Source organism: Cricetulus griseus, chromosome 4, assembly GCF_003668045.3.
Source record: "Cricetulus griseus strain 17A/GY chromosome 4, alternate assembly CriGri-PICRH-1.0, whole genome shotgun sequence".
NCBI classification, from domain to species: domain Eukaryota; kingdom Metazoa; phylum Chordata; class Mammalia; order Rodentia; family Cricetidae; genus Cricetulus; species Cricetulus griseus.
Window position 1 is genome coordinate 100,705,673 of NC_048597.1, and position 60,948 is coordinate 100,766,620.

At 47.2% G+C, this 60,948-nt stretch overlaps 3 protein-coding genes across 4 annotated transcripts; 2 read left to right on the plus strand and 1 right to left on the minus strand.

Moving 5' to 3' along the window:
• Window positions 1-5,642: 5,642 nt before the first annotated feature.
• Window positions 5,643-15,581, minus strand: LOC100768763 (2'-5'-oligoadenylate synthase 1A). The gene is made up of 6 exons (XM_027414123.2): window positions 15,311-15,581; window positions 13,117-13,405; window positions 10,395-10,579; window positions 8,689-8,921; window positions 7,523-7,676; window positions 5,643-5,973 (listed from the first exon to the last, which is right to left on the minus strand). Exons 1-6 carry the CDS (start codon window positions 15,491-15,493, stop codon window positions 5,959-5,961), a joined length of 1,059 nt encoding a protein of 352 aa, XP_027269924.1. The 5' UTR covers window positions 15,494-15,581; the 3' UTR covers window positions 5,643-5,958.
• Window positions 15,582-33,192: 17,611 nt separating this feature from the next.
• On the plus strand, window positions 33,193-40,210 carry LOC100768468 (2'-5'-oligoadenylate synthase 1A). 2 transcript variants are annotated; one of them, XM_035443282.1, is made up of 6 exons: window positions 33,193-33,381; window positions 34,483-34,753; window positions 36,826-36,831; window positions 37,146-37,327; window positions 39,097-39,329; window positions 39,950-40,210. In XM_035443282.1, the coding sequence occupies exons 1-6, from the start codon at window positions 33,199-33,201 to the stop codon at window positions 40,203-40,205; spliced, it is 1,131 nt and encodes a 376-aa protein (XP_035299173.1). In that variant the 5' UTR covers window positions 33,193-33,198; the 3' UTR covers window positions 40,206-40,210. The 2 variants fall into 2 exon arrangements, with proteins under 2 accessions (XP_035299173.1, XP_027269920.1); XM_027414119.2 differs by lacking the exon at window positions 36,826-36,831.
• Window positions 40,211-48,132: 7,922 nt separating this feature from the next.
• Window positions 48,133-57,367, plus strand: LOC100768193 (2'-5'-oligoadenylate synthase 1A). The gene is made up of 6 exons (XM_035444180.1): window positions 48,133-48,315; window positions 49,412-49,700; window positions 52,500-52,684; window positions 55,118-55,350; window positions 56,017-56,224; window positions 57,329-57,367. The coding sequence occupies exons 1-6, from the start codon at window positions 48,133-48,135 to the stop codon at window positions 57,365-57,367; spliced, it is 1,137 nt and encodes a 378-aa protein (XP_035300071.1).
• The last annotated feature ends 3,581 nt before the right edge of the window (window positions 57,368-60,948 follow it).

Below are 60,948 nucleotides of genomic sequence, written 5' to 3' on the forward strand. Positions count from 1 at the left end.
AAACCAGCTAGAGAGATAAGTGTCAGCTGGCTCCAGAGGCTGTGCTGCAATAAGAAAACACAGCTGGCTCCAGAATGGCACACAAAGAATGGAGAGTGAGGCTTTTGTGGTAAAACTCTGCCCTGTTCACTGAACCCCACAGTCTGTGAGCTTGTCACCCCAGAGAGACCCAAGAACCTCAGAGAAGGGCTGGGGTGTAAACTGAGTGAGGCCTCCTTTACAGGTGATGTCGAAATCAACCACAGGCCTGACCCAGAAATCTATTGAAGGCTCATCAGTGAGTGCACCTCCCTGGAGCTGGAGGGCGAGTTCTCCATCTACTTCAGACATTTCTGGAAATGCCCTCACAGACATGCCCAGAGGTGTTTCCAAGGAGGTTCTAAGGCTGGTGAAGTTGGCCATGAAGATAAACCATCATGGGCAATGAGAAGGAACCACAAGGGATGTCTAGAGGGTGAGGGCAGTGGTGGTCACAGCTTCACTGACCTCAATCCAATTTTAAATTTGAGATCACTGAGTGTAGATGAACTGACTTCCAGGGGAACTGAACCCTTGCGGTACCATGGTGGACAGGGCAATACGTCCCCTGGATGGACATGCACTACTTACTCAGTGGGTGGGCCCTGGAGAGGAGGAAGTGTTGGGGAATATTATTTTAAGGTCTGTCATTTTTGTTTATGCTTCATTTGCTTAACTCTGTGAAGCTGTGTTAATTTGCTTGTCTAAAACACCTGATGGTCTAATAAAGATCTGAACGGCCAATAGCAAGGCAGGAGAAAGGATAGGTGGGGCAGGAAGGCAGACAGAATTAATAGGAGGAGAAATCTGGGAAGAGAGAAGAAGGAGCAAGAGAACAAGCAGAGGATGCTAGGGGCCTGCCACCCAGCTACCCAGCCAGCCACAGAGTGAGATTGGAAGTAAGATATGCAGGAAACAAGAAAAGGAAAAAGACAAGAGGCAAAAGTTGGGTGGGAAAACTTAAATTAAGAAAAGCTGGCTATAAAAAGGTCAAGCTGAAGCTGATATTAGTAAGTAGTAATAAGCTTCTGTGTGATTTATTTGGGAGCTAATAAGTCTCTGTGTGATTTTTGGGAGCTGGCTGGTGGCCCCCAAAAGAGCCAAAAGAGTAAAACATCTCACAAGAAAGCACCTGACCTTGGGCAGAAGATTGAAGTTGAAGACTGGACATGAAACCCTGCCACTTCCCTGGCCAGGGTGGATGGTAAGTCAGAACCAACATGGCGCCCAAGGAAGAGCAGGGATGAACACCATGCTTGGGGTCAAAGATCTCTTGGACAGGACCAGTCATGAGCAAGCATGACATGCACAACATGGCAGTCAGACACAGTGATATGTAACTGTCAACTGTGGACATCTTTCTCCATCTGAAAGATGATCCTGCCTTACTGTTGTCATGGAAACCTGATCCTGTCACCTTGGGGCTCCTCCCTTAGGCTGCTCATCACTTATCCTCTGTAGCCTGCTGTTAAGCAACATGGTCTTCATCATTGAGAAGGCTCTCAAAGGTCCATAAAGAGGGTCATTCGGTCATGGAGACATGGGATGTGGCTGTCCCATGTCACATGCAGACTTGCTTTAGTGTGGGGTACATAATGGCTCACATAATGAGTCCCCTCAGCTTGGCAAGAGAGATGGGGGACCCTGGGCATTGTTTATTCAAACCTTCTCTGTGTATCTGGGGGTATTTCAGAAGGGGCAAGACTGGAATTGTAGACCAGCATCATCTGGTCCACGAGGGGCTCAGACAGAGCACTAAGCTGAGTGTGATGTGTGCTGAGGTCTAGGGACAAGTGTCTTCTCACACTCGGGGACACTGGGGCTCCTGGTTCTCAGGGACACTTGAGTGAGAACTGAGTGAATGAGGGCCAGGAAGATACACACACACACACACACACACACACACACACACACACACACACACACAGTTATTTAGAGAGTGGGCACTGGGGATAGGAGCAGGCTTTGGGAGCCGAGGCCCTGTGCAATGCCTTGAACTCTTAACTAAGCACGGTACAAGAGGTGGTTGCATATAGTCACCGTTGGGTCTGACAAATGAGCCGTTGGTTCACAACACTGAACTATGGAACAATTATGTCTCCCTCTCTCTCTCTCTCTCTCTCTCTCTCTCTCTCTCTCTCTCTCTCTCTGTGTGTGTGTGTGTGTGTGTGTGTGTGTGTGTGTGTGTGTGTGTGTGTGATTCTGGAACTCAGGAGCCAGGCAGAGAGAGGCCTGTGAGTTCCAAGTTGGCTTATGCCACGTGATATCTTGTCTCAGAAAGAGAAAAAGGAATTGGATACTCACTGTGATTTATTTCAGTCTATCAAAATTCATCATCACCCAGACAACCATGCTCCTGTGTTTGTGATCACCAGAGTCACAAATTCAGTGCACTTTTTATTCGTCATGCTCTTCCTCCAGCCTCAGCCTGCATGTTGCGGCCACAGTTCATCTTCATGTGTGCTGCTCACACTCCCGAGTCCCCTTGATCATGTGCAGCTGCAGAGCAGCTTCTGAGTCACATGGAGGAGGTCTTGAATCTCGTCTTGGGGACACAGAAGGAACCAAGGATTCCCATCCTGGATTTATGTAAACTAAGAGACCTGGCGGGATCCCAAACTGTGTGGCATCATAGCTGTAGCAGACTGGCTCTTCTGTGTCCACCGATGAGTGCTCAGGGCCTGAACCCATGTGGAACATGTAGTATGTGCTCGATAAATGCATTTGTTGAACCATACACCACACACACACACACACACACACACACACACACACCTGTACTTCTATGTCCCTGTCCCTCAGAATTCACACACACCTCATGGCATCTGCTGTGGTTTCTTAATGTTGATCAGACATTGGACAGAACCCTCCAACAGAGGCACAGACGGAGGTCAAGCTTGGGTTCTCTCCTCCCTTCTGAATCTCTTGTCCCCCAGAGAACACTGTCCAGGATAAGGCAGATGATGGAGGCAGTGAGGAAGACTGTGTGATGGGACAGGCTTAGGGTGGGTGGGCAGGGCTCAAGAGCCTGGAGTCTGACTCCAGGTTGGATACCACCTCACTGGAGCCTTGGGCAGCAGCCTGCCCTCTCTGGTCAAGGCCTGCATAGGAGCACATGCCCTAACTCTGGAGCCTCCTGAGCCCAGGAGGCTGTTTGTGTGAGTTATAGAAATGAGGATTATAGTTAATCTGAGTGTTCTTTGATATTTTGTTAAGAATGCATTTGTACAGATATTTTTGTTTTCTCTCAATTTCTTTGTCATGTGACATCACATCAATTAATTAAGAGAATATCAATAGTTTCATTTTAAATTTTGAGATACTAAAAGAAAGTCCCTTTAGTGACATTGTGACCTATTCTAAATTTATAATGTGTTTGCAATTGCATATAGGATAGTTATATTAAGGCATTATTATGAGCTGCATATTGTTTTATTTGGAAGTTAATCAGAACATAAGGGGATATGATTGTGTCAAGTTCACAGGGTTGTCCTTGTGATGGCTATTCTTGGTTGTCAACTTTACTACATTCGAATTAACTAAAACTTGAAAATGGAGGGCACACTAGTGAGGGATTTTTTTGTTTTTGCTTATTTTGAAGTAGGAACATCCACTTCTAATTCAGGTCTTGAGGTGGGAAGAAACAAGGCTTAATGTAGGTCTTGAGGAAGGAAGACACCCCTAATCTGGACCACACCTTCTGCTGCTATAAGGGACATGAAAGAAGGAAGCTTTTGCACTTTGCCTGCTTGCCTTTGCCTTGCTTGCACATCTATCCCTCCACTGGCATTAGAGCCTACTTCTTTGGGATTCCAGAATATACAGAAGACCAGATGAGACACCCAGCCTTGAGAACTGAACAACTTCTGGATTCTGGGACACCCATAAGTAGCCAGCCATTGTTGGATTAGCTGGACTACAGACTATAAGTCATTCTAATAAATCCCTTTTCTGTATACATAGAGATTTATTTTATAATGAATAGTTCTGTTACTTTAGTGAATCCTGAATAATACAAGACAGCACTCCATCTTGGGCAGAAGGTCAAAACTGAAGACTGGGCTTGGAAGCCCTGCCACTTCCCTGGCCAGGGTGGATGGTAAGTTAGAACCCACATGGCACCCACAGGAAGAGCAGGGATGAACACCATGCTTAGGGGCAAAGGGCTCTTGGGCAGGTCCAGTCAGGAGTAAGCATGACACTGAACAACATAGCAGTCAGACACAATGGTATGAAACTGTCAACAGTAGACATCTTTCTCCATCTACCTCACTGTTGTCATGGAAACCAGATCCTGCCACCTTGTGGCTCCTCCCTTAGGCTGCTCATTACTCTCCTGTAGCCTGCTGTTAGTCTCCAAAGTCTTTATCATTGAGGAGGTTCTCAAAGGTCCATAAAGAGGTCATTCCATTACAGAGAAATGAGATGTGGCCATTACATGTTACATGCAGACTCTCTTTAGTGTGGGGTACATGAGAGCTGACATGATAGATTTTCTCAGCTTGGCAAGAGATATGGGAAACCCACGGGCATTGTTATTCAAATAATCTCTGTCTATTTGGAGATATTTCAGAAGGGGCAAGACTGGAATCATAGACCAGCATCATCAAATCCACCAAATGCTCCAATAGAGCACAAGGCAGGGTGTGATGTGTGCTGAGGTCTAGGAGACATGTGTCTCCTCACACTCCAGGACATTGGGGCTCCTTGTTCTCAAGGCCACTAGAGTTAGAACTGAAAGAGGACTGGAAGGACATCCCCCACCACCAGTTATTAAGAGAGTGGGCACTGGGGACAGGATTAGGCTTTGGGAGCAGTGGCCCTGTGCAATACCTGAACACTTAAAACAGGGCCCAAGAGGTGAGCACACACCCATGTCTTTTGAGCCTGAAAATGAAGCCACTGGTTCACAACACTGAACTATGGAACCATTATGTCTCTGTGTGGTGGGTGGTGGGTATGTGTGTGATTCCAGAACTCAGAAGATTAAGGCAGAGGGATGCCTGCGAGTTCCAAGCCAGCCTATGCCATATAATGAGAACTTGTCTTAGAAAGAGAAAAAGGAAGTGGACACTCACTGTGATTTAATTCAGTTTATCCAAAAGCTTGTCATTGCTACAGACAACCATGTTTGTTTTTTTGAGACCACCAGTGTCACAAATTCAATGCATATTTTTGTCATGCATTTCCTCAAACCCCAGCCTGCATGTTGTAGCCACAGTTCATCTTCATGTACACTGATCACATTCCCAATGCCTCTCACCATGTACAGCTTGGCCTGTGTCAGATGGGGCAGGTCTAGAATCTTGTCTTGGGGACAGAAGGAACCAAGGATTCCTGTCGCAGGCTTATGTGTAAAAAGAGACCTAGAGGGATCCCAAGCCACCTGGCATCAAAGCTATAGCGGTTTAGTTCTGCTCTATCTGTTGCTGAGTGCTCAGTTCCTGGACCTACATGGAGCATATAGTATGTGCTCAACAAATGCATTTGTTGAAACACACACACTCATGCACACTCATGCACACACACACACACACACACACACACACACACACACACACACACACACACACCTATATTTCTATGGCCCTGTCCCTCAGAATTCACACACACCTCATGGCATCTGCTGTGGTTTATTGATGTTGATCAGACATTGGACAGAACCCTCCAACAGATACAAGATGGAAGTCAAGCTTGGGTTCTCTCCTCCCTTCTGAATCTCTTGTCCCCTGAGAACACTGTCAGAGGATAACATGGATGAAGCAGACAGTGAAGAAGGCTGTCTGTGATGGAGCAGGATGGAAGGGTGGGTGGGCAGGGGTCAGGAGTCTGGAGTCTGACCCCAGGTTGGACACTCTCTCACCAGGGCCTTGGGCAAGGGCCTGCAGCAGAGGATCACATTTGCTCATTCTGGAGTCTTCTGGGTAGGAGAACACATGCTCAGTTTTTGTCCACCTGGGGATGGAGAGAAGGCAGGGCACATCAGGCCTATACTACAGTCATCTCTGCACTAAGGTAAGTGAATGGCAAGCTCCATGGCAACGTGGGCTGCATAGCAGAAGCCCCCCAAAAAAGAAACAGAAAAAAAACCCAAGAAGAAAAGCTAATCTGCTGTTTGGTTGTATGTAATGTATTAATGGAAAACCCAGAATCATGTCTGAGGGTGAGCACCATGACTGGCTAACTGGAGTCCCTCAGAAGAAGTGACAGCACATCCTCATGTTGGGGAGATGACCATCAGGACATCATTATGGCTTAGCCCATTGAGGGTACATGTAGCCACATCTGAGGTCCCCTCATTCAGTAACAGATATGGCAAGTGGGAAGGATAGCCTAGCCACCTGTCTGCTGCAGGACAGCCCTAAAGGCCACTACAGCCACACTGCCTCCCTCCCCTCTTCCTTCCTTCCTGACCTTCCACATCCCTGCATCCATACTAAGTGCCATCCTGAGTCCACACATGACATCATCAGTTCCCAAGCATCAGAAGTTCCCTGCCCCAGTTGAGGAAAGATCCAAGTGAAGGTCCCTCCTGTGTTTCTGTGGCTGTGACACAGTCTCCCTGAGTCCTGTTGGCCACATAATGATGAGACAGGAAAGATAGGTTGCTTCCTGGACCTGAGTACTGGTTTTAGAACCCATGGGAATCCCAGCCCCTCCTCTCCTTAGCCAAGCATCCCTTGCCAGTGGCTTCAGCTTTCTTATCCTTCTGGCTTCTGCGCTTATGTGTGTGTGTGTGTGGTTCTGTGTACATTTGTACTTGCATGTGCATATATATTTATGTATGTATGTGTGTGTATGTTTGTGTGTGTGCAATCAACTGAGAACACTATACAACTCAAGTGTAGTCCACCTTAGCATTTTGAGTTGCACTGCATTGGAACTCAACAAGTAGGCTATGCTCCCTCACCAGCCATTACAGGGCTCTTGCTGTCCATGCTTTGGAATGGCAAGTGCACGTCTCCTTGTGTGGCTTATTTACCTGCTTCTGGAGATGATATCAGGCTCCTTATGCTTACTTATGTGGCAAGAGTTTTATTGACTGAGCCATATCCCCAGTCTGAGCCTCTTGTCTCATCAGAGAGAGACGGATGTTATTAAGTTTACCTTGTAGAGCCCTAGTGAAGGTCCTGTGAGTCTGTATGATAAGAACACAGGATGAGCATGTGTGAAGGTCCAGTGAGACATTGTATGATAACGAACACAGGATGAGCATGTGTGAGGCTCCAGTGAGCTACTGTATGATAAAGAACACAGGACAAAGCCTGAACACAAAGCAGACACTCAGGGCAGAGACTGTCATTCCTTAGGATGCTGAGTGACAGGAGCTCTACAGGGGTGTTGTGCCAATCTGAGGCCACAATGACTGTAAAGTGAGCAGTGCTGCAGGACAACCTACAGTCCTGGGCACCTTTGGAAAGACCACATTTTTGTTTGAATACTCTTGTAATAGATGAAGTGACAAAGCTGTGTGCAAGGGGACAGGATGATGACAAAGTCTCACCGGCACATCCCAGGGTGGCACTCGAGAACTATCCCAGTTTTTAACGCATGGGTATTGCAGCCAGGCTGTAGCCTCTCCTTCCAGCCTACACCAGCCCTCTGGATTAGAACCAGCCACATTCCTTGTTGGGTCAGCTGGGTCCAGGATCACAGGCCTGCAGAGCAACATTCAGAGAGGGAAGTCACCAGCTGACCAGTGCCCCAGGTACCACTGCCCAGGGACAATGGTGGAGCCCAGCAGAGTACCACTATCCAAAGTTTGTCCTGAGTCCCTGCCCCTTAGCATAGAGCAAGCCTGGAGGGATGTTTGCCCATGACCTGGAAGGCCTGGGCTTGAATCCTCTGTTCTTTAGTATCTGTGTGTCCTGGGACAGATTCCTCAGCCTCTCTGATCTGTGAGATGGGGAGTGTTGAACCAGCCAGTTTGAAAGGGTGGGGTATGAAAACTGACCACAACACAGGATCCAAGCATGTCAGCACCTCACATGACACATCTACTATAGTTTTCACAGCCCCCCAGGCCTTATGACTTCTGTTACTGTGTAGCTGTGTAGCCTGAGATCCCGAAGAGCATTGCAGATGGCTTGAATTCACAAGTACCTGGGCTTAGAAGTGTCATTTGTGATGTTACCTTTTGTTTGAAGTGTTTGAATCTTACCTGAGTTCTTCTAGAAGGGTTCAAAGCCTCTGCAACACTTGCTTGTGGAAAAAAATAACTTGGAAAACCAAGAGGTCCCCAGAATTGCTTTGGCATTCCTTCTTTCAGGGAGCCTCACAGAAGAAGTTATGGTATGTGGGAACTGACTTGCCAAGTTATCACTTGAATATCAATACAAAAGACCTTTTGTAAATCAAAACTGGCTCCCCTACTGCTGCAAGCCAAAATTCATCCTAACAAAACAGAACACCTACATCACTTCAGGAACATCAGATCCTGCTCGCTCCATGTGGCCCCTCCCTCTGCTGTTTGGGTCTGGACAAGGTCAGAGCCTTGGTCTCCTCATCTGCAGACAGGAGAGCCCACCCCTGCCTCCCAGGGCTGCAGTCCTCATGTCAATCAGCTGACAGCAGGACAGTGCCCAGCACAGTGACAGGACAAGAGGTGTCCCATTGACACTGAGCTCCCACCTCTACCTTTCCATACCTTTCCATGAGGGGACAGGCTACCTGGCTCCGGTGAGCTGTCTGTGCAGGTAATTGGAGACCTCCTGGTCTTGAAAGTCATAATACACTGTCCAGTAGATTCGAAGCTGCTTGTACTTGGTGACCAGTTCCAAGACTGTCCGGAAGCCCTGGGCTGTGTTGAACTCAGTGACTCTACTCCCACGTTCCCAGGCGTAGAGGGTGAGCAGCTCCAGGGCATATTGCAGGGGCAGTGGCTCTCCCAGTTTCTCCTTACACTGAGAAGAGAAAGGCAGTGAGAAAAATGGGGCTGTCAGCTGATGTGTGGGGGTCACTTCTCATGGGCTCAATAAGCTGCCACTTGATGTCATTGCAACTTCACTGGCACACAGCCACACCCATTCATGTGGATTCAGTCTATGTGTTCTCCTAGGTTTGCCTAGGGCTGAGTGGTTGAGATGGAGACTGTGTGGTCCACAAAGATTGAGCAGTTACCAGTAGTCACAGGAGGAATCATGACACTTGAGTGACATCCAGGGAGTGAGGGTGGGGGTGGGAGAGCAATGATGCTCACTCTTGAAGGTTTCATCACAGGCTCTGAGATAACTGGGGAGGGGCTAGCGAGATGGCCCAGGGGGTAAGCTGTCCCTAGGCAAGCCAGGGAGTTCAGGTCCCCAACATGAGTGTCAGGATCATGAGGAAACTGACTCATAATCCCAGCTTCAGGGGGTCATCACGGGGGTCCGATCCAGGACTATGGTATTGTCCAGAATGGTTCAAGTGTGAGACCCTGCCTGAATATACAAGGTGGAGGGTGACTGGGGACCTGGCATCGCTCTTTGGCCTCCACATGCTCATGCACACAGAGGCACACTTCCATACAGGCACTCACACAAACAATACACACGTTTTAAAAGGCCCAGAAAATAATGAGAAGTCACCTGCTAACAGAGCTAATAGTTTGAAATGGTAGGAAAATAAAAACCAGAGAATGTGACATAAAGGGTTTGTCAAAGAGGAAAAGATATTCAAAGACACTTGAAGCAGGATCCAGGGAACAGTGAACTAGACATGGCTGAAGAGAGAGTTAGCTGGTTGGAAAGTGGACTGGGAGAAATCAATTGGAACAACTGCAGAAAGTCCTCCTTCGTCTCAGGTCCCCGCCCTCCCCTTCCTTCTCCCTCCTACAGTTTCACCTGCCCTTGCTGTCTCCCTTTACCTTCTCTTCTCTCAATACCCCCTCTGCTTCTCTCTCCCCTCTTTTCCTTCTCCATTTTCTAATTTCTTGCCTCTGTGCTACATTTTTTTTTTCTTTTTGAAAACCTGACATAAGCTGGAGTCATCTTGAGATCTTGGACTCACAAATGAGAAAATGCCTCGATCTGACTGGCCTGTGGAGCATTTCCTTGATCAGAGATTAATGAGCAGGGCCAGCCCACTGTGACTCATGCCATTACTGGGCAGGTGACCCTGGGTTGTATATAAATGCAACTGAGTGACCCATGGAGGGCAAACCAGTGAGCAGGATTCCTCTATGGTCTCCGCTTCAGTTACTGCCCTGACTTCCCTCAGTGACGGACTGTGACTGGGATATGCAACCTAATAAGACCTTTCCTTCTCACGAGGCTTTTGGTCATGTGATAAAGATATCGTGTCAATAGGAAGCAAACTAGAATAGTCCTGCTTTTCTCTGGCCCTGTATCCACCCCGTGTGTAAACAGGAAACACAGTGGCTGGGCCAGACGCCATACCAGTTGGTACCAGTGCTTGACTAGGCGGATGAGATTCTTCAGCTTGGGTGGACGATTCTTCAGGAAGTTTCCCTGGAGCTCTGTGAAGCTGGTGTAGAACTCACCCTCCAGCCCCAGGGAGGTGCACTCCCTGATGAGGCTGCTGTAGATTTGGGGGTCAGGCTTGTTGTAGATGCTGACATCACCTGTAAAGGATATTGTATTCATTTTAATACCCCAGCTCTTCTCTGAGGTTCTTGGGTCTCTCTGGGGTGACAAGCTCACTGGCTATGGGGTTCAGTAAACAGGGCAGCGTTTTACCACAGCAAGCTTCACTCCCCATACATCCATGTGCCCCACCACACCTCAGGACTGCATACACCATGTGGGCCTGGAAAATCCCTGCCCCCAACTGGTCCTAATACAGTGCCTTCCTCACAGGCCTGGACACAGTAGTGGGAGGAAACAGCTCACTGTGGTCATGCACACACACACACACACACACACATTATTAGATGAACTGCACAGTCATCTAATAATGACCAACCATGCTCTGGTGTCCGGTGTCTTTTGCACAGGACTTGTCATGTGTGTACACGGCTGCTTGTGTCAGATTTACTGTGGAGCAGTCTGCTGCATTTGTACATCATGTATCCTGTGCTTACAGAGTCTCTGTCCTATTTTGTGTATGTATTGCATATGTGGGTTCATGAGAAGTTATACACATGTATTTGTACACAAGAGAGGACACTGGGTGTCTTCCTGTATGCTTTGCCACTTTCTCCCTCACAGGCAGGTCTCTCTGTGAATGAGGAGCTTGGCTGACATCCAGCAGGCCACAGAGATTCTCCTGTCTCTGTCCCCCATAGTGCCAGGGTTACTGGTCTATACACAGCACTTCCTAAGTTAGGTGGTGTGGGCATTTGAACTCAGATCCTCAGGCTTGTGCAAAATTGCCCTTATCCACTCTGTTATCTTCCCAGCCACTGAGTTTTTACTGCATGATTTTCTGTAGGGCCTAACGTAATATCATGTGGTTTTGTTTGTCTATGTCCTGAGAGCAATAGGTGCGCGTGTGTGTGTGTGTGTGTGTGTGTGTGTGTGTGTAGGCATCAGGCTATTGAATAGATGTGGGTATGGCTATGTGTGGGTTCATGTGCACATTTGAGTAGAATAGACAGGCAGCAGGCTGTGATATATATATATATATATATATATATATATAATATATATATATATATATGTATCCATGGATGCAGCAGACTATACCATCAGGATTTGATGCTGACACAGGACAATAACCTACTGATGGAGTTGGGGACACATCAAGTCACTCAGTGACCTAGGAGGGTCTCTCCCTCAAGTGCATATTTTCAATTTCAGGACCCAGCGCACAGTAGGGCTAATTGGCTACATCATCTTGGGTAGGGATGTGACTGGGGTCCTCTCTTGGGCTGTCCTCCACACTGCTGTTTCCAAGGTGTTCCTTTTGTGGTGGCCCCACTTCCCCACTGCAAAGCTGCCTGAGGCTGGGGAGTCCATGACAACACAGGCTTCTGGGGAGCCACCCTCCCAGCTCATTCCTGGGTCACACCCTCTGGGTCCCTTCCACTCTGCAGGGGTCCAAGACTCTTGCAGCTTCCCACAGCATGCTGCCTGCTCCTGCTCCCAGGCTGGCTTCCCATTCCCTGCTGCCTGAAACTCTGTTCTGTTTCCATGGTTCTCCTAAGCCCAGGGCAAGTGGCCTGGTCTCTAAGTTAATAGTGCAGTTCACAAAGTGGCCAGTAGGGGTGCTGTGTTTCCCGCCCCAAAATGTAAAGCCCCAATTATTCTCTCAGCTCCCCAAGCCCCCACGGTGCTTTCAAGGGTGTTCTTGGTTGTCTTTGGGTAGCATTTGATAATTTATAATTTTAGAGACACACTGTGTGCCAGGCCTGGTGTAAGATCTTTACATAGAGAATCACTAATGTTTGATGATACAATGTGTGTGCAGTACTGGGGGGGGGGGGTTGAGGGGGCCTGTGACTGGGTCTCCAGTTATCCTGAGCAGACAGTGATCCTGGAAAATTTCTGCATCCTCCCACAGACACCCAGGCTCTGCACAGGTCTGAGGTCTCCTATTCTTTGCAAAGATTCCTCAGATATTGATTTTCAGGGAAATTTATGTTGTCTGGTATTTAGAAAGACAAAATCCACAACCGACTATGAATATCACTGGTAAGAAGAGGGGGCATCTAAGGTTCCTTCATCCCCTCACTGAGCATGTTTGCTACATTATTCTAAATTCTCCCCCCTCCCCCGCTCAGCTTCAAAGAGGTAGTCTGTTTGGGTGAAATTCTCAAAAGACAGTTGTTTTCAGTTCAGGAATAGAAGGTGTGGCCTGGGGAGATGGTCAGTGAGGAATGTGCTTGAGTCACAAGGCTGATGACCCATGGTGTAACCCTGGGACTCAGGGAAAAGCTGGGTGTGGTGACATAGGATTGTAATCACAGTGTTTGGGAGGTGGAGACAAGAGGGTTCCTGGGGCTCTGCCCAGAGAGTCAATATTAATGTGGAAATCCAGGTCAGGGAGAGACCAGGCCTCAAAGAAAGATGGATGGCTTGAGGTGTATTGATGCACAATGAAGCCACATATCACACACACACACACAAAACAAACAAACAAAAAACAACAACAACAAAAAAAAAAAAAACAGGGGATACAGGAAGTTGGAAGGGCAGGCTAAGGCTCTGGATGGCTCACCCAGGACATCATAGGCCAGCAGAATATCAAACTCCACCTCCTGCTGGAGCTCAGAGGAGCTTAGCCTCAAGATTAGCCCAGGGGAGTTGATCCCCCATGATCTGAAGACCTCAAATTTCACTGGAAAGTTTTGCTCGCCTTGTAACTGGCACAGCTTTTTCTCAATTTCCTTTAGGAACTCTCCCCGTTGGTTTAACTGATCCTCATAGCTGGTGAGATTGTTAAGGAACACCACCAGGTCCGCATCTGTTCTGCCTGTGAGCATTTTTCCTTTCCCAGAGGAGCCACCCTGAAAGACAATAATAAGAATGACAAGAGACAGGGAGAGCCAATAGCAGGAGTCCAGGTGCTGAAGAGCCTAGGGGGCCATCACACCAGCGAGATGGATGGACAGAGAAAGCTAGTCCTGTTCAGCGGAATACTAGTCAGCCCTGAAAAGTGAAATCAAGATCAATGTCGGAAAATGGATGTTTCTGGATCTCCTCATGGTACAAGAGATAAGCCAGACTCAGAATGATGAACATCAGTGTTTATCTGTGGGATCTTAGGTGTGTGTGTGTGTGTGTGTGTGTGTGTGTGTGTGTGTTTGTGTGTGTGTGTGTGTGTGTGTGTGTGTGTGTGTGTGTGTGTGTGACTGTGAGACAGATGGGGAGGGGTCTAAAGGAAATGAGGAGAAAGGGAGGATAATTGTTTGAGGAAACAGTAACACATTTCCTCTCATGCGGAATCTAGATCTAGCTGCACACATGTGACATGAAATTAGAAGGGGACTCTCTGATGGGGGTGAATAACAGGATGGCAGTGGGTGGGAGGAGAGTATGAGTAATTAATATATATGTACAAAAGTATTGTCATGAACTCCATTATTAGCATTGTTGGGGAACATGCTCTCGTGACAGCACATGCTTACAAGAAATTGGCCTTATATAATATAAAATAATATAAAATGTCTTAAAACCACAGAAAAATAGTAAAATTGATCCACACCTGTAAAATAACAAAATAATGTAAAGAAGAATGAGAACTCATTCTAAGGAGAGCCTCCCTAAATAAAATGCTGAGAACAATCACTAACACACATGACTATCAGCCACTGTTGAGTGGCATTTCTGGGGACCCACAGTCACACATCAAGTGGAGCTTGGAGAATCCTGCAGAAGATGGTGAAGAAGGATTGTAGGAGGCAGACAGGTCAAGGACATCACAAGAAAACCTACAGAGCCAGCTAACCTGGACTCATAAGGGCTCACAGAGACTGGACTGACAACCAGGGAGGCTGTCTGGGACTGACCTAGGCCCTCTGCTTATACAATATGGTTGTGTAGCTTGGTCTTCATATGGGACTCCTAACAGTGGGAGCAGGGGCTGTCTCTGAATCCTTTGCCAGCTTTTGGGACCCTGCTCCCCCTACTGGAATTGCCTCATCCAGACTTGATATGAGGGGAAGGATATGCCATGGTTGGCTGATAGCCATGGGAGGCCGGTCCTTCTCTGTAGAGAAACTGAGGAGGAGTGGATTGGGGGGACATAGGGGACATGGGGGAGAGATGAGGGAGGGAAAACTGTGATTAGGATGTTAATAATGAAAAATGTCATGTCTGGGCATAGAGAGGTGGCCTGAGGGCACATGCACAGCCCCCATCCACAAAGTTTTAAAAGTAAAAATGGAAAACAAAACAACCAACAATATGATTTCTGCAGATTTCAAAGCGATTGAGGCTTAGGTCCTGTTGTCATGAAGTCTGATTTGACAGATTCCAACCCAAAGTCCAGTGAGGGTCAGTCAATCCAGTCACCCAGCATGTGGGGTCCTGTTCTGTCCTCTGTGTCACATTTAACTTAGTTTGAGTGTTTGTGCCATAGTGGGAAATGTGCAGAGTACACTGTGCACAGAGAATGTCAGTAACTGACCAGAGGTCACACAGCAATGCAAAGGTTGGGTCCCCCGATCCACCACTCTCCAGAAAACTGATTCCATAACTTGGCTCAGTTTCCCTGACTCTGAAATGGGTGTGGCATGGGAGGGTGGAACATAAACTATAGCTGAGGCTCTTTTTCTAATACAGATGTGAGACCTGGGGGCAGAACCCACCACAGCTGTGATGGGGTGAGTGAGGAGGGATCAGGGCGGCAGCCTGGCTCCTGAGGGTCCTCTCCCTCCCCATGGGGGTCTGTTCAGGCTGAGGGGGCTCACCTTCACCACCTTGGAGACCCTCACAGGGTGGGCGGCGCCTTGGAAGCATCTCTCCTTCAGGAAAGTGCACATGACATGGATGACGGCTTTGACTTCTTTACGGAAGTCGGTGTTGGGTTGGAGGTGGTCCTCTATGAAATAGTCCAGCTGCCAGGCCCAGGCACTGCTAAGTCCCTGCCCCATCCTCAGGCCCTGAAGCTTTGCCTCTACAGACTGTGGCTCCTGTGTCTCCCAGGCTGGCTGAATCCAGCCATAGGCCTTTTCAGTTTCGATTTCTAGGAAAGGGTGAGGCTGCCAATGTTTCCAGGTCTGGCTTTCTTAGGATCCTGTGGGTGCAAGGTCAAAAGAATGACGATGGTGAACAATGCCCTAGGGAACTGTGAGAGAGGCTCCAGGAGAAAAGGCAGAGGGCCTTTCACCTCAGGTGCACTTTGCTCCCTGGATTGTTCTTGGACTTTTGTACCTCCTGTGACAAACATTTACGTTTAATTTATGACATATTGGTTCTTGTTGGATGTCAGAACACAGCCTACAGAACCCAATGTGGTTGGTGTACCCTGGATCTGGATATGGCCTTCTGCCTTACTTCATGCTTTCCCAAATACAACCTATGGTATGTGTTTAAATTGGTCGGTCCTGGGAAAGTTCTGGGAAAGGGCGGTTCTGTTGATATTTTGTACGTGCTTATTGGTGTTTATTTACAAGTTTTTCTGAACTCAAACATCCTTCCTTGGATCACTGCTTTCTTCGTTGCATTCCTATATAAAAGTACACTGAAACTCAAGTAAGGTTGTGAGCAGCATTACACAGTAGTAGACTGTAATCTGCCTCATTACTTCAGGTCCTCAGATCCCACATCCAGCAGACAAGATCTGTAAGGTTGACAAAAGTTGACAAGTAGCACCTGAGCCAGGGACCGGGATGAAGTTACTGGAGGACTAGCAGACTCCGGTAGAAGGAGGTGAGCAGGTATTAATATGGGGCAAAAGGCAGGAAAACTGTTACCTATATGGGGTTGATACATTGTATCTTTAAAGAGAGTGGTGCTACAATGTCTAAATCCCTGTTGCAAGAATGTTGGGATTTAATATCAAACTGTAATCCTTGGTTTCCTGAAAAGGGCACTTTAGATCCCAGAGTATGGGGTCAAGTTACAGAAAATATAGGGCAAATCCATAGACAAGGAGAAAGAATTCTGGCACAACTCTAGGTCACTTGGACATTTGTCCATACCATGATACAAACAATAAAATGGGGACAAGTCAAAGGATTTATAAAAGACTATGACAGATTCTTGATATGAATATGCAGGTCGGAAGGATCAAGTGGAACAAAATTGAAAGTAATAATGTCACTCTGTTCAAGGCTGAACATCCCTGGCATTCACTTCCCTGCCTGACCCGTTATACCCTCTTCTACCTGATGATCATGATGATTGCAATGAAGGGGGGAGGGGAGGTGATGTGCTGCCATTCCCAAGAGGAATGCCTTTGTTTTCCAGGACGGAGAACTCATGGCTTAAGTTACCAGGGTCTGGAAAAAGGACAGGAACTTTCTAATACTGGACAGGGGTCTGATGAGCCCTATCAAGATTTTGTTTCTTGTCCTCTACAGGCAGTCAGTTGTCTTACGGCTGATGGAGAGGCAGAAGTGCTAATGCTTATGCCAGACTGCCATCTGCCCCTTTCAAAAGAAAGGAGGAGTTAATGATTAGATCCACCTCTGTGCTGATATTGGGCCTTGGCATACTCAAGGGATAACTAGGGCTATGGCATTCAAGAGCAGTGTCAACTTGCCTTTCTAGGAAACTGATGCAAGATAATATTTCTGTTGATTTGTTTGCTTAGGATTCACAAGTTCCAGTCCCTGGTAATTAAGGCTGCTGTCCCAAGAGCTGTTGAAGCTGCAATCTCTGCTCCTATCAGAGGGGGCAAGTATAGGAGGAACCCTCCTGGTGCATAGTAAGCCTTATCTGCATTCTCCTGGCCTCCACTTCATGGTATAGAATTTGAGGTATAGAATATGAACTAATATACAAAGCTCAGGCTTGTCTTTCTCAGTGAAATGTCCTGGGGAGAGGCAGGGTTTCAAGCCAACGGTACAGGCAAACCAAGTTGATGTAGGGGCTGCCAAAGGGGTATTATGGTTTAGGGCAGCCCATTCATTAACTGGATCGATTATAGTTTGGGGCCACCCAAGATGGGTTAAAGCCAACAGACAGTAAAAAAGGACAGAGGTCAATCTTTTATTAGTCTTATCTTCAGTGGGTTGCACTGGTCCAGCTGAACTGTCCATCTTCTCCCAGCATCTCTGTTGGATCTTTTGTCAGAAACAGGGCTTCACTGGGTGTGACGTATCCAGGAATGGATGCTGTCGGCTTTGACAGGAGTGGGAATAGTCGGGCTCACAATGTGAGGGCCTTTCCAGCAGGGACCCAGAGTCTCCTTTTGATGAAGTTTCACCCAGACCAGGTCTCCCAGTTGGTAATCAAGGGGTCCATCAGACAGCAGATCATACAGATGGGGGAGCAATGGAAACAGTCATGGATCCTTTGCAACACCTGTACTGACCGGAGTAAGGCAAAGTTAGGTATCTCAGCAACTAAATCAGACATAAGTTTTGGACAGATTGGAGGGGGCCTACCAAACATTATGTCATAGGGGGTTAGGCCCTCCATGTAACAGGCATTTCTGACCCTGAGGAGGGCAAAGGGAAGGAGTGTGGTCCAGTCCTCGCCAGTCTCTAGGGCTAATTTACTTAAGGTCTCCTCTGTTTCTCCCTATCCTACTTCTGCTGGACTATCCTGGAATGATTGACATATAAGCAACAGTTTTCCCCAAAGGAAATTTGCCTTTGACCCAGCATTCTCAGCCTGTTATGGGGCAGGGATGATGTACTTACTTCTTTTGTAACTTCCAGTTGAACTGGGACAATAGTGGTCAGGGCCCAGGAATGCTGAAAGGCCAGGCAAAGGCTGGGCAATGGGGCATTTATCGGGAGCATCTGATGAGCTGTTCCAGGTGGAGGGACAGGGAGCGATCACATCGGCTGGACTGGTTCACATCAGCTTTCAGCAAGTCCAGAGCTCAGAAGTTTGCAGTCTGCAGGTGCTCCCGGGATGGCATCTGTCAAATCTGCTGAGACAAAAACAGATTAAGGACAAGTTATAATTTAGGAGCTTAAAAGACATCCTTATATGCTTTGGGACTTTTCCTTGTCTAGGGTCTGTTTGACCTGTGACAGATAGTTTCATGCCTTATGACCTTTTCAACACCCTGAATCTCACATGAATTTTTAGTTCATCAAAGGAGATAAAAGTTCTATTAGCATTTTCATTGCACTGAAATCCACATTGTAGGAAAAAACAGTCAACAGGTGTCTATATAAACAGCTGGGACAGATTTAGAGGCATAGCAAAAGCTATGGCTTTGGGTTAGCCTGATTAAGAAATACCTTTAAGTCTACATTTAGAAGACAACCAGAGGAAATTCAAAATCTTGAGCTTATGACTGAAAAACAAGTAGTCAGTGCTGTGCCAGTTTATCAGAACTCTACTGACCCAATGTTAAAATTCTGTATCTTTGAAATCTTAGTATAGCCACAATATACCTATATAGCTTGCATTTATATTTTTCAGTTATTTTCTGAAAGCCTTAGAACTTATTTAAGTATTTACTTCCTTAGACCTTGAATGGACTTTGAACTACATTTTTAATCATTTACTAGAGACATGGGTAATACAAAGACTGTGAGCAAGGCAAACCTGTGTGTCTTTTCTTAACAAATGGTATGACGGACTTTAAAGATCCCCCATGGAAGGCCTCACCCTCCCTGGGGAGCAGAAAGAGGATGGGATAGGGGGCCGGTGGGGGGCAGAGGAGGAAGAGAGGGAGAGGGAACTGGGATTGACATGTTAAAGAAGCTTGTTTCTTTAAATAAAAGGAAGCAAAAAGGCAAGAGACCCAGTAGTTTTAACTAACTAATGAACTGACTAATGTGGCTGTAGCCTTGAGGGAAGGAGCCAACTGTCTGTTGTTGCCAAGCCAACAAAGCTACAGTTAACTTGACCATCAATGTCAGAGATCTTGAGGAGTAACCAAAATGCCGGAGCCTAGTCCATAGTCCTTTGCCCAGACAGTTACCTCAGGCTCCTATGGTAATGAGGGTAGAGGTACCAGGGCAGAAGTCTTGGCTGCCAGGCCCAGAAGATGAGAGGTTTTCCTGTGGAGGAGGAACATGGGGGGACTGGCCTTACCTTGTCTAGGCAAAATGGGGTAATCAACTCTCCAGTGTCCTGCTTGCCCACACAGTTTGAGCCAAGCCAGGCAAGGCATTGGGGACAGTCTCGCCCAGTGGTTAGCCTTACGGCCTTCCCTTAAGACCGTCCAGGTGGAGTTGTCCATTGATTGCTGTGTCTATGTCTTCTTGGAGATCTTGGGAGTCACTCCTAGGTTCTGTGAGTCTCTGTCTGTTTATAAATTTAAATATCTAAATTCCATATTCAGCAAATCTCTGACAGTTTGAGGGCCTGAGCCAAACAACCTTCATTTGTTTTTAGTTATTTGTTATAGGCTATACCTTGAAAACATTTAAGAGGCCAAATATTTTCTCTATTTGATTACATTAGTGCTGAGTGTTGTGCCCAAATTTTGAACCCCCAAATCACCAAGAGACCCGATCTGATGCAAAAGCATAGAGCCTTTTATTGTTTAATGAGTTAACTGTGTTTAACTTGGTTCCTCCATCCATCCGACAGGATAGATGGGGCAAGAAGGACCTGGAGGGACTGAGGGGTGGGAAATTTATTGGGGTGAGCAAGGGGAGTGTCTAGGGATCCACAACAATCTCAGGATTCGTGCATTTCTGGACTTGGACAACCTGTCCTGTGTTGATTGATTGGTCAACTGGTTGCTATGGCCTATAGGCCCTCCCTGAGGTGGTTGCTATGCTCTGCACTCCACTGTTATCACAAAGCATACTCAGAGTCTACCAGCTAACTTCTGATTGGTTCTTTGCCACATGGAGGGTATCTGGCTTCCTAGTGAGGGGCAGGGTCTGAAGTTCCGCACATGTTGCTGAGTAAGGGACCTTTGTCTTGCTGGGTCTTTTCTGCAGCCTGTCATGGCTTCCAAAGCAGGGGGCTGGGTGAGGGTGTGGTCCCTTTACTTAGCTTGACTTGTAAGTATAGTTTTGGATATCTCAAAGCTTAATCATCTGTAACAGTTTATAATTGTTGGAACCATGGCATTATGCTGACCCTGCCCCCTGACAGTGGGTGGGACATGAATATTGGCATTCAGGCAGATACTTAGGCAGCTCAAAGGGCCCTGTGTTGCATGGCCACATCATGACTACGTCATGCTTATGGGGCTGTGTAAGGACTCACTGCTCATGTGCAAGCTTCCCCTCTTGCTCTCTCCCTTTGTCTCTCTCCCCTCTCTCTCTCTCTCTCTCTCTCTCTCTCTCTCTCTCTCCCTTCTCCATCACTCTTTTCTGCTTCTTCCTCTCTCTCTCCTCTTTCCCCCTTCTCTTCTTCCCTTTTCCTTTAATAGACTCCACGTGGTTAATGAATCTCTTGGTTTGTGTTTCATCATGCCTTGAAATGTAAACAAAAGAACAACAATAATAAAAATAACAATTTCTGAGATGGAGAGTTATTGTTTAATGGGTGGTGTCTCTATTTTGGAGTCAGCTTATGAAGAATGGTTGAATAACATGATGAATGTATTTGATGGCACTGTACATACATTGAAGTATGATTAAGTTGGTAAATGTTGTGCATATTTTACCAAAATAAAATTATCTAAATTAAAAAAACAATTTCTGAGTTGAAGCTCTTTTAGTATCGACTTCATTTTTTATTTTTTTTTATTTTTTATTTTTGGTTTTTCCAAACAGGGTTTCTCTGTGTAGCTTTGGAGCCTATCATGGCACTCGCTCTGAAGACCAGGCTGGCCTCAAACTTACAGAGATCTGCCCGCCTCTGCCTTCTGAGTGCTGGGATTAAAGCTGTGCACCACCAACGCCGGGCTAAGACTATAAATTTATAAACACATTCTACAAAGAGTCTAGGAATTTTCCTGATCTTTACATAGTGTGCCATTATAGAATATAATATTTTCTTACATGACTCAGTTTACCAAAATAACTTCAGATTATCGATGTTAGTGTTCTGCTCAGTCTATGAGACCCCCAGAGAGACCACCAAGGAGCCAACTCATCAAATGCAATCACCAGGTTTCTTTATTGAATTCAAGCCTAGGCAGGGACCTCATCCCCCAGACTGACATGGCAGCTGCAGGAGAAGGTCCCAAGCCCCACAGCAAGTGGTTTACAAAGACAAACACCACAGGATAGGATGAGGGGTATAGGTTTAAATTTGATTGGCTAGGGTGTCTAGAGGAACTTGAGGGGGGTTTCATAGATTTATCTATGGTGCCACACATGCTAACCTGGAGTTTCTGTAGATTTATCTCTGACGTTTTATGTGCTCTCTGTATGTTCCACATGTGCCATAAAGGTTGTTTTTGCAACTCTGTTAATTGACTAACCCAGGGTCAGGGCTGTGGGATTATCTGTTCTTCCTGACAGCTTTTGTCTGCAAGGGGTGGGGGGAGTATGTTGCTTAAGCCAGCTGCACTAGTCATGGGGTGAAGTTCTAATACGCTGTTTCTAGTTTCCTCTTTTAAAAGTCTCCAGTTTGGTCTCCCAGTTAGCAAAAACAAACAGGTTAGGCTTGTATCTTTAAACCAGTTTTTGTTAACTTGAATAAACTTTTAGTAAGGAGATATATTTTCTAAGCCAACAGTTTTCATTTTTTGTGGTGCATTTTTACATAAATGTCTGGCATACAAGTGACCCTAGGCTACTCCCCCAAAAAGGTTTTGACCTTAAAGGGTCCGGACCTATAGATTGAGAAACTGTTCCAAGTTTTTTGCCAGACTGTTTAAGGTCACTGCCTTATTGCATTACAAGAGAAAACTATCCCACTTTCCATTGCTTATTAGTTGTGACCCTAACTTTACTTGGCCAGTGACTAGTGGGTGTTTGGGATTCCAGTGTAGTCATGAGCCTTCCTCAGGGTGAGCCTTTATGATAAAAACCATGTCTGGGGCTGACATATTTCAGTTACCAAAAACAGTCAGAAGCAGAAGTAAAGGGGTGAAAAAGCAAAGTTGGCACATTTGAATACTTGCCCAGCACTATAGATATTGATGGATTAGGTCTTTGTTTTAAGATTATCTATGTAGACTTCTGATTGTTAACCCTGGGTTAAAGTTTTACATTAACTTTTTGTTACAAATATTGAAGATTTTTAACCATACCCAGTAATTTATAAACCAATCATTTCTTAGTTGCTCCTCTCTTGCCTCTTCTGCCCACCAAATTTGACCCAGCACATACAGACATTAAAAGCAAGCCCGGGTCTGAAAAAATGTGGGCCATAACCCAATTCCAGGGCCAGATTTTCAATAAAACAGGACAGCACAAAACAACTTTACTATTATTTACACCCAATTGACATTTGAATCCCTATTACATTAGTTCCAATGGCCAGAATGTCCAGAGATAAATTCTGAGTCCAGACATCCGGCTGCAACAATAACAACTGAGCTATAACCAAGACACAGAGAACACAGTAAACTCATACATTCAAGACCACTCAGGCACAGACATGCAGTGGCCACATTCATGCATTCAAAACAGACAGACACACTTTCCTTGCTTCCTCCAGCTGTAATTTCGGGGTGGGCACAGAATCCAATTTCCATGGTGTTGTAGTGGGAGCGGTGTCTGCTTCCCTGCTGGAGACTGTGGGCCTTAAGCTGCCCATCAGCCACAAATCATGGACTCCAGCTTCACTTAAAGGAGCCAAAAGCAGCACATTTTCTTTCCTTCTTTTTCCTTCCTTCCTTCCATTTTTGAAGTACTGTAGTATGAGATCTAGAGACATAAGAGAAGTTGAGGTAGTTTGTCCCCATAATTTCAAACTATAAAACAAGACAGAGATCCACACAAAAGAGCAACATCAAAAAGAACTATGAGATGAGAAACTGGATGCAGACAACTGAGACACAATGGACAAATAAGACAGAGGAGACAACAATAGGACAAGAAGAAAATAAGATGGAGAAGACATCCTCCAATAAAGACGCCATCCCTGGTTTTGTGACCTGGGACCCAGGTCTAACCCAGGGAACCCAGAGATCCTGTTCCACTTGGGATACCAATCCCTGGATACCTCCCCACCTGGGACAGATCTCTCATGCAAGGGACCCCCTGGGACAAGAGAGGCATCCCTCCTCTTCCCTGGTGTCAAGGAGTCCTGGTTTGTCCGACTGGAGAGTTCAGGGTAGGAGGTGGGGTGGGGTATGCCAGTCAGGAGGGACATGGAACAAACAAGTAGAGGCTGAGGGATGCTGGGAGAACCTAACTGCCAGGTCCACTTTGATATATTAATGGTCACCTCAGTTAAACATTTGTCCTGGGATTGAGACCTAAAAGTCTTGACTGTACAAGCCTTTAATGCCAGCACTCAGGAAGCAGAGGCAGGAGAATCTCTCAGTCTGAGCCCAGTCTGGTCTATGGAGCAATTTCCAGAACATTTAGGGCTATACTGAGAAACTCTTCTTGAATAATCAAAAACCACAAGAAGATAAATTGAATAAAAACCCCCTAGCTTCCTGACTGGTTTTGTTTTTCTTTTTAATGTAGACTTGCAGTTTTAGGATTACACAAAGTTCTCAGAAGCCCCCTCTCCTACTCATAGTGTAACAACCAGCCCTAACTGGTGACACTGGGCCATTGCTTGTCCAGGAAGGGGCTCCATGGATAATCCAGCTGAAATGCCCTAGGCATATGCCTGCCCCTATGCTAGGGCTACAGCGTCCATCTGACATCTGACAGGTCTCAAACTCGGGACATGCTTGATGTTTCTGAGCTGGTTAGGGTACCCCCATGGGAGCTGTTACTCCCACAAGAGCTAGATGAGAAGGCCTGAGAGGCAGGCATAAGTCAGGAGGCAGGGATGAGAGTGTCTAGATAATATCTTGTAGATGGCTAGGAGTTCACAGGAGCTTCAGGACAAAGGTCAATAGCTATTATGGGTATGCCTGGCAGAGATTATCTTTGTTTGTTTGTTTTTTTTAAAGCTAAAACAAAGGAGTTATGGTCAAACTGTTACACAAACCAGGTCCTTCACTTACCATTTACCAGTGATATTCATAGCCAGCTGTGGACTTTGTCTTCCAAAACACCAGGCAGTAGAGAACTCCCTGAAAATTAATAACTGATGCATCTTCTCCCAAAGAATAGGAGACCTGAGACCTGGACAGAGGCCCGGGTGTCTGTGGGAGAGTTAGTGCAGGATGCAGAACTTCTCCAGGATCACTGCCTCAAGAAAACTGGAAAGGGAGATACCACCACCCCAGCCTGCCACGCGCACACATGTGCCATTAACCATTGATGATCCTCTACATCAAGATCTTACACCAGGCCTGACACACAATGTGTCTCCAAAATTACAAACTGCCCAACTCTACCCAAAGATAACTAGGAACACCCCTGAAAGAGCACAGTTCAGGGTTGAGGAGCTTAGAGAATAGTTTTGGCTTTACATTTGGGGGAACACAGCACTCCCTGCTGGCCACAGTGAGAACTGCACTGTTAACTTAGAGACCAGGCCACTTGCCCTGAGCTTAGGAGAGCCATGGAAACAGAGTCTCAGGCAGCAGGGAATGGGAGGCCAGCCTGGGAGCAGGAACAGGCAGCATGCTGTGGGAAGCTGCAAGAGGCTTAGACCCCTGCAGAGTGGATGGGACCCAGAGGAGGTGACCCAGGAATGAGCTGGGAGGGCGCCTCCCCAGAAGCCTGTGTTGTCATGGACTCCCCAGCCTCAGGCAGCTTTGCAGTGGGGAAGTGGAGCCACCATAGAAAGACCACCTTGGAAATGGCAGTGTGGGAGACAGCCCAAAAGAGGACCCCAGCCACAACCCTACCCAAGATGATGTAGCCAATTAGCTTTACTGTGTGCTGGGTCCTGAAGTTGAAAATACACACATGAAGGAGAGACCTTCCCGGGACACTGCATAATATGACTTGTCTTGTCCCCAACTCCATCAGTAGGTGATTGTGCCCTGTGTCACCATCAAATCCTGATGGTATGGCCTGCTGCAACTATGGCCACATATTTGGACAAATCTAAGACTCAGTCTGCTGCCTGCCTAGGCTACTCAAATATGCACATGCGTACACACACACACACACACACACACACACACACACACACACAACCTGCTGCTCTCAGGACCTAGAAAAAAAAACACGTGTGATATAAAGTTAGGTGCCACAGAAAACCATGCAGTGGCGAGAGAAAAGTTCATTGGATAAGGGCAATTGCTACAGAAGCAGGAGGACCTGAGTTCAAATCCCCAGCACCTGCCTAAACTTAGGAAGTGCCACACATTGACCAGTAACCCCAGCACTATGGGGACAGAGACAAGAGAATCTCTGGGGCCTGCTGGATGCCAGCCATGCCTCTCATTCACAGAGACATACTGCTCTAAGGGATAAGGTAACAAACAATAAAGGAAGACACCCAATGTCCTCCTCTGGCCCCTGAATATACCTGTGTAACTTCTTGTGAACACACACACACACACACACACTACATTTACAAAATAGGACAGAGACTCTGTAAGCACAGGATACATGATGTACAAATGCAGCAGACTGCTCCACAGTAAATCTGACACAAGCAGCCGTGTACACATGACAAACCCTGTGCAGAAGACACCGGACACCAGAGCATGGTTAGTAATTATTAGATGACTGTGCAGTTCATTTAATAATGTTTGTGTGTGTGTGACCACAGTGAGCTGTTTCCTCCCAACACTGTCTCCAGGCCTGTGAGGAAGGCACTGTATTAGGACCAGTTGGGGGCAGGGACTTTCTAGGCCCATATGGTGTATGCAGTCCTAAGGTGTGGTGGGGCACATGGATGTATGGGGAGTGATGTTTGCTGTGGTAAAACTCTGCCCTGTTCACTGAACCCCACAGTCTGTGAGCTTGTCACTCCAGAGAGACCCAAGAACCTCAGAGAAGAGCTGGGGTGTTAAAATGAATAAAATCTCCTTTACGGGTCTTGTCAGCATCTACAACAAGCCTGACCCCCACATCTATGCCAGCTTCATCAGGGAGAGCACATCCCTGGGGCTGGAGGGTGAGTTTTACACCAGCTTCACAGAGCTCCAGAGAAACTTCCTGAAGGATCATCCACCCAGGCTGAAGAGTCTCATCTATCTGGTCAAGCACTGGTCCCAACTGGAATGGTGTCTGGTCCAGTCACTGTGGGCCTTCTGAACAGGGAGAGGATACAGCCAGAAAAACAAAGGAGCATACTAGTTTGTTTCCTATTGACATGGCCAAACTGTCTTATTAGGTTGCAGGTCCCAGCCACAGTCAGTCACTGAGGGAAGTCAAAGCAGTAACTGAAGCAGAGACCATGCAGGAATTCTGCTCACTGGCTTGCTTTCCATGGCACACACTGCTTTCTTAATTATGTAACCTCTAGTCACCTGGTCAGTCATGGCACTAGCCACATCAATCACTAATCAGGAACAGCCCCTCAAAGACGACCTTAAGCCAGTCTGATGGAGGCTTGTCTTGATTAATGGTGTCTCCTGCTAGATGCCTCTCTCTGGTGTACTGCCGACAAAACCTAAGCTTAACAAATAACACACTTTCAAGTTGATACTCTAGCACACCATATTAAACCATAACCTTTCCTTTCTTACTTATCCCTAAGATCTCATGTCAATATCACTATTCAAAAGGCAAATATTCCCAACGCCCTGCATTTGGGTGTCCTCCATGGGAATGTGTGATCCCTGTGGGTCATTTGTGATTTGTCATCTGAATTCTCACTGTATAATCCTGTAGCCTATAGAAGCTACTTAGCTTTTTCTCAAAGATCGGGCCACAATGGGTATGAGCAGTGAGGCTCAGGCAGTGTCAGGTCTAGAGTCTGAATGAATGAGTGAAGGAATGAATGAGACAGTCTTTAAGAGAGCATAGGAGTAATCAGGCCACCCTGTGCTCCGGCCTGGGCCCTTACCCTGGAAGTCATTTGACATCTTGATGCTTCAGTGTCCCCACAGTGTGGCTGGTTAAAGCAACATCTGAACCATCCCTCAGAAGACCAGCAGATGACCTTTTGAGATGTCCCACCCCCTCACCCTGGCAATACTTATCACCTTTAGTCTCTGTGACCCTGGGACTCCCCAATCCCAAACGCCAGTGTCCAGTGACCCCAGGACACACCACACAGCCGCTGTGAACTCAGGGGATGAGTGAAGGCTATGGGCCACCTGCTTGTCAAGAGCTCTGGCTGTTGTGTGGCACAGATCCATGTGGACCTATATCCCCAGGAGAGTTTTGCTTCTCCCTTGGCTTTGTGGGGTATCCTGAACTGATAGGCAGGGCTGTCTTTTCCTCCTCCTCCCTATTTCCTCACCTTCCAGCATCTCAGGGCATTGTTAAGATTATCATTTCATGGCCATGCTTTTGCCTCAGTGTGATTTCTGACTACCTGGGCGGCACGGGAACCATAGGAACAAGGAGCTCTAGGTCAGCTGAGGATTCCTGAATTCTTACCCAGGGACACAGAACAGGCTGCCCACAGAGCAGCACTTCAGAACCAGGAGTGTACCACCACCATCCAACTGGGCAGTGACTTCTGCTAGACTCAGAGCTTTCTAGAGGCCAGGGTAGGCATGAGGCTCAGCTGGCAGAGTGCTCACCCAGGGCTTAACAGACTGTCAAATTCTAGCTTCCACACACAATCATATCACACTTGTGCTCTCTCTCTCTCTCTCTCTCTCTCTCTCTCTCTCTCTCTCTCTCTCTGCTCTCTCACACACACACACACACACACACACACACACACACACAGAGGCACTGGCATGTATGTACATGGAGACATACACAAACACACTTGTATGTATGTACATTCAAACAAGATTCTAGAACTGGGTGGAAGTTTTGACCAGTCCATTCATTTATCAGACAGATGAGGAAACCATGACCCACAAATTTGCTGACAAGAAGGGCTTGGACCACCCAGCTGGATGTTTAGCACACTGGAAGACCATCTCTTGCTTTCCCTGTATTCTGGAACCATGCGGTTATCAGGCTCACATTGAGATTCTTAAAGAAAGCCAGCTGAGTGGGCTCCTCCCTCTTCCTTTGGAAACAGTGGTTATATGTAGCCCAGGCTGGCCTTGAACTCCTGATCCCTGGGCCTCTACCTTTCAAATTCTGGGATTCCAAACATGTACTGGGACACCTGGCTGCTGCTCCTTATTGTTATTTTTAATGTTCTTTCCCAGGAAAAAGGAAACAAGTGCCTATGACCAGTTCTGCCTGCCTCCAACCTGAGGAGGTCCTTACAGGACTCCAGGCCTCAGCCTGACTCCAGCTCTCAGTCCTGAAAACAACTCTTTTAGTTCAATTCAGATTCTCCAAGACTTTGAGGTGCCAGAATAGACAATGAAGGAGGTCTTATAGCTAGGACGGGACAGTGAAAGGGGTCTGACAGCTAGGACAGGACAGTGAAAGACATATTACAGCTAGGTTGTTTGGACACATGCTCATGTTGTTTAAATTAACGTATGAAATTGTGGAAAAGCAGTATGTTGTACACACACCAGAATACATGGTACTGCAAAAGGCAGTGCAAGTCCTTGAATCCCTGACACTAAGGCAGGCTCACCAATGGTGAAGTTCAAGAATAATTTAAGAGTCACAACTTAAGGTTAAAAGAAAAATCACTAATGTTTTTTATTACAGCACAGGGTTTCTCTGTGTGACTCTGGCTGTCCTGGATGTTGGTCTGTAGACCAGGCTGGCCTTGAACTCAGAGATCTGATTGCCTCTGCCTCTCAAGTGTTTGGGTTAAAGGTGTGCACCATGATTCCTGGCCTTGTTTAAGAATGTAACTGCTCCAAAACAAATCAAAACAAAACAAACCCTCTCTCTTCTTCAGTCCTTGGAAGGAAAAGGAAAGAGAAGAGGCACAGGTGATGGCTTTGTGGGACAGTTTCACTTCTTGCTTGTAAAAGCCCTTGTCACCTTTGACTGTTGCAATCTGATGCAGAAAAAGGTGAATGTGTCCCTGTGGTTACAGTAAACAGTGTCACTTTCAAAGCTGAACTCAAGAAACCTACAGAAGCTATGGACAAATGTCTTCATTTCCAGCTAATGTTGACCCTAAAATAAGCAGAAAGTGTCACCCACAATCATGCCAAGCAGACAGCGACTGAAAGGGAATAGGGAGGAAGAGATGCATTATTCTTCCTGCAAATCCAGGGTTCAGTTCTGTACACAGAGCAGGCATTTCCAGGTCAGTGAGTCCATCTCTGCTCCAACTAGAAAGGAATCTACCCTGGGTGACAATGCATTGTCACTGGGTCATATCTTTGTCATCTTCCAGCCACAGCATTCCTGGTGTTCATTCTTTTCTACCATGTAAAGTTATCAACAGTCTTAACCATCTGTGAACCCTACCAATAAGGAGTGACCTGGCAAGACTCACCCCTGGGTGCAGTAGTGGCATGGATATTATGGGCGTCACTGGCTACATTCTGACTGTTTTGAGGCTCATTCTACAAGAGGAAACTTTAACCTGATGCTGTAATCTGGTCAAGAACATATGGCTGGGAACTCACAGGCTCCAGAAATGAACCTACTGAAGTATTGTGACAAATGGACATAGTATCAGGCTGTCTTCTGTATCTCCATGCTGGTGAAATGGTGCAGCTCTATGACCAAAGCAGAGAGGTCTCTCTGTACAGTGATGGTGGTGACTGCAGAGTCACCACTGAAGTAGAGAACAATGTCTGTGCAGTGCTTAGCAACAAATAGGCTGTATTGCAGCCCCTCCTCCCAGGGTTCAGGGACAAAGAAGAAGAGGGGATGGAAAGATTATAAGGTGGGAGGAGACTGGGGAAAATCAGCACCTTCTGGACACTCAAAGTAGCTGTGGTTGTCTGTGCAAGGTCAAGCCAGTTCATGTTCTAGCCTGGATGGGAGAGGCACTCACAAACCCTCTCCCCTAGCTGAGGAGCTGTTGACAGATGGTGGCTGATAGTGCTCAGAGAGGGTCGTGGGGATTCTGTCTCTGGGATGAATCATACTGACCAAAAGCAACTTGGGAAGGAAAGAGTTTGTTTCATTCACACATCCCTGTCACTGTTCATCATCAAAAGCAGTCAGGACAGGAACTCAAACAGGGCAGCGACCTGGAGGCAGGAGCTGATGCAGAGGCCATGGAGGGTGCTGCTTACTGGCTAGCCTACAGTCCACTATTATAGAGGCATTTCCTCAATTGAATTCCTGCCTCTCAGATGACTCTAGCTTGTGTCAAGTTGGCATAAACCCAGCCACACAGAGTCAGTTTTCCTCGGGGGTGTGGTCGATGGCAGGTTGCCCACATTCCAGTGGAGGGCCTCACACCTGTGTGAATTGAGAAGCACTAACTGGACACACTGGATTAGTCACCAAAGTGACATGAAGTTGGGAAGGGAGTTGGGGAGACAGTGAGTTGTGTCTGGGGAGGGGGAGAGTTAATTTGATAAAAACACATTGACTGTATATTATGAAATTTTCAAAAATATTTTACAAATGGTCATGAGGATTCTTAATTTCAGAGTTTTGCCCTCTGAGAGGCATAAGTCACTTCTTGCAGAGCCTGTCAGTTCCTTCCCAGGGGCTCATGAGGACTAGCAGTGTTTCCCCAGCAGCAGCTGGACATGTGATCAAGAGGGTTAAACCTTGTGATCTGGGCATTCACTGGCTCAGACAGTGTGATCACTAGCATTGGCCTCATCTGGATGAGTGACACATAAGACCTCTTTAAAACACACAGAAGGACATATAAGAGGTACAGATGAGCTGGGCATTGTGGCACACTATAATCTCATCATTCAGGGGGATGAAGCAGAACGATTGCTATGAGTTGAAGGCTAGCCTGGCCTATGTGACTATGAGAACCTTTTCAAAAATAAAAGGGGTTAGTGAGATGGCTCAGTGCCTAAGGTGTTGGTTGCTAAGCCTGGTGACCTGAATTTGATCCCTGGGACTCACATGGTGGAAGGAGAGAGAGCCACAACACCTACAAGTTGTCCTTGGACCCCATATGTTCAGACACATGAAATAAATGTAATTGGATATTTTAAAGTATAATTAGCTTGGCCCTCACCCAGATCTACTCAGGACCCTCAGCTTGTCTCTTGTAATCCTATGCAGGCACTTATGTGAGGGGCCTTTAGCAGCTAGTTCCCTCAGAAATGCCTTAGTGTGGGTTTCTATTGCTGTGAAGAGATGCCATGACCATGGCAAGTCTTACAATGGCAAACATTTAATTGGGGTGGCTTGCTTACATTTCAGACGTTCAGTCTATTGTCATATTGGGGAGCATGGCAGCATGAGGGTGGACATGGTGCTGGCTACATTCTCACCAGAGAGTTACAGGAAGTGGACTGGAACTCTGTAGTATGATGAGCATATGAGACCTCAGAGGCCCCCTCCACAGTGACACACTTCCTCCATCAAGGCTACACCTCCTAATAGTGCCACTCCCTATGAACTTATGGGGCCAATACATTCACCTACCACAGTCAGTGTCACTAAGGGGGCCTCTGTTACCAACCAGGCCCTGAAGGCTGAAGACTGTGCTTTTTGTTAAGAGCAGGCTTCTGATATGAATGACACAGTCACAGCTTCCAGAACCTTCCAAAATAAAATCCCTTAAAGCCACCTATAGCTTGTGACCATAACCATGGGCAGAGCCAATGTTCCAGTTATTTCCTCAGTCTTATATTCCTTGCTCTCTGCAGAAATTCCAACAGTGATTCAGTGTGTGTGAGGGGGGGGGGAGAAAGAGAGTGTGCAAGTGCATATGCATGACAAGTGCCTTTTAGAGACAGAGTCTCATCATGTAGCCCAGGCTGGCCTCAAACTCATCATCTTCTGTGTCAGACTCCCAGGAATTGGGATCACAAGTGTGGACCACCTTTCTTGATGAACATCCACTCCTGTTGGGCAGGGAGAGGTTGGCATGGAGACAGATTCCTTCTTTATGGTGATCTGGAGAGTGGCAATTGACTGATAATGCAGGTGGTTACAGCTGGACAGAGTGACAGATCCCTGCAACATCAGTAGTCGGGAAGACAGGGCTGCAGATTCCCAAGTTCAGGTCTATCCTGGCAACATAGTGAGATCCCACATTAAAGAAAGATATGAACCCTTCATCCTTAGTGACAGAAAGACGGGGTCAGGGTTGGAGGGCAGTGAAACTGTTGTGAATGGTGCCTTGGATGATGGCCACATGGGTGTGCAACGTAGAACACAGGCACCAGTGAGACCCATAGGCTGAATTTCAAGGTCGCAATAGCCTGAGCAGACACCTCATTATAAATTCCGGTATGGACCTGCCGGGCACACACCCACCCCAGCAGTGGTGAAAGTAGATGTCAGTCATCTTTAAGATGTTTCTCACTTGCTCTTCATGTTTTAGTGAACTGTGTGGATTGCTGATTACCATCTAGAAGACTATAAAACCATTTTTCTTTCAGTAACAATGAAAGATCAATAAAAACAAAACACCAATAATATAGTTAAAATGCTTCCTGCAGGATGAAGGTTTGAGAATCCAAAAGAAAGGTCCTGTTGAAACACCAGTGTAGCAAGCCCAGAAGCCATAAACGTCAGAGGCAGAGGCCTAATTCACAGAGCCCTGCCCTTTCTAGGAAAGAGAAACTAGCTGTGGATATAAGGTGCAGCTGGCTCCAGAGGCTGTGCAGCAGTCAGAAGATACAGCTGGCCTGAGGATGGAGAACGGACTCAGCAGGACCTCGGCCTGGGACCTGGACAAGTTCATAGAGGTTCACCTCCTTCCCAACACCAGCTTCCGAACTGAGGTCAAGGCAGCCATCAACACCATAAGTGCTTTCCTGAAGGAGAGATGCTTCCAAGGCGCTGCTCACCCTGTGAGGGTCTCCAAGTTGGTGAAGGTGAGGCCCCCTCAGCCTGAGCTGACCTCAGTGGGGAGGGAGAGGACTCTGAGGACCCAGGCTGCAGCCCTGAGTGGGGAGTGAGTTACCTACCTTCTCTGTGGCCCAGTGTTCTCATGTGCATCCCAGCTGGGGCACAGTGTAGAGAACAGAGCAGAGACCCTGTCTGCTGCATCGCTGGACTGATAGAACCTCATTGCCCATGTCCCCATCTGTCAAATGGAACTTCCTGACAATGGTACCTAACTCAGTCACTGTGATGGCTACTGGAATGTCATTTTGTAATGTCAACTCAACACTGTGGGCTGTGCAAGAGTGTTAGTGAGTGTGCTCAGCATTTTATTTAGGGAGGCTCTTCTCAGCATCATTATTTTCTCAAAACTGTTCTCTTTGTAAATTCAACTCTCTTGATTTAAGCTTTTATTCTGTGACTTTTCAGTTTGTCACACAGGCCGTCTTCATGCAAGCATGTGGTATACTATTGGTGTATTCCCTTGACAGTCTGCTAACAATGGGATCATGACAGTAGTTTCATGTGTCTGTGTTAATTTACTCACAGTTACTCTTGCCCATGACCATCCCATCCTTTACCCCTGACACTGACCTCCCGGAAGAGTCTCTCTGATGGCATGTCACCTGTGTGCACCTAGATCTCACATCAGAGAACATGTGCTCTTTAGTCTTTCCCCATTACCCTTCCTTGCTCCTCACATCCTTTAGGTGCCTCCTCTGTCTCCCCGACATAGTCACCCCTCTACCACAGACAGACAGACAGATACTCTTTCTCATTCTCTCTCTCTCATACTCTTTCTGTCTCTGTCTCTGTCTCTGTCTCTGTCTCTCTCTCTCTCTCTCTCAGCCATATTTAGATCTAGACACAGATGTTCATCATTTTGAGTCTGGCTGACCTCCTGTACCAGAAGATCCAGAACAGTCTATTTTCCTACATAGATTCTAATTTCACTTTTCAGGACTGACCCCCATGTGCTAGATTTCTCTATCCAAAAATCTCCCTGGGTGGTGGATTCCTAGGCTGTTGAAGGCCTGGACTGCTGGGTGTGGCTCTGCCTGTTGCCTGTCATTCTCATTCTTGTCTTTCAGGGTGGCTCCTTAGGCAAAGGCTCAACACTGGACCTGGTGGTGTTCCTTAACAATCTCCACAGTTTTGAGGATCAGTTAAAGAGACGAGGAGAGTTCATCCAGGAAATTAAGAAACAGCTGTATGTGTTGCAGCGAGAGAAACTTCTTAGAGTGAAATTTGAGGTCCAGAGTTCATGGTGGCCCAACCCCCAGGCACTCAGCTTCAAACTGAGCTCCTTCCAGCATCAACAGGAGGTGGAGTTTGATGTGCTGCCGGCCTATGATGCCCTGGGTAAGCCAGTCAGAGCCTCAGCTCACCCTTCCATGTGTCTTCAACCTCTCTGCCATTTCTTTCTCTGTGTGTTTGTGGGCGGGTTGTTCACATGTGTGCAGATCTATGCACATGTTTGCAGGTATGGGTGAAGACCAGAGGCCAGTTTTGGATGTGGGTTACTTAGGAATCTGCTTTTGGTGAGAGGCTGACCTGGAATTTGCTGGCCCATCTTCATGGGTGCTGCAGCATGCAGCTGGAGTCGGGTGGAGTTTGTGCTGTGATGGAATTGCACACACAACCTCGGGCAACCTGGAGCCTCAGCATGTGTATCAGGTACAGCACAGGGGTCAGGACAATTGCCTAGTCATGTACCAGGTGTTAGTAAGAGAGGACTTGTGGCTGTAAAATATATTCAGGACTTCACTAAGGCATCTGCCACTCCCTACAAAACAGCCTGGTTTGTTTGTCTGTTTGTGTTGGGATAGGTTGACCTTTGCCCTGGAGCTGGCTGATCCGACTATCTTGACAAATAGTGAGCCTGAGGGATCCCCCTGTCTCCACCTCCCCAGCACTGGAATTTCAGGTGTGGAGACCCTACAGCTTCTTATGTGGGTGCTGGGAATCCACTTTTGAGTCCTTATACTTGTCCATCTATTCCTTTAATGGGGCCATCTCCCCAGCCCTAGGGGCATCCTACTGAACACATGCAGGGAGATGAGCTCTCTTTGTGACTAACAGTGGGACAGAGATGTAGCTAAAAATTAACATCTGTTGCATCTTCAATCACAGAGAATAAAATTCCAAGCCTGTGCTGAGTCTTCCGTGCTTGTGTGTGTGTGTGTGTGTGTGTGTGTGTGTGTGTGTGTGTGTGTTCCAAAATTACAAATTGCCCATCCATTAATTTGGAGACCAGGCCACTTGCCCTGGGCTTAGGAGAGCCATGGGAACAGAGTCTCAGGCAGCAGGGAATGGGAGGCCAGCCTGGGAGCAGGAGCAGACAGCATGCTGTGGGAAGCTGCAAGAGGGTTAGATCCCTGCAGAGTGGAGGGGACCCAGAGGGGGTGACCCAGAAATGAGCTGGGAGGGCGGCTCCCCAGAAGCCTGTGTTGTCATGGACTCCCCAGCCTCAGGCAGCTTTGCAGTGGGGAAGTGGGACCACCACAGAAGGACCACCTTGGAAATGGCAGTGTGGGGGACAGCCCAAGAGGGGACCTCAGTCACATCCCTACCCAAGATGACTTAGCCAATGAGCCCTACTGTTTTCTGGGTTCTGAAGTTGAAAATAAGCACTTGAGACCCTCCTGGGTCACTGAGTGAGTGACTTGGTGTGTCCCCAAACCCATAGTAGGTGATTGTGCCATGTGTCAGTCTCGAATCCTGATGATATAGCCTGCTCTAACCATGGCCACATGTATGCACACAGCTAAGGTACAGCTTGCTGCCTGCCTAGTCTAACTCAAATGTATACATGCATCTACACACAGACACACACTCACATCTATTCCCTAGCCTGCTGCCCACACACACACACACACACACACACACACACACACACACACACACACAATGCTGCTCTCAGGACTAGGCAAACAAAGCCTCATGGTACTAAGTTAGGCACTATGGAAAGTCATCCAGAGGAAACACACAGTGACTGGGGAGACAGCTTAGTGGATAAGGACAATTGCTTGCTGCACAAGCATGAGGACCATAGTTCAAATCCCCAACAACCACTTAAACAAAGAGGACCACACATTGATCTGTCACTTAGGCCCTACATGGCCAGAGACAGGAGAATCTCTGTGGCCAGCTGGTGGCCAACTAGGATTCACATTCACAGAGAGACACTGCCAGGGATAAAGTGACAAACTATAAAGGGGGACACTTTATGTCATCCTCTGGCCTCTTAGCATACATGTATACTTCTTCTCAAACACACACAAACAATATATACACCATACAAACATAGGTCAGAGACTCTGTAAGCATGGGATACATGATGTACAAATGCAGCAGACTGCTCCACAGTAAATCTGACACAAGCAGCAGTGTACACACATGACAAGCCCTGTGCACAAGACACCGGACACCAGAGCATGGTTGGTCATTATTAGATGACCATGCACTCCTCTAGTGTGTGTGACCACAGTGAGCTGTTTCCTCCCAACACTGTCTCCAGGCCTGTGAGGAAGGCACTGTTCTAGGACAGTTGGGGACAGAGACTTTCCATGTCCACATGGTGTATGCTGTATTGGGGTGTGGTGGGGCACATGGATGTATGGGGAGTGATGTTTGCTGTGGTAAAACTCTGCCCTGTTCATTGAACCCCACAGTCTGTGAGTCTGTCACCCCAGATAGACCAAAGAACCCCAGAGAAGAGCTGGGGTATTTGCTGAATGAAGCCTCTTTATAGGTCAACTCAACTACATCAAGCCTCACCCCCAAATCTATGCTGACCTCATCAGGGAGTGCACCTCCCTGGGGAAGGAAAGCGAGTTCTCCACCTCCTTCACGGAGCTCCAGAGAAACTTCTTGAAGAGACATCCACCCAAGCTAAAGAGTCTCATCCGCCTGGTCAAGCACTGGTACCAACTGGTATGGGTTTTTAACATCCCCTGTGGCCCTGTCTGTTCAAGGGGTGGAGAATGGCAGGGGTGATGAAGAGAAGGGAAAATGAGGAGCAAGGTGGGAGGGAAGGAGCAGTGGGAAGAGAAAGAAACAGTTGAGAGGTGAAGGGGAAGTCAAGGGAGGGCGATGTTGTAGGAGGGAGAAGGAGGGAGAGAGAGAACCTGGGAGGAAGGAGGAATTTCCATGCTGGTTATGAATGATTTCTTCTAGTCCAGTTTCCAGTCAACTACTCACTCTTCAGCTGCATCTACTTCAGTGTTCAAGTGTCATTGTCATCTTTGGCTTTCTCTTTCTCCTTCTTTTTTGCATTATTTTGAGACAGGTAGCTACTGATGTCCTGTAACTCACTATGTAGACCAGGCTTGCCTTCAGCTCACATCTGTCTCCTAATGCTGGGATGAAAGGTGTACACCATCACACCCAATTTTATCTATGGATTTCTAGATTTTTTTAAAGCATGCTGTTACGATAAATCTTTCTGCCAAAAGCCGCCTGAGCCCCACCGCCACGTGTGAGCTTTACGCCAGCTGCCTGCCTGAATTAGGGCCCAAATGAATACCCAGAAACTTGTATTAGGTTCAAAGCTGCTTGGTCAATGACTAGGATTCTCATGTTAGCTCAGTCTCAATTGCCATAAACCTATATATTTTATAGACTTATCTTATCGGACACCTTATCGGTGTCCCTCCTTGCCGGTGGATCACTTTGTGCCGCTGGAGCAGGAGCGGAGGTAAAAAGAGAGCCCTTCCTGTTTCTCCTTCGCTTAAATATGAGTCTCCTTGCTATGTCACTTCCTGCCTGGATCAGCACTTCTCTAATACATTTCCCAGAATCCTCTTTGACTCCTACTCCTGCCTAACTTGCCGTTTCATTGGCCAAACAGTATTTTATTTCACAATCAATAAGATGAACATACACAGAAGTACATGCCCCATCAGCATGCACTGCTTATTACTATGGCTTTCATTTTCCTGATGAGTCAAGCTATGGTTTCCTTAAGCATCCATCCGGCAATATTTCTGGAGTTTTTAATATATGTGTGAGATGTATCTGGTGTGGATATATGTGTGCCTGTTCCTGGGAGCACATGCCTATATGTGTGCATGTGTGTGCATGTGTGTACATAAACATGTGGAAACCGGAGAGCAATGTCAGGTCCTCCGTCACTCTCCATCTTTTATATGGAGGCAGGGTCTCACACTTGAACCCACAGTGTGCTGAATCAGCAGCTCTGGACCACCACATAGCCCTGGGGACCCCATTTCCTTCCGCTTAGGGTGTGCTTATGAGTCAGCTTCCCCAGAAGCCTGACATTCTCTTGTGTGCTGGGGATCTGAGTTCTAGTTTTCACCTTGCATAAAGAAGGGGCCACTTTACCCACTGGGCCATCTCCCTAGCCCCTCCCCAGTTATCTCAGAGCCTGTGATGAAACCTTCTATAGTGAGCATCATTGCTCTCCCACCCCACCCTCACTCCCTGGCTGTCACTCAAGTGTCATGATTCTTCTTGTGCCTGCTGATAAATGCTTTGTCTGTTGACCACACAGTCTCTAACTCAGCCACTCAGTCCTTGGCTATAGCACAGGAGCATCCATAGAAAGAATCTACATGAATGGGTATGGCTGTGTGCCAGAAAACTTGCAATGACATCAAGTGGCTGCTAAATTGACCCTGTGAGAAGTGGCCCCCACACAACAGCTGACAGCTCCGTTTTTCTCATTGCCTTTGACTTCTCAGAGTAAGAAGAAGCTGGGGAAGCCTCTGCCCCCACAGTATGCCCTGGAGCTGCTCACCGTCTATGCCTGGGAACATGGGAGTGGATTCCCTGAGTTCAAAATATCTCGGGGCTTCAGGACAGTCTTGGAACTGGTCATGATGCACAGGCAGCTTCGAATCTATTGGACAGTGTATTATGACTTTCAATACCAATATGTCTCCAACTACCTGCACAATCAGCTCCGCAGAGCCAGGTAGTCTGTCCCCTCATGGCTCAGATCCCCACAGGGAGGACCAGGCTGCAGCAGAGTGGAAATGGGGAGGTGGGAGCTCAGTGCAATGGAGCATCTCCTGTCCTGTCACTGTGCTGGGCACTGCCCTGCTGTCACCTGGTTGACATGAAGACCACCAGCCCTAGGAGGCAGGGGTGGGGTCTCCTGTCTGTAGATGAGGAGACCAAGGCTCTGACCTTGTCCAGACCCAAACAGTAGAGGGAGGAGGGTATATGGAGTGGGCACTGAGTCATCCAGTAATAACAGAAGTCATAATGGCTGTAAGGCACAGAAGACCAGTGCTAGACAATGCAGTAAAATTGTCACCTGAGGTTAGGACATATCTTGATCCTGTGTTGTCTTCAGCAGAGAGGCTGAGGGACCTACCCCAGGACACACAGCTACTAAAGGTTAGAGGATTGGACCGCAAGCCTTCCAGGTCATGGGCAAAGATGCCTCCAGGCTCGCTCAATGCTGAAGTGCAGGCACTCAGGACAAACTTTGGATAGGGGTGCTCTGCTGGGCTCCTCCACTGTCCCTCTGCAGTGGTACCTGGGGCTCTGGTCAGCTGGTCACTTTCCTCTCTGAATGTTGTTCTGCAGGCCTGTGATCCTGGATCCAGCTGACCCAACTTGGAATGTGGCTGGTGGGAACCCAGTGGGATGGCAGTGGCTGGCAGGAGAGGCTATGGCCTGGCTGCAATACCCATGCTTTAAAAACGTAGATGGTTCCCCAGTGCGCTCCTGGGATGTGCCGGTGAGACCTTGTCATCATCCTGTCCCCTTGCACACAGCTTTGGTCACTCCATCTATTTCAAGAATATTCAAACAAAAATGTGATCTTTCCAAAGGATTGTAAGTTGTCCTGCCATACTGCTTGCTTTACAGTCATTGTTACCTCAGATTGTCACATCACCCCTGCAGAGGCCCTGTCACTCAGTGTCCTAAAGAATGGCAGTCTCTGCCCTGAGTGTCTGCTTTGCGTTCAGGCTCCATCCTGTGTTCTTTATCATACAGGAGCTCACTGGATGCTCACACATGCTCATCCTGTGTTCTCTATCATACAGTGACTCACTGGATCTTCACACATGATCATTCTGTGTTCTTTATCATACAGCAACTTACTGGATCCACATCCATGCTAGTCCTGTGTTCCTATTATACAGTAACTCACTGGATGCACATGCATGCTTGTCCTGTGTTCTTATCACATAGTAACTTGCTAGACCCTCAGTAGGGCTCTACAAGTTGTACAAGTTGTCTCTCTCTGATGAAACAAGAGGCTCAGACTGGGAATATGGCTCAGTCAATAAAACTCTTGCCAAAAAAGTAGGGAAAAGGAGTCTGATTTCATCTCCAGAACCATGTAAATAAGCCACACAAGGAGATGTGCACTTGACATTACAGTTTTGGGAAGCAGGGATGGCAGGACCCTGGCATCCCTGGTGAGGGAGCATAACCTAGTTTCACAAACTTGTATAACTAATACAACTCAATATGCCAAAATGGACAGCACTTGAGGTGAATCGCATTTTCTGTTGATTGCACACACACAAACACAAACATATATACACATGTAAATATACATATACATGGACACAGACACACGCACATACACATAAACAAACACAGAAGTCAGTACAATAAGAAAGCTGATGCCACCAGCTCAGGGGCACTCAGCTAAGGAGAGTTGGGGCTGGGATTCCTGTGGGCTCTAAGGCCAGTGGTCAGGTCCACAAGGGAACCCATTTTCCTGTCTCATCGTCATGTGGTCAATGGGACTGAGGGGGAGGGCTGTGCAAAGAGGCCCAGAGGGAGCTGCACTTGGATTTTTTTCCTCTCCTGGGACATGGGACTTTCTGATGTTAGAGAACAGATGATGTCATCTGTGGATTCAGGATGGCACTTAGTTTGGGTACAGGGATGAGGGAAGCAAACCTCAGAAGCTCAGGAAGGAAGAGAAAAGGGACACAGGAGGGAGGCAGCTGTGGCTGCTCAGCCCTGTCTTCCATTGGACAGATCTGTTATTAAATGAGGAGACCTCAATAGGGCTATATACACTTTCAACCTGCTAAGCCTCCCCCAAATGTCCTAATGGCCATTTCCCCAAATGGTGATGTGCCATCCTTCTTCTGAGGGGCTCCAGCAACCAGTCATGGGGCCCACCCTCGGAGCTCATTTGCATCCCCTTCCAAGTAGAAATGGGGGCTCCTGATATGATTGTGTGTTTTCTGTTACAGATGGAAGTTCCTGTGCCAGACCAACAGGTTAGCTCTTTTTCTTTGTTTTTGTTTTGATGTGAGCTTCAGCTGTCTAGATCAGGCTAGCTTGGAGCTTGCCATCCTCTTGCCTTAGTGCTGGGATGACTACAGTGTAGGCCTGATGTGACCTGTCTTCCCTCCATCCCTAGGAGGATTGGACTTGCATCCTTCTGTGAGAACAGCAACACCTGCCCAGAGGATCCAGAATCAGGGGATGTGCAGACCAGATAGGGCAGGATGCTGCCCAAGGGAGCAGGTGTCCCTGTGCAAGGCCATACACTCTGAAGTACCTCTTACAGAAGGTACTCTGCCCAAGGCCCCAGTGAGTGAGTGTCCAACCTGGGGTCAGACTCCAGGCTTTTGACCCCTGCCCCTACACCCTTCCATTCTGCCCCATCACAGTCAGCCTGCTTCACCTTCCTTATCCTCTGACAGTGTTCTCAGGGGACAAGAGATTCAGAAGGGGAGGGGAGAACTCAAGCTTGACTTCTATGTACCTGTTGGAGGGTTTTGTCCAATGTTTAATCAACAACAATAAACCATAGCAGATGCCTGTGGCCAAGGGTATGTGAGTCTGCAAGAGCCCGAATAAAAGGAAATCAAATATTTCTTGGAGAACACTCACGAATAACAATAAGGTTGAGAGCTGCTCTGGTCTTCCATTCTTCCCTGGGTCAGTGGAAGCTGTGATCAAATCTTCAATTACCACACAAGAGCAAGAGAGACCCCTCCTCTTTCTTGTAAGAAATCATCTCCACACACATAAGCCACACCCTAAGACCAGTCCCAAAAATTATTAGTGGAATGAATTCCCACAATATATGCCATGAGTGTGAGAGATGAAACACAGAGGTATAGAGGTGTGTGTGTGTGTGTGTGTGTGTGTGTGTGTGTGTGTGTGTGTGTTTTCATGGTTCAACTACATGTATTTACTAAGCACTTATTAGATGCCCCACACAGATGACTGAGCATTAACTTGTATGTCTTAATTATCTTTAACAGTGTACAACTAGTTAATAGCATTTATAAGATTAGGATACTGTAGTTTTATTCTTGTTAAGTTTGAGACTAAAACAATTGAATTAAAGCATTAAAATAAAACTTTAAACCAGACAAAACACATAACTTTAATATAGTCACAAATACAAAGAAATTAGACATATATCTTTAAGTTAGTTTCTGTTAGCTTGAATGGACATTAGGAATTTAGGCCTTATTTATCCACCCTATGTTGTTACTTATTTAAAATTTTCTAGAAGCCTGGTGTTGCCAGAGACATAAGCCCTCAGACATACATCTCTAAGTTAGCTTGTGTTAACCTGAGCATACCTTTATAACCTTAGGAATTTATCATCATAGAAAAATCCACCCTAATTCAAAATATCCTGGGAGACCTGTGGTTACCTTCATAGTCTAAAAGGAGATACAGTAATAACTGAAGGCTTTATACCAAGTGTCACTTGGATGAAGATGGTGGTGAGGATCCATGGCAGGTACTCTTTATCCCTAGTAAAGATGGCTGCCAGGCGCATGGTCCTTTTCATCCTGATGAAGCATCGGCTAAGATAGAGGCAGCCACATGGCTGCCATTTGCAAACATCAATTTTATGCCATATGTTGTAGTACACGCAACCTCATGCAACCTTCTCCTTCTCCTTCTCCTTCTTTTTGTTTGTTTGTTTGTTTGTTTGTTTGAGTCAGGGATTTTGTGTGGCTTTGGAGGCTGTCCTGAAACTAGCACTTGTATACCAGGCTGGTCTCGAACTCACAGAGAGCCATCTGCCTCTGCCTCCTGAGTGCTGGGATTAAAGGCATGCACCACCAACCTCTGCTTCCCATGCTTTTAAATAAGAGTCAAACCAAGTATATAGTATACTGTAGCAAATCAAAATTAGATGTGTACAATTTCATGATCAGCCTTTTGTTATAAGTTTTAAGCTAAACTGTGGTGATATCTTGCTTGTACAAATAAAGCCTGTCTGAGGATCAGAGAATGGAGCTTACAACTAGCTAACCATGGAGGCTTGGAGGTCTGTACAGACAGACAGGAAGTGAGATAGCTGGGCAGAAACAGGATAGAAGCAGGGAGAAACAGGAAATCTCTCTCTTGTGTGCTGACATGCTAAGGAGGTAAAGTGTGCTGTGGCTTGCTCCTTCTCTCTGATCTCTCAGCATTTCCCTCTCTATCTGACTCTGAATTTTTATTATCTAGACCAATTAAGAACTATTTACACTAAATGCTTTTTTGACCATCCCCAAGCATTTGGAATCTTGAGATACAGAGTTTACATAGAGCATGTGCTAATTTAATACACAAGTCAGTTAAAACATCCAATAACTGAGAACTATCCAATACAAACTGACTATCCAATACAAGTTAACTCTTTATAACTGTACAATCCACAGTGGGTATAATGTGGAATTTGTGTATAAAATATATGTTCCTTCTCCTTTTAAAGAGCCATGAACAAAAGCATTGAAGGGCAATCTCTATAGAATTTTTAGATGTAACTTTAGGCAATACCCATGGAGTATTTTTTTTAATCTTCAAAAGTTTTTTGGTAGTGACTATTATAGAACTGGAGTATCATGCTAGTATGATCTGTGAATTATCTGTGTCGACAAATATTCAACATGGCATTTTATTTAGTGGAACAATACTTTCTGTAGGCTCTTTGTTAGTAAGGAATTATTTCTGAGCTACTGCTTTAGCAGCAACATCATTTAATAAGATAACAACCTGGTCCACTTTAGGTGCCACACATTTCCTAAAAATTCAGCCTGGAGCAGGGCCTACCCCCTAGCAGTGACAAACAGATCAGAGCATACCCAATGATATGCGCCAAGATTTTAGATCTTGCTCTTTCAGTTTACCTACCATGAAAGATAAGCATTCCTTGCAGTGTTGATAAGATGAGCAGGAGAGAGTTTCTCCCATATAATGGATGACCAATAGCCGGGGAATATAAACAGGGTTGTCATACATACTTTACATCCTAATTGGAACCATGCCCCTTCCAGAAGTTGGTCCTATTTTAATTTCCTCCATGAAAGGACCACTGATACTGAGTTATTCCCACTTTGAGGGAAAAATGAGAAAACATTTAAACAAAACAAAAACCAGGCACACCAACAATAAGGACACTCTCAAGTCCTGGGACAGCTGAGCTGGCTCATGCTGCAGGCCCCAGATCCCTGCCTGCTATTCCATGAAACTTGGGTACTGTAGGGGCCTCTCTTTGCTTTCCAGCTGCTGGGAATAAGGGACTGGGGCCAGAGGCCTTGTGAGTCCAGTGAGATGCAAAGGAGGGATAAACCCAAGTGGCTGCTTTGGAAGGAATCATTTGCAGGGTATATTGTGGTGCCCTGCCCAGACCTCCCATCTCATGTCTGCCAGAACATTCTTTCTCTCCGTCACTGTCACTGTCTCTCTCTTTTTAAAAATCAATCAACATGGATCTTATTTTCCCTTTCTTGGGATCTTTCAGCACAGATTGTTGTGCAATATTAGTTAAAGATGTATTACATTTGTTTGTGCTGTGGAATGCTTAATGATGCAAAGATGTGTTGCATTCTTTTATATTGCATTTGTTTACCTTTGTGAAACTGTGTTACTGTACCTGTCTGAAACACCTGATTGGTCTAATAAAGAGCCAAAAGGCTAATAGCGAGGCAGGGGAGGATAGGTGGGGCTTGCTGGCAGAGAAAGTAAATAGAAGGAGAAAAACAGAGGGAGGAGCAAAGAGAGGAGGAAGCCTGGGGCCAGCCACCCAGCAACACAGCCAGTCACAGAGTAAGAAGTAAAGAAAGGTATACAAAATAGAGAAAGATCAAAGCCCCAAGGTAAAAGGTAGATGGGATAATTTAATTTAGAAAAGCTGGCTGGAAACAAGTCAAGCTAAGGCCAGGCATTCATAAGCATGAATGTGTGTTTATTTGGGAGCTGGGTGATGGGCCCCCGAAGACCAAAGTGAAAAAAAAAAACTAAACAAAACAACTATGCCATATTAATTCCACACTCACACTTAAGGTTTTGAACCCTTTTACTGTGAGAGGCCGGAGTTTCCACCCCCTAATTTCTATTTAAAAAGAAAAAAAAAAAAAAAAACTTTCTTACCTTCTGCAAGGACCGAGCCCACATTAGAAACCAGACTTCCTTGGTCTGCCATGGTCACTTTAGCTGGGGAAGGAACTAAGGGGGTTCAGAGCAGTGCACAAGGTTTAGGGTGAAAGATGGGGGGAAGCAATGCTGTGGGTACATCATGGGCCTGGGAGCCCCTGGGGATCTGTTCCATGTTTTAGAGCAGCTAGCTCACGCTGCCTCCCTGCTCACCCATCTCCTAGCACCCACACTTCCTGTAGGATCAGCTGGGTACACGGCTGCCAGCCTGAAAAGGTCCAGGGAGGGACAGAGGAGCTGGGACATGTCTGCCTTTCGCCAAAAGAGACTGAGGTCTAACTCTCAGGCTGCGGAAAAATCTTATTAAGAAATGAGGTTGTGCTAAATGATGGCCATTAGGATGGGTCCAGGCCCGAGGTTGCTGACTCCAGAGTGTGACTGAGACATTGGACACTGGGATGGCAGGTTGCACACATTCCAGTGGCTGTCTTCACACCATTAACTGGATTCACTGACTTATTCACTAAAAAAGTGACAGGAAATTGGGAGGGGAGATGGGCAGACCATAGGTAGGGGGGAGAATGAAGGGTGAATTTGATAAAAATATATCGAATGTATATAATGAAGATTTCAAAGACTATTTTACAAATTGGCCAGGAGGATTCTTAATTCCACTTTATATTGCCCTGTAAGAGGTACAGCCACTTCCTGCAAAGTCTCCCAAGGGGCTCCAGAGGAAAGTGTTTCCCCAGAAACAGCTGGGGACATGTGGCCAAGAGGGTTCAAGACTTGAGTTCTTACACTTGTGACCTGGGCACTTGCTGGCTCAGTCAAGGTGACCACAGGTATTGGCCTCATTGGGCTGAGTGACATATCAGATCTCTTTAAGAATGGCATCTCACAAGATGGCATGGAAGATGTACAGATGAGCTGGGCATAGTGGCACACGATAATCCTAGCACTCAGGTGGCTGAGGCAGGAGGATTGCTCTATGTTGTAGGCTAGCCCAGACCATAAAACTATGAGACCCTGCCTGAAACGTAAAAAGTAGTCGGTGAGATGGCTCAATGGGCACTAGTGTTTGCTGCCAAGCCTGATGGCCTGAGTTTGACCCCTGAGACCCATGTGGTAGAAGTTGTCCTGTGAACCCACATGTTCACACACATGAAATAAGTGCAATAAAATATTTTAAAGTATTATCACCTCTGCCCTCGCCCAGAACTACTCAGGATTCTCATAAAGTCACCTATGTTTATGGCCATAACCATGGGCAGGGGAAATGTTCCAATTATTTCCACAATCTTACATGCCTTGCTCTCTGCAGAGATTCCAACAGTGGTTCAGTGTATATATATATGTGTGTGTGTGTGTGTGTGTGTGTGTGTGAGAGAGAGAGAGAGAGAGAGAGAGAGAGAGAGAGAGAGAGAGAAGGGCTGCAAGTGCATGCACACTTGTTTTTAGAGACAGGGTCTCATCATGTAGACCCAGCCTGGCCTCAAACTCTTCATCTTCTGTGTCAGCCTCCTAGGACTTGGATCACAAGTGTGGACCACCTGCCCTGATGAACATCCACCAATGCTGGGCAGGGAAAGGTTGGCATGAAGACAGGCTCCTCCCTCATGGTGATCCTTCCTTGGCATAAGTCAACACTCTACATTACTGGAGATGGCAACTGACTGATAATGCAGGTGGTTACAGCTGGACAGAGTGACAGATCTCTGTAACCTCAGTAGTCAGGAGGACAGAGCTGCAGATTCCCAAGTTCAAGTCTATCCTGACAACATAGTGGGATCCCACATTAGTGAAAGATATGAACCCTTCATCCGTTGTGATGGAAAGTTGGGATGGGGTCAGAGGGCAGTGAAACTGTTGTGGATGGTGCCTTGGATGATGGCCACATGGGTGTGCCACTCAGAACACAGGGACCAGTGAGACCAGAAGGCTGAACTTCAAGCTCACCATGGCCTGGGCAGACAGCTCATTATAATGTTCCGGTATGGACCTGCAGGACCTGACACACACACACCCCAGCAGTGGTGAAACTAGATGCCTGCGATCTTTATATGTTTCCCACTTGCTCTCCATGTTTTAGCAAACGGTGTGGATTGCTGATAACCAACTAGAAGACTATAAAATCACTTTTCTTTGAGTAACAACAAAAAAAGACCAAGAAGGAAAAAACAAACAATATGTTGAAGATGCTTCCTGTAGCATGAGGGTTTGAGAAGCCAAAGAGCTGCCCTGCTGGTAAACACCACAGTGTCATGGAACCCAGAAATCATAGACCTCAGATGTAGAGGTGTGATTGCATAACCCCGCCCTTCCTGGCAGAAACCAGCTAGAGAGATAAGTGTCAGCTGGCTCCAGAGGCTGTGCTGCAATCAGAAAACACAGCTGGCCCCAGGATGGCACAGAAAGTCAGCAGCACCCAGACCACAGAGCTGGACAAGTTCATAGAGGACCAGCTTGTTCCTGACACCAGATTCCGTGCCGAGGTCATAGCGGCCATCGATGTTGTGTGTGCATTCCTGAGGGAGCGATGTTTCCAAGGTGCAGATCCTAAAGTGAAAGTCTCCAAGGTGGTGAAGGTGAGCCCCCTCAGCCTGAGCTGACCCCCATGGGGAGGGAGAGGACGCTGAGGATGCAGGCTGCAGCCGTGAGTGGGCAGTGAGTTACCTACCTTCTCTGGGACCCAGTGCGGTCATGTGCAGCCCAGCTGTGGCTCAGGACAGTGTAGAAGAAGTTAAATGTGACAGAGTACAGAATAGAACCCAACAACATCCCCTGCTGGATGACTGGACCGGAGGACATCATTTTCCGTGTTTCCCATCTGTCAAATGGGACCTCATGACAACAGTATGTCACTCACAGTCACTGTGATGGCTACTGTAATGTGGTTTTGCAATGCCAACTCAACTCCGTGGGGTGTGCAAGTGTGTTAGTGAGTGTGCTCAGCATTGTACTTAGGGAGGCTCTATGCTGTATTGCTTGATATTGGGTTGGTTTTTTTTTTTTTCAAAACCTTTGCCGTTGTGACTCAATTGTTATTTTAGATTTAATTCTGTAACTTTTTAAATATTGTTACAGGCTATCTCCATGCAAGCATGTGGTGTACTTTTAGTACTTAATATGTTGATAACATCTTGACAACCGTTTTGTTTGTTTGTGTCAACTGTCTCCTGCCCACTACCAACTTCCTACTGCATCATCTCTGATTTCATGGCACATATGTGAAGTTAGATCTAGATTTCACCAGAAAAAAAAGTGTGCTCTTTTGTCTCTCCTCATTACCCTTCCTCCCTCCTCACTTCCTTTAGACCCCTCCCTTACTTCCTCTTTGCCCCCCCTTCTATCACACACACACACACACACAGACACACAGACACACAGACACACACACGCACACACACACACACTTAAATATAGACTCTACAGGTAAACACTGACATTTGTCACTCTGAGTCTGGCTTATCTCTCATACAACGAGGAGATCCAGAAGCATCTATTTTCCTGCATAGATGCTGATTGCACTCTTCAGGGCTGACTAGTATTCCACTGCCCATGAGCCAGATTTCTTTCTCTACCCATCCGTCTCTCTGGGTGATGAACCCCGAGGCTGTTGAGGGTCTGGACTGCTGGGCATGCCGCTGCCTGTCACTTCTCACTCTCATCATTGTCTTTCAGGGTGGTTCCTTTGGAAAAGGCATCGAGCTGAAAGGCAGGTCTGATGCCAACTTGGTGGTGTTCTTTAACAATCTCACCAGCTTTGAGGATCAGTTAAAGGGAAGGAGAGAGTTCACCCAGGAAATTAAGAAACATCTGCACACTTTACAGCAAGAGAAAAAGTTTCAGCTGGAGTTTCAGATCCAGGATGAACAACAGCCCAACTCCCAGGTGCTCACCTTCAAGCTGAGATCCCCTGAACTGCAGCAGGAGGTGGAGTTTGATGTGCTGCCGGCCTATGATGTCCTGGGTAAGCCAGTCAGAACCCGAGCCTGCCCTTCCACCTGCCTGTATCCCCTGCTCGTCGTGTGTGTGTGTGTGTGTGTGTGTGTGTGTGTGTGTGTGTGTGTGTGTGTTGTGTGTGATATGTGGATTCAGTGTGCATTAGTGTGACCATGAACTTGAGGCTAATACACCTCAAGCCATCCCTCTTTTTTTGAGGCCTGGTCTCTCCCTGGCCTATATTTCCATATTAATCTTGACTGTCTGGGCAGAGCCCCAGAACCCTCTTGTCTCCACCTCCCCAGCACTGTGATTACAATCCTATGTCACCACGCCCAGCTTTTCCCTCAGTCCCAGGTTACAACATGGTTACAACACATATGCCAAGCATGTTCCTCACTGACCACCTCCCCAGCCCACACCTTCTATTCCTGAACTGAAAACATCTATCTTTTGAGAAATTCACCCCAAAAGACTGTCTATCTCTTTAGAGCTGAGCTGGGGGTAGGGGATTTTAGAATTTTGGGAGTGAGGAGTGAGAATCCACCAGAAAAGGACATAAAGTAGCAAACATGCTCAGTGAGGGGATGAAGGCACCTTAGATATCCCCCACTTACCAGTGATATTGCTGCCTGACTGTGTGTTTTGTCTTTCTAAACATGAGGCAGTCTGGATGTCACTGAAAATTAATAAATGATGCATTTTCTCCCAAAGAATAGGAAACCTCAGACTTGGACAGAGGCCTGGGAGGGCGGCTCCCCAGAAGCCTTTCTTGTCATGGACTCCCCAGCCTCAGGCAACTTTACAGTGGGGAAGTGGAGCCACCTCAGAAGGACCACCTTGGAAATGGCAGTGTGGGGGACAGCCCAAGAGAGGACCCCAGTCACATCCCTACCCAAGAGAGGACCCGAGGCACAACCCTACCCAAGATGACTTAGCCAATAGGCCCTACTGTGTGCTGGGTCCTGAAGTTGAAAATATGCACATGAGGGAGAGGCCTACCTGGGACACTGCATAATATGACTTGTCTTGTCCCCAACTCCATCAGTAGGTGATTGTGCCCTGTGTCACCGTCAGATCCTGATGGTATAGCATGCTACCACCATGGCCACATCTATGTACACAGCTAAGACACAGACTACTGCCTGCCTAATTTACTCAGATGTACATACACAGCACAACACACATCTATTCCATAACCTGGGGCCCAACTACTCTACAAGTTCAAGATGGACACACACACAGACACACAGACACACAGACACACACATACACAGACACACAGACACACACACACAGACACACACACACACAGACACACAGACACACAGACACACAGACACACACATACACAGACACACAGACACACACACACACAGACACACAGACACACAGACGCACACATACACAGACACACAGACACACAGACACACACACACACACACACACACACACACACAGACACACAGACACACACACACACACACACACACAGACAGACACACAGACACACAGACACACATACACCTGCAGTATCCTGCTACTCTCAGGTCCTGGACAAACATGATACTAAGTTAGGCACTACAGAAAATCATGCAGTGACAACACAGTGGCTGGGGAGACAGATCAGGGATAAGGGCAATTGCTGCACAAGCCTGAGACCTGAGTTCAAATCCCCAACACCCACCTGAAGTTAGGAAGTACCACACATGGACCTGTAGCTCCAGAACTATGGGGGACAGAACCAGTCAAGCTCCATATTCACAGAGAGACCCTGCCTCAAAGGGATTCGGTGACAGACAATGAGGCGAGATGAATAAAAAAAAAGAAAGAAATAAAAGGAAAGGAAAGGAAAGGAAAGGAAAGGAAAGGAAAGGAAAGGAAAGGAAAGGAAAGGAAAGGTCATGACTGCTCCCGGGTATGGTGGAGGAGAAAGTTTATTGCAGATAAAGGGGAGAGCATAGCCAGAGGCAGCGGTGTCTGTGAGAGTCCAGAGTGGACATGTCCAGGCTGAGCTGGGCCATGTGCAGAGAGGGGAAGAAAAAAGAAGAAGGGAAGAGGAGGACCAGGTGCAGCAGCCATGAGGACAAAGGTACAAAGCGGGTGGGGTGACAAAGGCGGTTGGAGTATGTAGAGAAGAGGAGCCCAGCCCTCGGGCCTAGAGAGCTCAGGGTAGGGGGTGGAGTATGACAGCTAGGAGGGACTCAGGGAGGGACTCAGGGATGCTGGGAGAACATGGCTGCGTTGTTCACTTTGGTAGATTAAATAGGCACCTCAGTTTGTGCTGGGTTTGAGAATAAACAAGAGACGCCTTATGTCCTCCTCTGGGTGTCTGAATATATATATATATATATAAATATATATATCCCCACAATCTCACAACACAATAGTACACAAAATAGGTCAGAGACTCTGTAAGCACAGGATACATGATGTACAAATGCAGCAGACTGCTCCACAGTAAATCTGACACAAGCAGCCGTGTACACTCATGACAAGCCCTGTGCAGAAGACACCGGACAGCAGAGCATGGTTGGTCATTATAAGATGACCATGTCTCCCTTTTGTGTGTGACCACACTGAGCTGTTTCCTCCCAACACTGTCTCCAGGCCTGTGAGGAAGGCACTGTACAAGGACCAGTTGGTGGCAGGGACTTTCCAGGCCCACAAGGTGTATGCAGTCCATGATGTATGGGGAGTGAGGCTTGCTGTGGTAAAACTCTACCCTGTTCACTGAACCCCACAGTCTGTGAGCTTGTTACCCCAGAGAGACCCAATAACCTCAGAGAATGGCCGAGGTGTAAACTGAGTGAAGCCTCCTTTACAGGTGATGTCGAAATCAACCACAGGCCTGACCCAGAAATCTATGGAAGGCTCATCAACGAGTGCACCTACCTGGGGCTGGAGGGCGAGTTCTCCATCTGCTTCTCGGAGCTCCAGCAAAACTTCCTGAAGGATCGGCCACCCAAGCTGAAGAATCTCATCCGCCTGGTCAAGCACTGGTACCAACTGGTATGGCGTCTGGACCAGCCACTGTGAGCCTTGTCTAGATTAGGGGTGGACACAGTTAGAGAACAGAAGAAGGGTATTCAGTTTGCTTTCTATAGACGTGACATCTTTATCACTGTCCAGAAGCCACTTGGGAAGAAACGGTCTTAATTAATTACAGTCACAGTCACAGTCTCTCCTTGGAGAAGTCAGAGCAGTAAGTGAAGCAGAGACTGTGCAGGAATTCCCCTCACTGGCTTCATTTTAATGACTCAATCAGCTTGCATTATGTACAGCCCAGGGTCACCTGCCTAGGAATGGCACCAGCTATATCAATCACTAATCAAAACTATGCCCCAAAGATTACCTGTATCAAGTATGATAGAGTCATAGTCTTAATTCAGGTTCCCTCCTACTAGATGACCCTAACTGGTGACTAATTGTCAAACACTAACCTCACAAATAACACACTTTAAAGTTGATACCTAACACAACATATTAAACCATAACCTTTCCTTTCTTGCTTATCCCTAAGATCTCAAGTCAATATCACATCATGAACACAATATAGCTTTAAAAGTACCAAAGTGTCTTATTCTTTTTAATCCCAACACTTATAAAGATTAGTATCTCAACTGTGGGCTCCCATAAAATTAAGACTTCAAGTTAAATACTCTGCTAGAGGAAAGAACAAGGGCACAGTTATAATCAAATAAAAACAAAACCAAGTCCATCAGTACAAAAGTTGTGGTGTCTGAAATCTGGGATTCACCACTTTCTGAGCTTAGAGGGCCTGAAGAGCTTGTCCAGGGCTCTGCCAACTACAGCATACATCTGGCCTCACAGGCTCAGGTCACCTCTATTCACATGTTCTGCTGTCCTTGGCAGTGGTCTCATGCTCAGGGAACCTTCAGTATCTTGGGGTCTCTACTCACTTGAGGCTGCACTTTCTCTTATGGCTTCTCCCAGCCTCTCTCAGTCCAGGCCTCAGCTGCTCTCCATGACCCCTTCAATCCTGCAGCCCTGATGGAACTAAAATGGTACCACCTGGGAGACCTTGCCACAGGACCATGTCTGGCTGTCACCTGTAGAATGTTGATTGGGGGTCCGGGACCACAGCTTGTATGTGTGACCATAAGGAAACTCTTTCCAGAAGACTTGGCCTCCACGGCACCTGTCTCTTCTTACTCAGAGCTGATTTTCAGCTCCAGCGGATGAGGAACCACTGATTCTTAATTCTAAGATCTCACACAAACAGCCCAGACAGAGTCTTTGCTTCCCTCTGAAACACACACACCAGCCTCTGTCATCTGCCTCTCTGCACTCATATCCTCTGAGTTCCCACAAACAGCCCATTAGGCTCTAAGCACTCAATGGCTTTTCCAACCCAAATTTCCAAAATCCTTCCACTGTCCTCCCGAAGAGCAACATGGTGGGTGTGTCACAGCAACAGTCCCCTGTCTAGGACCAACTTCTCTCCTGTTTTTTGGGGAAAGAGAATGTCAGAAAGCAGATTGGAGAGGAAAGTGATTGTCTGGCTCATATCCCATGTTACATTCCATCACTGAGGGAAGTATGAGCAGAAACCTAGAGGCAGGACTGAAGAAGGAGTCATGGAGGAATGCTGCTTGATCAGTCAAGAAAATGCCCCCAGGCTTTCCCACCATCCTGTGTGATGGAAGAATTTTCTCATTTGTGAGTCCATCTTCTCAAGATGACTCTAGCCTGTGGCACATTGACAAAAAGGAAAAGATTGGCACAAGATGTGGGGAAGGAAAATAGAGGGAAAGGAAGCAGAGGGCAGGGGTGAGAGAGAGAATAGAAGGGTTGTGTGTGTGTGTGTGTGTGTGTGTGTGTGTGTGTGTATAAGTGTGTGCAGGTGTGTGTATAAGCCTGTGGAAGCCAGAGAGTGATGTGCAGTCCTCAGTCACCCTCTGCTTTGTATATCCAGGCAGGATCTCACACTAGAACCCACAGAGTGCTGAATCATCAGTTCTGAAGAGTCATATATGCTGGGGACCTTCATCTTGACCCCCTAAAGCTGAGATTATGAATGAGCTTCCTCACAAACCTGATATTCATATGCATGTTGGGGACCTGAGCTCCAGTTCTCATGCATGAAGGCACTTTACCCACTGGGCCATTTCCCCAGCCCCTCCCCAGTTATCTCAGCGCCTGTGATGAAAACTTCAATAGTGAGCATCATTGCTCTCCCACCCCACCCTCACTCCCTGGCTGTCATTCAAGTGTCTCCTGTGACTCCTGGTAACTGCTCTGGGTTTGTGGACCACACAGTCTCCATCTCAACCAGGTAGACTGAGTCTAAAGGATTGGCTATAGCTGCATGCCAAGAAACCTGCAGTGCCCAAATGAGGTGGCAGCTGTATTGACTCCATGAGAAGTGGCCCCCACACAACTGCTGACAGCCCCGTTTTCTCATTGCCTTTCTCTTCTCAGTGTAAGGAGAAACTGAGGGAGCCACTTCCCCCAGAGTATGCACTGGAGCTGCTCACAGTCTATGCCTGGGAACATGGGAGCCGACGCCTTGAGTTCAACACAGCCCAGGGATTCCGGACAGTCTTGGAACTGGTCACCAACTACAGGCAGCTTCGAGTCTACTGGAGAGTGTATTATGACTTGCCAGACCGGGAGGTCTCCAAATACTTGCTCAGACAACTTAGAAAAGACAGGTAGCCTGTCCCCTCATGGCTCAGCTCCCCACAGGGAGGACCAGGCTGCAGCAGAGTGGAAATGGGGAGGTGGGAGCTCAGTGTCAATGGGACACCTCTTGTCCTGTCACTGTGCTGGGCACTGCCCTGCTGTCACCTGATTGACATGAGGACCTGCAGCCCTGGGAGGCAGGGGTGGGCTCTCCTGTCTGCAGATGGGGAGACCAAGGCTCTGACCTTGTCCAGACCCAAACAGTAGAAGGAGGAGTGGGAGCTGAGATGTTCCAGCAGTAACAGAAGTCATGAGGGCTGTGGGGCTTGGAAGGTCAGTGTTGAACTATTAAACTGTAAACAACACAGTAGACTTCACACAAGTCTTGATGCTGTGTGTGATCAGCCCTCACACCTTATCCTTTGTCTCTGGCTGGTTGAACTCTCCCCATCTCACAGATTAGAGAGGCTGAGGGACCTGCCCCAGGACACACAGATACTAAAGGGTAGAAGATTGAACCCAGGCCTTCCAGGTTTTAGGAAAACATCACTCCAGGCTTGCTCTATGCTGAGCGGCAGGGACTCAGGACACACTTGGGATAGGGATCCTCTTCTGGGCTCTTCCACTGTCCCTGTGCAGTAGCACCTGGGGCACTGGTCAGCTGGTCACTTCCCTCTCTGAATGTTGTTCTGCAGACCTGTGATCCTGGACCCAGCTGACCCAACAAGGAATGTGGCTGGTGGGAACCCATTGGGCTGGTGGCTGCTGGCTGAAGAGGCAACAACCTGGCTGGAGTACCCATGTGTTAAGAATTGTGAAATGTCCCCATTGCGCCCCTGGCCTGTGTCGGTGAGTCTTTGTCCTCATCCTGTCCCCTTGCACACAGCTTTGATCACTCCATCTGTCTGGAGAATATTCTCACAAAGATGGGGAGGCCAGCTGCTTCCCTGATTTACAGACATCTTGTCGACATTCAGAGATTTCATAGGCTGGGAAGATGGTACAGTGGGTAAAGTGCGTGCTGCCAACACTAGTGACCTGGGCTTGATCCCTAGAATCCTGTGGTAGAAGGAGAGACCAACTCCTCCAGTTTTCCTCTGACCTTCACCTCTGTGCTGTTACACAGCAGACATGAACTCACACACACACACAACACTAACACACACTCACATACACACTTGCACACTCACACGTGTTGTCACTCACACAAACTCTAACTCACTCATTCACACACTCATACATCCTCATACAGACTCACTTTCAAACTCACACACTTACAATATACTCACACACACACACACACACACACACACACACACACACACACACACACGTGCACCCACACTCTGAAACACACACACAGAGATAGGGAGTGAAAAGGAGAACCATAGAGCTGAAGCCACTGGCTCAGCGACGCTCAGCTAAGGAGATCTTGGTCTGGGATTCCCATGGACTCTGAAGCCAGTGCTCAGGTCCAGGCAGCAGCGTCTCATCGTCATGTGGCCAATGGAACTTGGGGTGTTGTGTCACATCCAAAGAGGTGCGGAGGGACCTGCATTTGAACCTTTCCTCTGCTGGGCAGGGGTCTTTTTATGTTAGGGAACCGATGATGCCGTGTGTGGCCTCAGGATGGAGGTTAGCATGGGAGCAGGGATGTTAGGACCAAACACCAAATATCAGAAATGCAGGAAGGACGGGAGAGGGGACACAGGACAGGCAGCTGGGACTATAGTGGAATTAGGGCTGTCCTGCAGCAGACAGGTGTCTAGACCCTCTCTTCCACTTGGGAGATCTGCTACTAAATGTGAGAAACTCAGATGGGGCTGCATGTACCCTCAGTAGGCTAAACCATGAAGATGTCTTGATAGCCGTCTTCCCAACATGGGGATGTGATGTCCCTTCTTCTTAGGGGCTCCATGTGGCCAGTCATGGTGCCCACCCTCAGGGCTGATCCCCTACCCAGTAGGAATGAGGACTCCTGGCATGATTGTGTGTTTTATGTTACAGGCAGAGTCTGAAGAGCCACAGGAATGCGTCCTCCTGTGAGCACAGCAGCACCTGCAAAGGAGGCTCTGGAGTCAGGGGATGTGCTCCTCTGTGAAGGCCTTGACCAGAGAGGGCTGGGTGCTGCCCAAAACCCCAGTGAGAGAGTGTCCAACCTTGGGTCAGACTCCAGGCTCCTGACCCCTGCCTGCCCACCCTAATCCTGTACAGACAGTCTTCCTTACCACCTGCTTCATCTGCCTTATCCTCTGACAGTGTTCTCTGGGGGACAAGAGATTCAGAAGGGAGGGGAGAACCTAAGCTTGACTTCTGTCTATGTATCTGTTGGAGCATTCTGTCCAATGTCTGATCAACATCAATAAACCACAGCAGATGCCAGGAGGATGTGTTGTGTGAGAACTCTGAGGGACAGGGCCATAGAAGTACAGCTCTCTCTCTCTCTCTCTCTCTCTCTCTCTCTCTCTCTCTCTCTCTCTCTTCTTCTCTCTCTGTCTCCTCTCTCTCTTCTCTCTCTCTGTCTCTCTCTCTCTCTCTCTCTCTCTCTGTGTGTGTGTGTGTGTGTGTGTGTGTGTGTGTGTGTGTGTGTGTGTGTGTGTGTGTGTGTGTGTGTGTGTGTGTGTGTGTTATCTTCCTGGCCCTCAGTTCTCACTCAAGTGTCCCTGAGAACCAGGAGCCCCACTGTCCCGGAGTGTGAAAACACACTTGTCCCTAGACCTCAGCACACATCACACTCTGCCTTGTGCTGTGTCTGAGCCCCTAGTGGACCAGATGATGCTGGTCTGCAATTCCAGTATTGCCCCTTCTGAAATACCCCCAGATCCACAGAAAAGGTTTGAATAAACAATGCCCTGGGGTCCCTCATGTGTCCTGCTAAGCTGAGGGCACCCATCATGTCAGCCATCATATGCTCCATGCTAAAGCAAGCCCTCGAGAGACATGTAGGCCACATCGCATTTCTCTCTGATGGAATGACCCCTTGTGTGGAGAATTGCTGAGCAGGGGTGTGGCTCAACAGGGAAGGACTTGTCTGCAGTGTTCCAGTGAGAGGCTGAGTCTGTGGCTCTGTGGCAGAGTGCTTACTCAGCATACATGAGGCCTGACATAAAAGAATCATCCTGAGTTGCCTGTGGTTTTGATGTCAGAGCCAAGAGAACAACCGAGGTCATCTTGGCTAAGCTGCCCTCTGTTTCCTTAGGATTCTCTGCTTCCATATCTGATGGTCTTCCTACATGGCCAGGAGAGGGTGGGATTTGTTCCTGTTCCCAATTCCCCCTGCAGAAGAGCCTGTCTTCCCCATTTTGTGTCTTGGTAACCTGGTCAGAAGTCAGCCAACCATTCTGATATTTGATCTTCTCAAGCATCATTTAGCTCGTGTGAATCCAGACACAACTCCACAGTTGGGAGGTGGGCTGACACAGACTACATAGTGTTATTCAGTGAAGGAAGCAGTTGGCAGATATTTCTGGAAATGCCCTTACAGACATGCCCAGAGGTGTTTCCAAGAAGGGTCTAAGACTGATGAAATTGACTATGAAGATGAGCCATTGTGGGCCATGAGAAGGAACCACAAGGGATGTCTAGAGTGTGAAGGCAGAGGTGGTCACAGCAGGTCCACCCCCCAGTTACTGAAGTCAATTGTGTTTCAGAGTTGAACCTATGGAGTATAGATGAAGTGTCTCCATGGAGAACTGAATCCATGGTGGACAGAGCAATGCCTCTCTCTAATTGGCATGTACTAATTACTGGAGAGGAGGGAGCACCTTGGGCAGAAGTCAAAATTGAAGACTGGGCTTGGAAACCCAAAGTGTCTGTCATCAAGCCCTGCCACTTCCCTGGCCAGGGTGGATGGTAAGTCAGAACCAACATGGTGCCCAAGGAAGGGCAGGGATGAACACTGTGCTTAGGGCCATAGAGCTCTCAAGCAGGTTCAGTCTGGAGCAAGCATGCACAACATGGAAGTCAGACACAGTGTGACAACTGTGGACATGGTTCTCCATTGAAGAACCTCCCAGCAGTTACACAGAGAGAAGTCAGGCCTTGCTGTCTCCCCTCCCCCTTTCATTCTCTCTCATCCCCTCCTCTCTGCTTCTTTTCCCACCATTTTCCTTCTAAATTTTCTATTTTCTCACCTGTTGTTCTAATTTTTCCCTTTTGTGTCAACCTGACACAAGCTAGCATCATCTTGAGAAGAAGGTAACAGAAATTGAAATGCCTCCATCAGGTTGTTCTGTGGAAAGGCCTATGAGGCATTTTCTTGATTGGTGTGAGAGGGCACAGCCCTTGTGGGTAGAGCCACCAATGAGCAGGTGATCTGAGTTGTGTTAAAAAAAAAAAAAAAAGGCAGGATGAGTGGCTATGGGTTTCAAGCCAGAAATCGGTGCTCCTCCATGGGCTTTGCTTCAGGTCCTGACTCCAGATTCCTGACTCGACTTCCCGAAGTGATGGAGTGTGATATGGGGGTGTAAGCACCAACCCCTTTACTCCCCAAGGTGTGTTCTGCCGTTCTCTTTACCAATGCTGTGACACACCCTCCATGTTGCTCTTTGGGAGGACAGTGGAAGGATTTTGGAAATTGAGTGTTTAGAGACTAATGGTCTGTTTGTGGGAACTCAGAAGATACTAGTGTAGAGAGGCAGATGACTGAGGCTGGTGTGTGAGTTTCAGAGGGAAGCAAAGACTGTATGGACTGTTTGTGTGAGATCTTAGAATTAACAATCAGTGGTTTCTCATCATCTGGAGCTGAAACTCAGCTCTGAGTAAGAAGAGACTGGCACCATGGAGGCCAAGTCTTCTGGAAAGAGTTTCCTTATGGTCACACATACAAGCTGTAGTCCAGAAGCCCAAATCAACATTCTACAGATGGCAGCCAGACCTGGTCTCCCAGGTGGTACCATTTTAGTCCCATCAGGGCTGCAGGATTGAAGGGGTCATGGAGAACAGCTGAGGCCTGGACTGAGGGAGGCCAGTAGAGACCATAGGAGAAAGTGCAGCCTCAATTGAGTGGAGACCCCAAGATACTGAAGGTTCCCTGAGCATGAGACCACTGCCAAGGACAGCAGAACATGTAAACAGAGCAGACCTGAGCCTGTGAGGCCAGCTGTGTACTGTAGATGGCAGAGCCTGGGAAGAACAGCTGTCCAGGCCCTCTGAAGCTCAGAAAGTGGTGAGTCCCGCATATCAGACACCGGGATTTTTGCACTGATGGACTTGGTTTTGTTTTTATTTGATTAGACTGTGCCCTTGTTCTTACCTCTAGGATAGTATTTGAGTTCTTATTTTTATAGGAGCCCACAGTGGAGACACTAATCTTTATAAGTCTAATCTTATAAAGTCTAATCTTTATAAGGAATTTAATTCTTGGAACTAAAAAGAATAAAACACTTTGGGGCTTTTGAAGCCATATTGTGTTTATGATGTGATATTGACATGAGATCTTAGGGATAAGCAAGAAAGTAAAGGTTATGGTTTAATATGGTATGCTAGAGTATCAACTTGAAAGTGTGTTATTTCTGACGCTTAGGTTTTGTCAACTATAAACCAGTGAAGGCATCTAGCATTAATGGAGATACCATTAATCAAGACAGTGTCATTCCCTGCTGCCAGAGATCTGTACTGTTTCCATG

Bases quoted from the DNA above. Each gene is read 5' to 3' on its own strand.
- LOC100768763 (XM_027414123.2), bottom strand. From the start codon at position 15,493: ATGGGGCAGGGACTTAGCAGTGCCTGGGCCTGGCAGCTGGACTATTTC. The intron at 8,922-10,394 runs GTATGGCGTCTG...TTCTCTTCTCAG, and splicing joins TCAAGCACTGGTACCAACTG to TGTAAGGAGAAACTGGGAGA. The intron at 7,677-8,688 runs GTAGCCTGTCCC...GTTGCTCTGCAG, and splicing joins AGACAGCTCACCGGAGCCAG to GCCTGTGATCCTGGACCCAG.
- LOC100768193 (XM_035444180.1), top strand. From the start codon at position 48,133: ATGGCACAGAAAGTCAGCAGCACCCAGACCACAGAGCTGGACAAGTTC. The intron at 49,701-52,499 runs GTAAGCCAGTCA...CCTCCTTTACAG, and splicing joins GCCGGCCTATGATGTCCTGG to GTGATGTCGAAATCAACCAC. The intron at 55,351-56,016 runs GTAGCCTGTCCC...GTTGTTCTGCAG, and splicing joins AGACAACTTAGAAAAGACAG to ACCTGTGATCCTGGACCCAG.
- LOC100768468 (XM_035443282.1), top strand. From the start codon at position 33,199: ATGGAGAACGGACTCAGCAGGACCTCGGCCTGGGACCTGGACAAGTTC. The intron at 33,382-34,482 runs GTGAGGCCCCCT...CTTGTCTTTCAG, and splicing joins GGGTCTCCAAGTTGGTGAAG to GGTGGCTCCTTAGGCAAAGG. The intron at 39,330-39,949 runs GTAGTCTGTCCC...GTTGTTCTGCAG, and splicing joins AATCAGCTCCGCAGAGCCAG to GCCTGTGATCCTGGATCCAG.